The sequence below is a fragment of the Lepidochelys kempii genome, chromosome 27, assembly GCF_965140265.1.
Source record: "Lepidochelys kempii isolate rLepKem1 chromosome 27, rLepKem1.hap2, whole genome shotgun sequence".
NCBI classification, from domain to species: domain Eukaryota; kingdom Metazoa; phylum Chordata; order Testudines; family Cheloniidae; genus Lepidochelys; species Lepidochelys kempii.
The window spans coordinates 4,320,863-4,392,169 of NC_133282.1; the positions used below are offsets into that span (position 1 = coordinate 4,320,863).

The 71,307-nt window shown below is 47.8% G+C and overlaps 1 protein-coding gene across 2 annotated transcripts; it reads left to right on the plus strand.

The window, feature by feature from the left end:
* The first annotated feature begins 25,143 nt into the window (after positions 1-25,143).
* PSMD11 (proteasome 26S subunit, non-ATPase 11) lies at positions 25,144-54,578 on the plus strand. Of its 2 annotated transcripts, XM_073326210.1 has the most exons (14): positions 25,144-25,297; positions 28,748-28,849; positions 35,485-35,609; positions 40,789-40,860; positions 41,219-41,276; positions 41,738-41,932; positions 43,011-43,155; positions 43,525-43,585; positions 45,440-45,502; positions 48,148-48,273; positions 48,889-48,924; positions 51,062-51,113; positions 52,888-53,030; positions 53,164-54,578. In XM_073326210.1, exons 1-13 carry the CDS (start codon positions 25,207-25,209, stop codon positions 53,028-53,030), a joined length of 1,269 nt encoding a protein of 422 aa, XP_073182311.1. In that variant the 5' UTR covers positions 25,144-25,206; the 3' UTR covers positions 53,164-54,578. The 2 variants fall into 2 exon arrangements, with proteins under 2 accessions (XP_073182311.1, XP_073182313.1); XM_073326212.1 differs by lacking the exon at positions 52,888-53,030.
* Positions 54,579-71,307: the final 16,729 nt, after the last annotated feature.

Below are 71,307 nucleotides of genomic sequence, written 5' to 3' on the forward strand. Positions count from 1 at the left end.
ACACCACAAAGCAGATGTGCAAAGCCCTACCCAGGGGAAAACTCTCCCCGCAAAGCATCCACCCCAAGGCTGTGATCCAGCTGGGCTATTACTAATGTTGAGTTTATCCTTAATCAATAAGCCCAGGGTGGGAGGCTCTCAAAGGGTTTGCTGGGTCTATCTCAGGCTGGATGAACCTTGCAGAGAGGAAGGGCAGGAGCAGAAAGGCCCCGCACGGGGAATGATGGCTGTGTTTCAGACAGCACCTCCCTGCCCGAGCCAGAAAAGCTGTTTCCAATTACCCAGGCTGCATGAGGAGCAACAGGAAATTCAGGATGGCGTGTGCTTGGCTGATGGGGACACTGGCCTTGGTATTCACTTCCGGGTGCTAACCAGACTCCCCTCCCAGCAAAACTGGCCACCAGGCATGGGAGCAGGAGGGCAGAGCCAGGCCCAGCAGAGGGTAGTAATGCAGGACTGGGCATAGGGGTGCTTAAAGGGATGCCCTTTATTGTCCTTTGTTATTGTTTCAGTTAGTGAATTTGTGCTCTGTTGTTGCAACCTCTGCATGCAGCAGTTGGTGCCACGGGGAATGGGGCTTGGCTGTGGGGAACTCCCAGCTGGGGGCACTATGGGGAGTGGGGCAGGAGAGCTGGCTGTGGGGGGAGCTCCCAGCTACTCCAGTCCCAGCCTCTCTTGGCAGGGGGCATTGTAGGGATCCCATTCACCCTTAATTCCACTCTCTCGTGCATATGCACTCTGATACTGATTTAATTACATGATTGCGTACTATTGATCCAGGGGACCTTGCCTCATTCCATGCTCCGAGGGATGTATGTGCAGGTACTTGTCATTTTACAGCACTTCTATATTCCCACAAGGAGAGAGTTCTTGACAAGCCCACAGCCGTGGTGTGGAATATCATCCTGCAAGCCTGATGTAGAACAGCAGTTTGTGAAATGTTTACCCTAGAGTTAAATATTTGTTTGAAATAGTAAAGGCTGGAACAGCTGGCAAGGAACAGCTCACATGGGGAATCCGAGTGTGTTTGTGATCAACTTCCCCCCAAGCCAACCAAAGCCAGGGAAGTTGGACCTTGCAGATTTGGAAGGTGCACACAAAAGATACAAACAGATTTCACTTGGCAACAAAGAATGTCGAGCAAAGAAGGAAGCTGGCGTTCAAAGCAAATCAAAGGGAAACGGCTCATTAGGGTTGAGAAAAAGTTTTCAGTCCAGCCCCTTCCTTGGAGATTTCAGAGGTTAGGCAGGAGGGATGAGGTGAAGCAGGACTGGGGTGGGAGTGGGAGGAAGAACTGGAGTGCTGGCTTCAGCTTGTAGTCACAGATCCATTTGGAAAGAGACACAAAGAGCAACATCAAAAAATAACCCACGAGACAAGAGAATGGAAAATGCCTGGAATGCATTAAGGAACTCGGATCACAGTGGGGAAGGCAGGCCAAGCCGTTTGGATTGGAGATAGAAGAGGTGAACTGCAAGGGCTGGAGGAAGCATGCCAGGAGCTAGTGGCAGCTGGTGGCAATTACGGAAATAGGGACACACCTGGATTGCCCCTCCTACAGGCAAGAGGGAGGAAATCTCAGAGAGGGCCTCCCTCGTGGTCAACTGAGGAAGTGGAACAAGCCTCACCAACCCCACGGAGCCCAGGGATTCAGACTGCGGCTGGGGCTGCCTGCAATGCCGACTGGAAATAAGACTCATGTTTTCATCAGGGAGGGCAATTAACTACTGGACCAATTTCCCAAGGGTTATGGTGGATTCTCCATCTCTGGCCATTTTTAGGATTGGGTGAAGATCTGCTGTAGTTCCAGCAGAGCTTAATCCAGGGAAATCCTCTGACCTGTGCTGTACAGGAAGCCAGTCGATCACAGCGATTCCTTCTGGCCTTAGGATCTATGAGTCTAGGGAGGCACTGTGTCTTTGCAGCAGTTCAGCCTGCTCCTTGGCACCCTGGCTCCAGAGCCATGCTCCCTGGGACTCCCCTGCCTGCCCTTGCATCAAAGATCTCCTTTAAAGAGATCTCCACCATGGGGGGCAGGAGGGAGAGGCTGGTCTCTGCAGAGCCAGCAGGGGGCGATGCTTCCCACTTGCCCATCTCCTCTCAGAAAAACCCTCCACAGGGCCTGGGAGAAGTGGGGGATTGTGATGGGGAAGCAGCTGAGCCAAACAGGGAGATTGGGGTGTATGGGGATAGATAGATAGAGGGTATGTGTGGAGATAGATAGATAGATAGATAGATAGATAGATAGATAGATAGATAGATAGATAGATAGATAGATAGATAGATAGATAGATGATGGGAGGGGGTGTATGGGGATAGATAGATAGATAGATAGATAGATAGATAGATAGATAGATAGATAGATAGATAGATAGATAGGAGGAGGTGTATGGGGAGAGACAGAGAGAGAGAGAGAGAGAGAGAGATGGGAGGGGGTGTATGGGGATAGATAGATAGATAGATAGATAGATAGATAGATAGATAGATAGATAGATAGATAGATAGATAGATAGATGGGAGGGGGTGTATGGAGATAGATAGATGGGAGGGGGTGTATGGGGATAGATAGATAGATAGATGATGGGAGGGGGTGTATGGGGATAGAGAGAGAGAGAGAGAGAGAGAGATGGGAGGGGGTGTATGGGGATAGATAGATAGATAGATAGATAGATAGATAGATAGATAGATAGATAGATAGATAGATAGATAGATAGATGGGAGGGGGTGTATGGAGATAGAGAGATAGATGGGAGGGAGTGTATGGGGATAGATATTACATTTCAACTCATAATTTGAAATCCAATGGGTTTCAAAGCCCCATGTTTTCAGAACCTTTTTGAACATCTACTGAGGATGCCAAAAGGAGCCTTGGAAATTAAACCCAAATAAGGAAAAACATCTGCCTGCCCTTCCTTTGGGTCCCCCTAGGACTTTGCCTGCAGCACCCTCTGCTGCCCGTTTGGAGTCACAGCAACAGGTTGTAGCTCTAGCAGAAAGGTAAACAAACCCTAAGGCCAAAAGAAATGTTTCCACAATAATAAAATAAGAATAATCATAGTGGATGGATGAGGCGTTTCTAGAACAAATAACAGAAGTATTGAAAACAAAAGACCTGATGGTAACGGGGGACTGTAACGACCCAGCCATCTGTTAGAAAAGTGAATATGGCAAAACACAAAATCTCAAACAAGTTATTGGAATGTGTTTGGGACAACTTCTTGTTTCCGATGGTGGAGGCAGTAACCGGTGGGCAGCCATTTTAGATTTGGTTCTGACTTCTTCTTCTTTGTAAGGCTGATGTAGAGAAACAACTACAATTTTACATTCTGACTAAGAGGGAGGAATTAGTTGCGATTCTGAAGGTGGAAGGGAACTTGGGTGAAAGCGATAAGCCACCTATCTTCGATGGTTTAGACACAGTAAATCCTGCATCTTGACAGGCGGTTAGACTAGATGACCCTTGCGGTCCCTTCTTACCCTGTGATCTATGATTCAGAGGAAAGGAAAGAGTGGGAGCAGAATAAGGACAATGGATTTCGAACAAGCAAAAACAGCGAGGAGTCCCGTGGCACCTTAAAGACTAACAGATTTATTTGGGCATAAGCTTTCAGGGGTAAAATCCCCACTTCTTCAGATGTTTTTTACCCATGAAAGCTTATGCCCAAATAAATCTGTTAGTCTTTAAGGTGCCACCGGACTCCTCCTCGTTTTTGTGGATAAGACTAACACAGCTACCCCCTGATACGTTGACAAATTCAGAGACTTTAACAAATTCAGAGAAGTGGTAGGTAAGGTCCCATGGGAAGAAAATCTAAGGGAAAAAGGAGTTCAAAAAAGCTGGCAGTTTCTCAGAGACAGTATTAAAAGGCACAGCAGCAAACTGAAAGTCAAATGAAAACAGGAAGTCAAATCCTAGTGAGGTAAATAGAAAGGAGCATAAAGACTGCCAAATTAAATTTAAAAATGTAATAAGAAAAGCCAAAAAGGAGTTTGAAGAACAGCTAGCCAAAAACTCAAAAGGTAATAACAAAATGTTTTTTAAGTACATCAGAAGCAGGAAGCTTGCTAAACAACCAGTGGGGCCCCTGGACTATCGAGATACAAAAGGAGCACTTAAAAACGATAAAGTCATCACAGAGAAACTAAATGAATTCTTTGCTTCAGTCTTCACGGCTGAGGCTGTTAGGGAGATTCCCAAACCTGAGCTGTTTTTTGCAGGTGACAAATCTGAGGGATTGTCACAGATTGAAGTGTCACTAGAGGAGGTTTTGGCATTAGTTGATAAACTTAACAGTAACAAGTCACTGGGACCAGATGGCATTCACCCAAGAGTTCTGAAAGAACTCAGATGTGAACTATGGTTTGTAACCTGTCCTTTAAATCAGCTACTGTACCAAATGACTGGAAAATAGCTAATGTAACACCAATATTTAAGAAGGGCTCTAGAGGGGATCCTGGCAATTACAGACCGGTAAATCTAGCATCAGTACCGGGCAAATTAGTTGAAACAATAGTAAAGAATAAAATTGTCAGACACATAGAAGAACATAAATTGTTGGGCAAAAGTCAAAAGTCAACATGGTTTCTGTAAAGGGAGATCAAGTCTTACTAATCTATTAGAGTTCTTTGAGGGGGTCAACAAACATGTGGACCAGGGGGGTCCAGTGGACATAGTGTGCTTAGATTTCCAGAAAGCCTTTGACAAGGTCCCTCACCAAAGGCTCTTACGTAAATTAAGTTGTCATGGGATAAGAGGGAAGATCCTTTCATGGATTGAGAACTGGTTAAAAGACAGGGAACAAAGGGTAGGAATAAATGGTAAATTTTCAGAATGGAGAGGGGTAACTAGTGGTGTTCCCCAAAGGTCAGTCCTAGGACCAATCCTATTCAACTTATTCATAAATGATCTGGAGAAAGGGGTAAACAGCGAGGTGGCAAAGTCTGCAGATGATACTAAACTGCTCAAGATAGTTAAGACTAAAGCAGACTGTGAAGAACGTCAAAAAAGATCTCCCAAAACTAAGTGATTGGGCAACAAAATGACAAATGAAATTTAATGTGGATAAATGTAAAGTGATGCACATTGGAAAAAATAACCCCAACTATACATACAATATGATGGGCGCTAATTTAGCTAAAGCTAATCAGGAGAAAGATCTTGGAGTCATCGTGGATAGTTCTCTGAAGACGTCCACGCAGTGTGCAGCGGCAGTCAGAAAAGCAAACAGGATGTTAGGAATCATTACAAAAGGGATAGAGAATAAGACAGAGAATATCTTATTGCCCTTGTATAAATCCATGGTACACCCACATCTTGAATACTGCATACAGATGTGGTCCCCTCATCTCAAAACAGATAGCCTGGCATTAGAAAAGTTTCAGAAAAGGGCAACTAAAATGATTAGGGGTTTGGAAAGGGTCCCATATGAGGAGAGATTAAAGAGTCTCGGACTTTTCAGCTTGGAAAAGAGGAGACTAAGGGGGGATATGATAGAGGTCTATAAAATCATGCGTGGTGTGGAGAAAGTGAATAAGGAAAAGTTATTTACTTGTTCCCGTAATATAAGAACTAGGGGCCACCAAATAAAATTGATGGGCAGCAGGTTTAAAACAAATAAAAGGACGTTCTTCTTCACTCAGTGCACAGTCAACCTGTGGAACTCCTTGCCTGAGGAGGTTGTGAAGGCTAGGACTATAACAGGGTTTAAAAGAGAACTGGATGAATTCATGGAGGTTAAGTCCATTCATGGCTATTAGCCAGGATGGGTAAGGAATGGTGCCTCTAGCCTCTGTTTGTCAGAGGGTGGAGATGGATGGCAGGAGGGAGATCACTCAATCATTACCTGTCAGGTTCACTCCCTCTGGGGCACCTGGCATTGGCCACTGTCGGCAGACAGGATACTGGGCTGGATGGACCTTTGGTCTGACTCAGTGTGGCCGGTCTTATGTTCTTATGTTAAACTACCCCAATATGAAGCAAAGAGAGGAAGAATAGCAAGAGACCAATTTGGCTCCCTCAGGACTTTGCTAATGAAATGAAAATCAAAAAGAAATCCTACAGAAAGCGGAAACACAGATAAGTTGCTAAGGGGGAGTAAAAAAGAGCACCGCAAGTATGTAGGGACAAAATCAGACAGGCTAAGGCTATGTCTACATTGGCACTGAATGACAAAATATTTGTCTTTCAGAGGTGTTTAAAAAAAAAAACCCGGAAAGACTAAAGTTTTGCCACAAGTGCCGGTGTGAAGAGCGTGCTGTCGGCAGGAGCGCTCTCCTGCCGACAAGACAAACGCCACTCGCGGGGGGTGGAAGTTTTTGTCGGCAGGAGAGCCGGCAAACAGCGGCTACACTGCGTGACTTTTAGCAGCACGGCCATAGCGACACAGACACGTTGCTAAAAGCTGTGTAGTGTAGACACAGCCTGAGGCTCAAAATGAGTTACACCTGGCAAGGGACGTAAAGGGTAGTAAGAAGAGGATCTATAAATACACTAGGGGAAGAATAAGAGAAAGGCATGTGTAGATCCACTGCTTAGCAGGGCAGGAGAGCTAATCACGGAGGACACCAAGAAGGTTGAGATGTTCAGTGCCTAGTTTGCTTCAGTCTTCTCTAAAAAGGTTAATTGTGACCAGATGCTTAACACAATTAATAATTTTATTGAGGTAATGTTGAAATAAGGAACGGTACAGAGTTCAAGCATAGGAGTTTCTGGTCGTCAGGGGATAAGGTACAGATTATCGAGGGGTGCAAAAGTCGATTTAGGAGCTGGTGGAGCAAGGATCACATAATAATCTGCCATCTCCCCGACTGCTCCCCCGAATTAACCGCTCAGAGTACAGACATCGAGATACGGGGTAAGTTATCCACACAACAGCTATGTTCAGTATGCTGGGTACAGTGAGTGAATACGGGGGTGGGGATGGGTCTACCGTCATTTGGTGGGGTTTAATGTTCAGCGGGTTTACGGTTCCAGTTCATACGGTCCGATGGGGAAGGCCTCTCAGTCTCTTTCCCACAGTGGGTGCACAGTGTCGTACCGTGGGTGCACAGTGTCACTCCTCCTGGTACTGTCGGTGGCCGGTGATGTGCTCGATATAGATGTCCCTGGACCATCGGATGGTGTCCGAGACCATGAGGTGCCGCAAATCAATCAGGGCAAAAGACCACAAGCCAGACTAGGGGAAAAAAAGATTAAAGAACAGTTAATTAACTCTGATGTATTCACGTCAGCAGGGCCTGATGAAATTCACCTGAGGGCACTTCAGGAACTAGCTGAATTGGAGCCATTAGCAAGTATCTTTGAGCCGGGGAGCTGCCTCTTTTCGTCAAGGATGCTCATATAAATTTGTTAGTCTCTAACAAGGTGCCACAAGTCCTCCTTATCTTTAAAAGGAGGAACAAAAAGGATCTGGAGGGTTATAGACTAGTCAGCCTGACTTTGATACCTGGAAAGATCCTGGAACAAATCATCAATCAGTTTGTCAGCACTTAAAAGACAATAGGGTTATAAGGAATAGCCAGCATGGATTTGTCAGGAACAAATCATGCCAAACCAACCTGCCTTCTTTGACAGGGTTACTAGCTTAGTGGAGAGGGGAAGCAGTAGATGTGATACATCTGGATTTTATTAAGGTTTTGACACAATCCCACATGACATTCTCATAAGCAAACAAGGGAAAGGTGGTCTAGATGAAATTACTGTCAGGGCTTTGTCACAGTTCAGAGAACCACACCTGTGTTTCCCCGCCGTGGCTCAGCAAGGGCACCCGCTATCAAGCTTCTGTCTCCCACACCATCGCCTTTCTTGGGGGTGGAGACCTACATCTCTCTTCCTCCTGAGCGGGGTACCCCCAGGCTGAACAAGTCCCTGCTTCCACTGTCTAGTTACCAGCAAAAGACCATCTGCCTTAGAGGGCCTGCTTGCTTTCTCTCCCAATAGTAAGAACAGAATAATTGCCAGCTGCTACACGTTACTGCACAGCACTCTGATTCTGAAGGTAAACGCATTACGGAGAAAACATATTAAGAACAATAAAAGAATGACCCACATGCTAATAAGTTCACCAGAGATCCCTGCAAATATCTCCAACATTCACTCTGGCAGGTGAATCCTTCCATACCCCTGCTCCCCCCAGAGCGTTCTCTTGTGTGGTGATGAGTTCATAACAGCCTCAGCTCAGAACTAGCATCCAGTTTTATGGGGCCTCAGCAGGCCAAGTGCTTCCAACCCTTCCCTAAGGATTGGGGCCCTCCGTGGACCAGGGGTCCTGTCCATTTGCTGGATCAGGAAGAAGGCCCTGAGGCCAGCTTCAACTCAGGCTATTTATCCAAAAGTCCTTTCTTTGTTTGTGAGTCCCTGGGGAATCCAGGCTCGGTCTTTGACCTGTCTGCCTATAACAGGGGAACAGCAGACAAACAGTCCCCACTCAGGCGAAGCCTCAAAGGCTGAATCTCTAGGTGGGGTGCACAACCCTGTCCCCCAGAACATCCAAGGAATTCCACTTTGCACATATGGTCCCCAAAGGGCAGCCCTGTCTGCTGTATTGTTCAGCATAGTCTTTCAAAGCTCCCACTGTAAGGATACAAACAGTCTATGATTCTACCAGGTAAACACTGGCTTGTAAACAAATACAACCCCCTGCTGGTTGTTACCAATACTTGTTGTCTAAGATGAGCAGATAGCTCAGTGGTTTGAGCAGTGGCCTGCTAAACCTAGGGTTGAGAGTTCAATCCTTGAGGGGGTTATTTATTTATTTTAATTATTTTTTTATTTTTTATTTTACTTTATTTTGGGGGGGAAGAGATAGCTCAGTGGTTTGAGCAGTGGCCTGCTAAACCCAGGGTTGTGAGCTCAATCCTTGAGGGGGTCATTTAGGGATCTGGGGCAAAAATTGGGGATTGGTCCTGCTTTGAGCAGGGAGTTGGACTAGATGACCTCCTGAGGTCCCTTCCAACCCTGATATTTTATGAGTCTATGATAGAAACACAACCAGCTAAAAATGGGTCTAGTTAATAACAGGTAAACTGTGTTTGTAAGTTTCCCACCTTAGCACTAATCTGAGATATTCTCAGCAGCAGGCATGAAGAAATGTGTTTGTTGATACTGTTTACTAATTCAGTCCCAGTGATCATCCCGGAACGCAGTACAATGGAACCATTACAGCCAGGGCTGTTCCCAAGCACAGTGTATAAATCACCCTGGTTATCCCATGGAAGTGGCGAACCGGTGCAGAGTTCATGCCCTCCCATATGCTCTTGTCACCCAATACTAACTGATTGGATGGGCACCAGGAGCAGTGCAGTCCCTGCAGGATGGGGCCAGGAATGGCAGTGCTGTGAGAAATGCAGCTCTCATGCTGGGGTGATGTGGAATCTCCCCACTTCCCCCCGAGGCTTCCGCCCCCACCCCCTCAGGTACCATTACATCATGACTGATCACCTGGAAAACATAGACTGGGTGGCCAAACGTACTGACCCTCTGAGCCGCATGCAGCAACTCAGAAGTTTGAGAGCGGGGCATGCCTGCCAAGGCTGAAGCCCCGAGCCTCCTCTCCCTGGCAGAGGGGCGGCACATGGGGCACAAGGAGCCGGCAAGCTGCGAGCTGCAGCCATGCGGAGGGACAGTGGTCAAAGCAGCTGCCCCCTCCTTGCAGCTCCCAGCTGTTTGCTGCTGCCTCTCCATGAGGAGCTAGGACCCTGGGAGCTGCAGCGAGGAGCTGCTGAGGGTAAGGGGCGGGGGGGGGGGCGAGACTCAAACAGTTGGGGGGCCGAACCTTTAAATTGTATCCCCCCACTCTCAGCAGGCACCAGTCATCTCTGGCAGAAGCTCCTAGCTCCACCACCCCACCACCGGGAAGCCCTGAGCTTGTGGCTCCCAGTCTGGTAGGTGGAGAATGGCGGGGGAGGACATGGGGAGCTCTGCAAGCTGCACTTTAAATGTAAAAGAGCTGCCTGCGGCTCACAAGCCACAGTTTGGTCACCCCGACATAGACCACATAGACTTACCACCCTGCCTTTCCCCACGCCCAGAGTGCTGACCCACGGCATTGTGCAGCCGTGCCTCAGTTTCCCCACTCCCGGCAGGAATTTTGACCACAGACACAGCCAGCACTGACTTAATATCCCCAAACAGGGTAGAACTCACCCTTTGGCCACTGGGTCTGGTCTTGGCGTGTTTACATCTGAGCTCTCTGGAGTTAACCTCCTTCCATCATTTGCCAAGAACACTTCAAACAGAACCCTCCAAGACCCTACCGCCAGCATCCCAGACCACCTTTGGTGTCTATTCTGGCTCAGGTTACAGGCAGACTGATGGGGCTCTGGCAGAAACTTTTATTCACATCTGTTTGCCTCCCAGAACCTGTTTGGGGTCCACCACATGGTCTGGTTGTTCTGGTGTCCTGCCACCCGAGGAAGGACCTGCCATTGAGTCACAACTCCGGTTTCCAGTGGGGTCTGGCTGTATTCGACACTCTAGGATACAGCATGACATATGCACAGAGGGCTGGGGTGTGAATTCAGCAGCATGCACATTATAGCTCCCCCCATATATGTACTCATAGGATTAGCCTGCTATGCCTGTGGGGCAGCTTCCCAGCCCCCCTCTGGATGGACTACCACAAAATTAATCTGCTGTGGGGCAAAGCCAGCCAGCCCTGGCCATGGGGAAACTCTGCGAGATGAAGCTGCTGGGGACTCCAAGGCCAGGAACAGCATGGAGGAAGCAAGCCCTGGTCTCAGGAGACTGTGTGGAGGGCAGAGAACTATCCCTGAACCTTCACTGAGTAAAGTGGCCCGTATTGGAGAGTAGAGCCTCGATGATGGCCCCCGGCCCTGAAGGCTGCAGGGTGAATCTCAAAGCCATGCCAGGGCTCTCAGAGGCAGAATAAGGGGTTTCCCCTTTGCTGGCTGACACAGCAGAGCTGAGGGTGGCTTAGCCACTGAGGGGATGTCCCCAGACCGTTTCCTTGTGATACTTCTAGATGCGGTAACGTCGTATGTTCAGGGGATGGTTCCTGGGGCACTGGGGCCAGGCATGTCCCAAAAGGGAGGTGTGTGCAGCCCTGCCCCACGGCTCAGCAGCAGTGGGTGAATGCTGGAGCCCTGACTGGCATGGGGCGAGCACCTAGGAGAGACTGGTCTCCAGCCCCGTCCCTACCAATTATGGTGCCCTACGTACCCCGAGCACCTGCTCCCCCTACCCCACGTGGAGGGTCTGGGCTGTGCTCCAGGCCTGCAGGGCCGTGGAGGCAGGAGCTGTGGGTTAGGGTTGGGCCCCAGCCCGCTCCGCTCCCCCTGCCCCAGCCGTGTCGCTCTGGGGAAGGGGCGTGGGGGGAAGGATGTCCCCCCCACACTCACCGGCGGCGGGAAGCGGAGCGACACAGCGGGGATCCAGCGGAGCGGAGCGGGCTGGGGCTGGGTTGCTCTTCCTCCCGCCACCACCACCGAGTGTGGGGGCAGGCCTGACCCCTGCTGCCAGCGCCAGGCCCCCCGGCTAATCCCCGGGCCGTGTCCGTCGCCGGGGGAGCGGGCTTGGGAGAAGGGGTGGAAAATGGGGGCGGGGTGGGGGCAGGAAGAGGCAGGGCAGGGGCGGAGGGAGTTGTCCCGAGCCCCGCACCCCCCTAGGAACGTCCCTGCCGGGAGGCCAGCTGGGGAATGGGGCCGGCCGCCGGCACTGCTGCACACGAAGCACACAGCTGTGCAGGGCACTGTGACGGGGTAGAGTGGCCCCGCACTGGTATCGCGGGGGTTAACCCTTCCTGCCCCGGAAGCCCGGCTGGGCATGTGCCAACTGGAGAATCAGCATAAAAGCCTGCAAAGGTGCTCAGTCTGGGCTGGCCGCCGGAGGAGAAGGAGGCGCACTGCCGGCTCCGGAGGAGGGACAGCCAAAGCTCCTGGATCCAGGGGCCAGCCAAGCTGGGACGCACCCGACATCCAAGACGGAGGACCCCCCCCCCACTCCGGAGTGGAGAAGGCGACATTGAGGGTAGGAAGTGACCCAGGGGCATCTTAGAGACAGGCAGCGTCAAAGCTCAGGGCTGGCGCACAGGCCCCGGGGGCTGCCTGGACGTGTGGCCCCTGGCAGTGAGCCTCTGCCCTGCATTGCATGTGAGGATCAGCCAGAGCCCCCAGGGAAGGAGGGCGCTGGGGCTGGGTGTTGCTGATCGGGGTTGCTGCTGCTAACGCTGATTGGGCCTGATAACCGGGGAGCAGGGACCTCCTCCTGCCACCCCGCTCCCCGCCAAGGGTGGAGGAGGGGTCGCCACCCCCAGGTAGAGGTGGCAGTTTGGAACTGAACTCGCTGCCAGCCAGGGGGCAGCCACCTCCCCACGCTGGTTACGAAGGAAGCTGGAGATCTCCTCCAGCAGAGGCTGAAAGACACCTGTGGAGGCATCACCACGCAATGCACAGACCATCGAGGGATGCGCTACCCTCTTGTGAGCCGCGGCCACGGCCACCTGCGTGCCAGCCAGCCGTATTAGGGCTTCTCAGTTAGCAGGGGAAACAAATTGTCCCAGCTCTCCTACTCTGTACCTCAATCCCAGGGCAGAATTAAAGCAGTAAGTTATTGAAGATGGTTTAGGGACATTCTTAATGCTGGTGAGTTTCAGAGTCACGATTTCTAGGCCTTATTTTTGTCCCTAGAATGTGCTCTTCATGTAACTGACATGTACAAGTTTCTTCTGGTGGGTAGCAAGGGAAATGTTCTTATCCTACACCCTTGCAGAGCTATTTGCTTGGCTTTTATAGAGGCAGGATCCCACACTGGTTCAGAGTAGCTAACTGCTACATCATTAAAGGAAAGCATCCACAAAAAGGAAGCTTACAAGAAGTGGAATCTTGGACAGATGACTAGGGAAGAGTATAAAGATATTGGTCACGCATGCAGGGGTGTAATCAGGAAGGCCAAAGCACAATTGGAATTGCAATTAGCAAGGGATGTGAAGGGTAACAAGAAGGGTTTCTACAGGTATGTTAGCAACAAGGTGGTGGTCAGGGAAAGTGTGGGACCCTTACTGAATGGGGGAGGCAACCTAGTGACAGATGTGGAAAAAGCTGAAGTACTCAAGTTTTACTACTCAAGTACTCAAATACTTTTAGTACTCAAGTACTGAAGTTTTACTATATAGTAAAACTTGAGTTCTGCTTGGCTATACCTTAACCAATCATTTTACTGACATTTAACTAACCAATTCTAACATTGTAACATGTAACATTGTAACATGATTATTTAACCAATATATCCCACCACCTTAGTTTACACCCAGCAAAATTAATTATACAGCAGACAGAAACAATCACAGAACCAGACAGAGATTATACAGACCAACAATAGCAAAGTGGGAACTATAATGACAAAACAATACAGAAGTGAGGATTTCACATCCCAGCTATTGATAAGTGAGTTCTTGCCAGACAGGATGCTATCAAACTAAGTTTTCTTTTACATCTTCTAGGCACTTCCCTTTCTCTGGAGGCGATAGGCGTTTTCAGGACAGGATTGTATCCTAACAGCCCAATAGCACCTTCTTTCAGTGCAACTAGTTTGGGATGTGAGGAGGTGACCGGTCACTTCCCAGCTTATGGCTGCCTCTTCTGTTTAGCCAAAGGCTTTAGCCTAAGCACAGGGCCTCAGATTGTCACAGTAAGAGAAGGATCTTACACTGCAGACAGTGATTTTGATTCTTTCTTTTATACCTCTATAACTAGCCAAATGAAAAGAATACACGTAAATTCTTAGAGTATAGGCCTTTACAGACAGGCCTGACTATCTATATCCTAACAACACTAAGCTGTGGGGAGAGGTAGATATGCTGAAGGACAGGGATAGGGTCCAGAGTGACCTAGACAAATTGGAGGATTTGGACAAAATAAATCTGAGGTTCAACAAGGACAAGTGCAGAGACCTGTACCTAGGACAGAAGAACCCCATGCACCGCTACCGGCTGGGGACTGACTGGCTAAGCGGCAGTTCTGCAGAAAAGGACCTGGGGATTACAGTGGATGAGAAGCTGGATATGAGTCAGCAGTGTGCCCTTGTTGCCAAGAAGGCTAATGGCATATTGGGCTCTATTAGTAGGAGCATTGACAGCAGATCGAGGGAAGTGATTATTTCCCTCTATTCAGCACTGGTGAGGCCACATCTGGAGTACTGTGTCCAGTTTTGGTCCCTCCACTACGGAAGGGATATGGATAAATTGGAGAGAGTCCAGCGGAGGGCAGTGAAAATGATCAGGGGGCTAGGGCACATGACTTATGAGGAGAGGCTGAGGGAACTGGGTTTGTTTAGTCTACAGAAGAGAAGAGTGAGGGGGGATTTGATAGCAGCCTTCAACTATCTGAAGGGGGATTCCAAAGAGGATGGAGTTCGGCTGTTCTCAGTGGTGGCAGATGACAGAACAAGGAGCAATGGTCTAGGTTGGATATTAGGAAACACCATTTCACTAGGAGGGTGGTGAAGCACTGGAATGCGTTACCTAGGGAGGTGGTGGAATCTCCTTCCTTAGAAGTCTTTAAGGTCAGGCTTGACAAAGCCCTGGCTGGGATGATTTAGTTGGGGTTGGTCCTGCTTTGAGCAGGGGGTTGGACTAGATGACCTCCTGAGGTCTCTTCCAACGCTAATCTTCTATGATTCCATGATTAATAACCTGCATGTTCATAAAGTGCAGCTTTTCCATTTTCTTGTTGTATTGGAGCTCATATTGACCTTAGATTTGGTCACCCATTAGTTTAAGAAAAAGTAGTGGTTTTTATGGACCCTCCGGATTGTTTGGTGCCCCTTGGCTTTCTTTGGAAAAGCAAGAGGGGAGAAGAAAACATCCTTGTATTCTTTTTTTAGAAGAATAATGAACATGAGCTGCATTAAAAGCAAAGCCGACTAATTTCTTAATATCTCCAGCTAGCCCATGTTCTCAGCATAGGGCCAGCCCCCCTCTAGGGCTGACTCCTGGGACCATCAGTGCAGGTACATGTGGCAGGAATTTGGCCTAGACTGCTTTATACCTACAGGAATCCTCCTCAGTGAATGGCTACGGCTATCCCTTCCCGAACAGTACGTTAGAGGCCTTGTTTTTAGTCTTCCTCCCGCCAGTGAAGAATAAGCACCCAGTGAAAAAGGAGGGCTTGAGTCCCCGGTTCAGCCAGGCCTGGCTAACTCTCTAGTGCAAGGGAGAGTTCAGTCTCTTTGGCCAATGCGGGGCCAGGTTTTCAAGGGCTCAGGATCCAATGTGCATCCAAGGTGCTGAGCAATTCTGATATCCTGGCCAGTAGTATCCAATCCTGTGGCAATGAAGCCAATGCAAGCTTTACTATTGACTGCAGTAGGCACAGGATTAAGCTCTTAATGAGGCCAGTCAGACCCCAGTCCTGCTTGGGCACAGAGCTCCACCATGCCAAACCACTTGCAGAGTCGGAGTCCAAGTTAGTACCAACTGGGGTATTGGCTCCTTTTGTGATTGGGCATTTTTCCACTGGGAATTGAGCTGAGACTCCCCAAATTCAGTTCACTAATGCCAGCAGATGCTAACACACTTTGGACAATGTTGGTCTTTTCTGCACTAACTCCAACAGATCCTGCAGTGAAAGTGCCAAAAGGAAAAGTGAGTGTGGGATGAAATAAAATCCTTCTCAAAACTGTATCCCTTGTATAAATACATAAAATGAAAGCACACAGGTGCTTTATTCAGAAATGAAATACAATCCTGTGTCAGCCATATGCCTTATGGATTCTCTGAAATACCAGACTGGTTTCCTCTGACCTCATCAGACTTACAGCCTCAAATGACCTTTTCCAGCTCATATTTTCATGGAGAAAAATAACTATAAACCAGTCACACTCGCTTATTGAAACTGGACTTTGGAAATGGAGCTACTCAGTGGGATTTTTTCGAACATCCCAAGAGAAACATTTTGAGTTTCTTCAGGCCTTCAGCAGATCAACATGTGTTTTATACAAGCACCAGTGTGCTAAGGATGGAAGTCCAATGCTTTGTGCATCAAGCCATGTAGGAGACTTGGAATCATGTACAGCTTTGTGTTATTATTAGCAAGATTCCTAGTTGGATAATAACCTGGACTCACAGGGTGAGCCCCAAGGGAGAACAGTCATTTCTTTAAAAGAAGTCTCCTCTGAGTGAAATATTCAATTGGAGTTGTATTTATATCTACTAGGAGAGTCATCTAGGCTAGTGACTCTCAGCCTTTCCAACTGGGGCCTAAAAACTAGCTGTGATGTCTTGCCATGACCCCAAATCCCACAATCCTTGGTGTCTGAAAAGGATTGTGGGATTGAAGTCATGGCAAGAAACTCTGGCGGGTTTGGGGCTGCTGGGAAGGGAGGTTCTAGGTAGGAATGTACTGGGTGGTGATGCTGGGAGGGGCTGGTGAAGTGTGCAGAGTGGAACGGTTGTTGGGTGTGTCTCATACTTCCCCCGACCACTCAGCTCCGGGGCATGAGCTGCTTCAGGGCGCTCTATGTGAGGGACATGGAGATGAACCAAGGCACAGAGAGAAGTGGTTCCAAGATACTTTACTGAATACCCTATGACCTGGGAAGGCATTCTCATGACCCTTGCTGCAGTCTTGAAAGAAAACCCAGCTCTATTATTTTTATGGATTTTGTTACAAATTAATAAAAAGCAAATTTAAAATTAAACACATTTCTAACTACTAAAACTTTGACTAATAAATGAACCACAACTATGTTTTAAAATCCATCGGAAGCAGGAAGCCTGCCAAATAATCCAGGGTGTCACTGGATGATCGAAGTGCTAAAGGGGAATCCTAAGAAGATAAGGCCATTACGGGGAAGCTACATGAATTCTTTGCATCGGTCTTCACTGCAGAGGATATGTGTCAATCTCACCCTTTTAGTCTCAAGAGAACAAACCTGCACACACGATACTACAATCCCCAGAGTCCAATTTCTTTACAGTGGTGTTAATACAAATATCTATTTCGTTTACAAACATGCACAGAATTCATGTCCCCCACAGATTCCACCCCCTTGCCCCGCAAAATAATTATTCTGTTGAGGAGGTGCTGCAATTACACCCTTTCCCCACCAGGGGCTACTGTAGCACCAGAAGACAAGGCAGCTGACTCACTGTTGGAGTAGCCAGCCATGCCCCCCCCCACTTGCTCCCAAGTTCCTTAATACACCTTCCTGCTGCCTACTCTGAACCCCTTCCCAAGGGGGGAATGCTGGACCGTCGCCACCCTTGTCGTCCGCACCACCCAACTATAATGCCTGCCTCAGCCCTGACCTCACAAGGTCTGCAGCCAGGTGAAGAAGATGCTCAGGGATCCCACCGTGCTGTAGCACATCCCACAGATACTCATGCTGCACTCAGTCAATGGTCTTGTTTTGATCCAAGGAATATGCGTATCCTGGCCAGACCCCTGCTGCCCTGCCTCAGACGTCTCCCAAAGATAGCACAGCAAGTCTGCTAGCAGCCAGCCCTTGCTGGCCCTGGCTGGAGCCAGACGGATCAGCATGGGAGCCACCCCCACCAAGCCGCTTTGCCAAGGCCCTACAGTCTGTATTCAGTCGGGGCAGGGGTCTCCAGTTTTCTCACAACAACCTGTCCTGCCCTTTACTCAGTAGGGTCAGCAAACCCTCATTAAATAATCTCGCCAACTCCCTCCTTTCCAATGCCTAAGCAAAGACCAGTGGGAAAGTCTGATACAATTCACTCGTCAGCCAGTCTCTACCTGGGAACACCCCTTTCTTTAAAGCGTGAATTGCTTCCAAAGCGTCCGGACATGGAATAGGGGTGCACAGACTTTCTGCCTGGTCTATCGTGACTTCAGGGCCTACCCCGGAACCCAGAAATGCTCTCCTGTCCCTCTGCACTGAAGTCTGCTGTTGTTGCTCTTCTCATAGAATCATAGAATAACAGAGTTGCAAGGGACCTCTGGAGGCCATCTAGTCCAACCCCCTGCCCAGAGCAGGACCAATCCCAACTAAATCATCCCAGCCAGGGCTTTGTCAAGCCTGACCTTAAAAACCTCAAAGGAAGGAGATTCCACCACCTCCCTAGGTAACCCATTCCAGTGTTTCACCACCCTCCTAGTGAAAAAGTTTTTCCTAATATCCAACCTAAATCTCCCCCACTGCAACTTGAGACCATTACTCCTTTTCCTGTCATCTGCTATCACTGAGAATAGTCTAGAGCCATCCTCTTTGGATCCACCTTTCAGGTAGTTAAAAGCAGCTATCAAATCCCCCCTCATTCTTCTCTTCCGTAGTCTAAACAATCCCAGTTCCCTCAGCCTCTCCTCATAAGTCATGTGTTCCAGACCCCTAATCATTTTTGTTGCCCTTCACTGGACTCTCTCCAATTTATCCACATCCTTCTTGTAGTGTGGGGCCCAAAACTGGACACAGTACTCCAGATGAGGCCTCACCAATGTCGAATAGAGGGGAACGATCACATCCCTCGATCTGCTGGCAATGCCCCTACTTATACATCCCAAAATTCCATTGGCCTTCTTGGCAACAAGGGCACGCTGTTGACTCATATCCAGCTTCTCGTCCACTGTCACCCCTAGGTCCTTCTCTGCAGAACTGTTGCCTAGCCATTCGGTCCCTAGTCTGTAGCGGTTCATTGGATTCTTCCGTCCTAAATGCAGGACTCTGCACTTGTCCTTGTTGAACCTCATCAGATTTCTTTTGGCCCAATCCTCCAATTTGTCTAGGTCCCTCTGTATCCTATCCCTACCCTCCAGCGTATCTACCACTCCTTCCAGTTTAGTGTCATCCGCAAACTTGCTGAGGGTGCAATCCACACCATCCTCCAGATCATTAATGAAGATATTGAACAAAACCGGCCCCAGGACCGACCCTTGGGGCACTCCGCTAGATACCGGCTGCCAGCTAGACATGGAGCCATTGATCACTACCCGTTGAGCCCGACAATCTAGCCAACTTTCTACCCACCTTGTAGTGCATCCATCCAGCCCATACTTCTTTAACTTGCTGTCAAGAATACTGTGGGAGACCGTGCCAAAAGCTTTGCTAAAGTCGAGGAATAACACGTCCACTGCTTTCCCTTCATCCACAGAACCAGTTATCTCATCATAGAAGGCAATTAGATTAGTCAGGCATGACTTTCCCTTGGTGAATCCATGCTGACTGTTCCTGATCACTTTCCTCTCCTCTAAGTGCTTCAGAATTGATTCCTTGAGGACATGCTCCATGATTTTTCTGGTGACTGAGGTGAGGCTGACCGGCCTGTAGTTCCCAGGATCATCCTTCTTCCCTTTTTTAAAGATGGGCATTACATTAGCCTTTTTCCAGTCTTCCGGGACTTCCCCCGATCGCCATGAGTTTTCAAAGATAATGACCAGTGTCTCTGCGATCACATCCGCCAATTCCTTTAGCACTCTCGGATGCAACGCATCCGGCCCCATGGACTTGTGCATGTCCAGTTTTTCTAAATAGTCCTGAACCCCTTCTTTCTCCACAGAGGGCTGGCTACCTCCTCCCCATGCTGTGCTGCCCAGTGCAGCAGTCTGGGAGCTGACCTTGTTCGTGAAGACAGAGGCAAAAAAAGCATTGAGTACATTAGCTTTTTCCACATCCTCTGTCACTAGGTTGCCTCCCTCATTTAGTAAGGGGCCCACACTTTCCTTGGCTTTCTTCTTGTTGCCAACATACCTGAAGAAACCCTTCTTGTTACTCTTAACATCCCTCGCTAGCTGCAACTCCAGGTGTGATTTAGCCTTCCTGATTTCATTCCTACATGCCCAAGCAATATTTATATACTCATCCCTGGTCATTTGTCCAATCTTCCACTTCTTGTTAGCTTCTTTTTTGTGTTTAAGATCAGCAAGGATTTCACTGTTAAGCCAAGTTGGTCGCCTGCCATATTTACTATTCTTTCTACACATCGGGATGGTTCGTCCCTGTAACCTCAATAAGGCTTCTTTAAAATACAGCCAGCTCTCCTGGACTCCTTTCCCCCTCATGTTATTCTCCCAGGGGATCTTGCCCATCAGTTCCCTGAGGGAGTCAAAGTCTGCTTTTCTGAAGTCCAGGGTCCGTATTCTGCTGCTTTCCTTTCTTCCTTGTGTCAGGATCCTGAACTCGACCATCTCATGGTCACTGCCTCCCAGGTTCCCATCCACTTTTGCTTCCCCCACTAATTCTACCCGGTTTGTGAGCAGCAGGTCAAGAAGAGCTCCGCCTCTAGTTCTCCGCAAGCAACTGGGCATAATAAACTTGGATCACATCCAGCATCTCCTCAAGGCTTCTGGTGTACCTCCCTTCTGCATTTCTCAAACCATCGTGTCCCTGGCCTCCTCCCTCTCATTGGGATAGGCAGAAATCTGGTGCCAGTTGGTCTTTACTTTCACTCCAGCAGCGACTGCTTTCCCTTGACTATTAGTCTCCTCCCTCTTCCTGAGATGATTGCTCTTCCTCCTGACAGCTGCATCAGGAGGCTTCTGCTCCTTCCCTGCCATCTCCCACCCCACCCCACCCCACCCTGTGTCCCTGGTCAAGGCTGTGGCTCTGAAGGGTTCCCTCTCCTAGAGCATGGCTGCTCGGAGACTCTGCAGCCACTCTTGATGACACAAGCTCAACACGTCTTTTTAACTCCCTCATTTCCTGCTGTCCCCATTTCCTTCTCCTCGGCCTTGCTGCCTCTTCTGTGCCAAAGCGTTCAGGTGCTGTCTCTTCGTTTTCGGAGTCCGCCTCTTCTTGGCCTGATACTTGAACGCCGGCTTCACTTCCTCTCTGCCTTCCAGCTTGCCACGGAGGGATAAACCCCCGTTACTGACTCTGAATCCTCAAACTGAGCAAGGAAGTGAAAAAACCCAGGCCTCTTTCCCCCGCCCACCTGACTGCCAGCACTCATTACTTCCAAGATCCTCGGATTCTACTTCCAAGACCCCCACCCCCTTCACACCGAATGGCCATATGCAAATGCAAAGCGACCTGCCCCAATAAGTGACCCAATACCTCAAGCAGGATGGCCTGGAACATACACACTTCACTCTCTTCTGCATGTACAGCTTGTGAATTCTACTCCTCCTTGCCCCTCTAAAAATATATGTCCACCATTCTTCCCATGCCCCTGCTTCCGAGTCATGCCCTCCAAATCCTCTTCCAAAAACCAGCTTTCAAGTCAGCTTTTCACACTAATGTAAATAGCATTTGAACATCTGCTCCCCTGGTCCATTAATGCCCCTTCCCACCCCCTCCCTGCTCACACGCTCCTGTACCTGACCACAAGAGTTAAAGTCACCTCCAGAAATAACAATCCAAGAGGTAAAAAGAAACAGAACAATTGTTCTCCCAGGCTTTACCTCCCAAAGCTGCGGCTGAGGGATCTTAAAGGTGTGAAGTAACAGCACCATACCTGGCCACAGGGGGCTCAGCAGGGTGACCTCCATGCCAGCCCTAAGCCCCTCATCGACTGGCCCCACCCCAAAGCCTGCACCCCCAGCCGGAGCCCTCACCCCCATGCATCCCAACCCTCGGCCCCAGCCCTGAGCCCTCTCCCACACTCTGAACACCTCGGCCCCAGGCCCACCACATGACTTTTGTTATGTGCACCAATATGAAGGTAATGTGTCACACTTCACCTCCATATTGGTGCACATAACAAAATTTATTCCGTGCACATGTGGAAAAAATTAGAGGGAACACTGGTGGTGGGATCACCTTCTTAACAGCCCAATATTACATTGTTTTAATTTAATATTATGTTGTTGTAATTTAGGTGGAACATGAGATGTAACTTTCTGCTTCTTGGATCATGGCTGCTGCTCTCCTAATATGGCTGCAGAAAAAGACCTCAGACATTACAGACCCTGCTATTTACCTCTCTCCACTGTGAAAACTGACCATTTATTCATACCGTTTGTTTCCTATCTTTTAACCAGTTACTGATCCTTGATAGGCCTTTCCCTCTTATCTCATGACTACCTACTTTGCTTAAGAGTCTTTGGTGAGAGACCTCATCAAAAGCTTTCAAACATCCAAAAGCTTTCAAACAGTATACATGATATCCACATGCTCGTTGACACCCTCAAAGAATTCTACTACATTTCCCTTTACAAAAGGTGTGTTGACTCTTCCACAACTTTGTATTTACCTATGTGTCTCACAATTCTGTTCTTTACTGTAGATTCAATCAGTTTGCCTGGTACTGAAGTTAAGGCTTACAACCTGTAATTGCCAGGATCACCCCTTTTTTAAAAATCGGCATCACATTCGCTCTCTGTCAGTCACCTGGAACAAAGGCTGATTTAAGCACGAAATTAGAAATTCTTCAATTTCATATTTTAGTTCTTTCAGAACTCTCGGGTGAATCCCATCTGGTCCTTGTGACTTACTCGTTTATCAATGTATTCCAAACTCTCCTCTATTGACACCTCACTCTGGGACAGTTCCTCAGATTTGTCACCTAAAAAAAATGGCTCAGCTGTAGTGGGTTCTCCTCCTTTTACTCTGCAGTGAAGATCAATGCAAATAATTCATTTTTGCTTCTCCACAATGACCTTGACTTCTTGAGTGCTCTTCTAGTCCCTTGATCATCCAGGGGCCCCGCTGACTGTTTGGCAGGCTTCCTGCTTCTGATGTACTTATTTTTATTTTATTTTTTGTTTGCTGTTAGTTTTTGTTGCCTTAGCTAGCTGCTCTTCAAATTCTTTCTTGGCCTTCCTTATTATACTTTTACACTTGCCAGACTTTATGCTCTTATTTTCCTCACTAGAATTTGACTTCCAATTTTTAAAGGATGCCTTTTTTCCTCTAAATGCCTCTTTTACTCCACTGTTTAGCTACAGTGGCACTTTTTTTTGGTCCTCTTACTGATTTTTTTTTTATTTGGGGTATACATTTATAATAGTCTCCAGGCATTTTGCAGACATTTCACCCTTGTGACTGTTCCTTTTAATTTCCATTTAACTAATTTCCTCATTTTGAAAGTTAAATGCTACTGTAGTGGATTTCTTTGCCACTTTTCCCCTTTCAAGAATGTTACATTTAATTACATGATGGTTGCTGTCACCAAGCAGATCGGCTATGCCCAACTCCTAGTTTGGATCCAGTGCTCCATTTAGGACTACATTAAGAATTGCCTCTCCCCTTGTGGGTTCCAGGACAGCACTCAATTAGGGTGTCTAGAAATTTTCTCTCTTCATCCCTTTCTGAAGCAATGCAACCCACACAATATGAGGATAGTTAAAATCCCATTATTATTGCATTTTCTGCCCTTGCAGCCTCTCTGATCTCCCTGAGCATTTCACAATCACCGTCACTACCCTGGTCAGGTGGCTGGTGGCAAGGCGGGACCCAGTGGGGCTCAGGGCTGCTACCCGGACAGCCCTGCATGGCGGAGTCCGGGGCTGCCCACCTGGACAGTCCCACAGAGGTTCCAGGGTCAGCGTCGGGTTTGCCAGCTGGCCCTAGGGTCAGGGTCCAGGCTGCCACCCAGCTGCCTTGCCAGCTGGCCCAGCGTGGCCGGGTCCAGTATTGGGGCTGCTGCCCAGTTCCATACAGTGGGGTCCAGGGTCCCTGATGCTGGGACCCAACCCAGGGCCCCACTTTGTGGAGGGGTCTCTGGGCAGGAGGCGCTGGGCATAGGGGTCTGTGGGGGCATGCTTTGGTTCTCAACCTGTGGCCCAGGTAACCCATTGTGGGCTGATTAGTTGAGAACCACTGACATAGAGTCTTGTCTCATTTAATCACGACTCTTCCTTCAAAGCCACCAAACCCCTTCCCTTATCCCTTATAGACTCATAGACTTTAAGGCCAGAAGAGACCATCTAGTCTGATCTCCTGCACAACACAGGCCACAGATTCTCACCCATTCCCTCCTTTAACAGGCCTGTAATCTCTGACTGAGTTACTGAAGTCCTCAAAGCCTGGTTTAAAGACTTCAAGTTACAGAGAATCCACCATTTATTCTGGTTTTAACCTGCAAGTGATCCATTCCCTATGCTGTAGCGGAAGGTGAAACCCCCCCGCCAGGGTCTCCGCCAATCTGACCTGGGGGAAAATTCCTTCCCGACCCCAAATATGGTGATCAGTAGGACCCCGAGCACGTGGGCAAGACCCAGCAGCAAGACACCTGGGAAAGAATTCCCCATAGTAACTCAGAGGGAATCCACGGGAACTGAAACAATCGCTCAGTCGACCTCCAAAGAGATGGGATTCGTGTGAAGATTTTATCATGAAAAGGACTGGCCACATGGGGAGAAGGAAGGTCAGGATAAGCAAAGACTGGAAGATGTGTGTGATTGGCGCAATCTATACGAGGGCTGAAGGACGGATTGAACGTGATCAAACTGAACTCAGAACCCTCCACAACTAGTGCCCCATCTCCAGCTGTTGGAGAGATGGGCTACTAACAGCCATACATGGGCCACATGCCATTGCAGGCAGTCTCATCATACCACCCCTCATAAATGTATCACGCTCAGTCTTCCCAAGTCCCTCCCATAGCCCCATACCAGTGCCCCACAAAGCCCCTCTCACTGACCCCATACCAGCGCCCCACATGGCCCCAGCCCCATACCAGCGCCCCACATGGCCCGTCTCACCCAGCCCCACAAAGCCCCTCTCACTGACCCCATACCAGCGCCCCACATGGCCCCAGCCCCATACCAGCGCCCCACATGGCCCGTCTCACCCAGCCCCACAAAGCCCCTCCCCTGACCCCATACCAGCCCCCCACATGGCCCCAGCCCCATACCAGCTCCCCACATGGCCCGTCTCACCCAGCCCCACAAAGCCCCTCCCCTGACCCCATACCACCGCCCCACATGGCCCCAGCCCCATACCAGCGCCCCACATGGCCCGTCTCACCCAGCCCCACAAAGCCCCTCCCCTGACCCCATACCACCGCCCCACATGGCCCCTGCCCCATACCAGCGCCGCACAAAGCCCCTCCCCTGACCCCATACCACCGCCACACACGGCCCCAGCCCCACACCAGCGCCCCACGTGGCCCCTCTCTCCCATCAGACCCCTCCAGGCCGGCCCGCGCGCCCCTTCCGGCGCGGCCTACAGGTCCCGGCATGCCCCACGCGCCCTTTCCGCCCGGCGCGGCCTACAGGTCCCGGCATGCCCCGCGCGCCCCTTCCGCCCGGCGCGGCCTACAGGTCCCGGCATGCCCCGCTGCAGGAAGGGGCGGCGCGCCCGGCCGCCTCTTTCCGGCCTCGGCGTGAGGAGCGAGCGAGCGAGCGGCTAAGATGGCGGCGGCGGCGGTGTTGGAGTTCCAGCGAGCCCAGTCCCTGCTCTCCACCGACCGCGAGGCCTCCATCGGGATCCTGCACTCCATCGGTGAGCGGCCCGGGGCTGGCGGCGGGGCCGGCCCGCGGCCCGCGCTCCTCGGCCCGGCGGCGGCGCGGGGGACCGGCCGTGCCGGCTGCTGACTCACCGTGGGAGCCGGGGGGGCGCAAGGCCGCAGCCCGCGGCGGGAGCGAGGCCCCCGGCCCCCGGCCGCTGCTGACTCACGCTGGGGCAGGGCCGGGGCGCCGGCCCCGCTTCGCCCTCCCGGGCAGCGCGTGGGGCTCGGGCCTGGGGTCCCGGCTCGGCGGGGGCTTAAAGAGGCCCCGGTCTTTGCCGTCGGCGGGGGGGCGACCCCCCCCGGGCGCGCTCCCCATGGCGGGCAGGGGCAGCCCCCCTCCGCTGCCGGCCGGGGCTGGCCTTTCTCCTCCCCCGGGCAAGCCAGCGAGGCTCTGGGAAGGGGGGGTGACACCCCCCCGCAGCCCGCCGTGGTGTGGAGCCCGCGCAGTGTCTCTCCCGGTCCGGGGGAGACTTGGGGGGTGACCCTGCTGTCAGCCCGCTCTCCCCGGGGCACGGCGCCGACCCTCTCCGCTCCCTTCAGCTGGGGGTCTCTGAACAGCGCCTCCCTGCTGTGGGGCCCGCGGGTCTGGTCTCTGCCGCTCTCCCCGTCGCGGGGCCGGGGGTTGAGCGTGACGCGGGGTCTGTTTCTGTCTCGCTTCCACCCGCTGCTTGCTCGGGTAAGCGGCTCTGAAGTGCCACGGGCTTCTGAGGCCACGGTGGGTGGCGTGTAGTTGTTGTTGTGCGACAGTCCTGTTAGGGCGGCATGGCCGGATCTCGGGCTACCGGCCAGGCGGGAGGATGACCGCCTCAGCTGAGGAGTAACCTAGAGATCAGAGGGGTGTGCTTGTGAATGATTCCCAACAGCGCACTTGAACCCAGGGTGGGAAACTGCCCTTGCCTTGGAGCGCTGGCCAGACTCGCAGTCCCTTCTGTGAAGGGGGGAGAGAGAATACAATTTGTGGATTAAGCACTAATGGGTTACAGAGCATTTTTTCATAGTTGTGCAAATTTAATTTGAGTTTGGGTGGGGAGCAGATGCTGTTTTGCTGTATCTCTCCATGCTTGAAAGTTTTCTTTAATAAAAAGAGGGTAAGCTGTTGCTTACCCCTTGGATGTTACTATTCAGCTCATGCTATGGTGGCATACCATAGAACTGGGAAAGCCATACAATTGTCAGATTGGAAAAATCCATGAACACTGCTTCATACTGAGTGTCATGAACAGTGCATCCCAATAGCAACCAGTGAGAGTCCACTTAGGATACGGTCTGTTTGGGGTTTCAGTAGTTTCCATGACTGTAGCATGTGAGTGGTATAGTAAGTTAGGTCAGCAGAGGGAGGTCTGCACTAGTTGTCTAGTGTTTGCCACCCTTAAGGTCTCAGGAGTTCTGCTGAAAGTATGTTTTTCTTGTATAGTATCAAACATAATGCTACTTGAATTGCCTTTTAGGATACATGAATGTTTTGCAGTGCAAAAATAACCTCAGGTGAAAGTGTTGGTAATGCTGAGTGCTAAACAAAGCATACGTAAAAACAGTTGAACTGGAATCCTAGATTCTGGCTGAAGAAGTCCTACAGAAATCTTCAGTGTAACTTTTTTTGTTTCAGAAATCCACTTTGTTTTTATTTGTGCTACCTTCCTGCACTACAAATGTCATGGGGGACTGTCTCAAGGATTTAGCAGTGTCAGGGACATGCGAAAACTACAAAATGGAGCAGTGGCCTAGTTATGTCAGGGGACAACCATGTTTAATTCAGGTCCTCAGAATGTATTTGTAATGTAGATCATGGGATGGGGAGAGAAGAAGCCCTAGAAATGAACAGCCAAATAAATCAGTAATTCTGGATTCTTTGTAATAGGTGACTTATTTCTGAGGATAGGCTTTGAACAAATACTGGTGCTGTGTGTTTGGCAGTTAAATGTCTCCTTGGCTACTGTATAATCTCAAAATAGACCTCTCAGGTGGCTATTCTGCAGGTGGTGAACTACATATTAAAAAAAGAGACACTATGGAAGGAAACACATGAAAACATAATATGTCTTGCTGTTGCATTGGTGGCCTGGGGCAAACAATGAGGTCCACGCTGTAAACTAAATAATATACACATTTGTGTGGTCTGATTTTTAGGGTTAGGGTTCCTGAGAAGCTTGCTTATTCTGTGAAGTTAACTAGAGATGTGACACACTAGCTCAGGGGTCGGCAACCTTTCAGAAGTGGTGTGCTGAGTCTTCATTTATTCACTCTAAGGTTTCGCATGTCAGTAATACATTTTAATGCTTTTAGAAGGTCTCCTTCTATAAGTCTTTAATATATAACTGAACTATTGTTGTATGTAAAGTAAATAATGGGACGCGTGCCATAGGTTGCCTACCCCTGCACTAGTTAAGGTACTGCTTGGCATCTTCCAGATCTGTTAAGCATACTTATTACTTCTTGTCAAGTCAGTCCTAGTCAAAAGTAATAGTTTGTGGTACCATTGGTAATCAGCTGAGAGATGTGACAAGCTATAGTAGGCTATTTTTTTTAAGGCAGTGGGTATTTCTTTTACTATAATTAGACCTTCTGTGGTGGGGAAAACAAAATGACTTTGCTTATGATACTGAGCATATTAAGTTACTGGGGCATAAGGTCTTGTTCTGTGGAGTGAGAAGTAGGAACTTCTGAATTCTAATCCTAGCTGTAGTGCTGCACAAGTAAGCAAGGAATCCCAACTCAAGTCTCAGTCAAGTAAATTTCTTCATATTTCTGTTCTTCTGTTTCCTCATCTGAAAGATGGGGATACTTGTCTCACAGTTGTTGATTTAATATTTGTAAAGCACTAAGTAGTAGCAAAAGGTATGAAAACCTTTGAGGAGAGACAGCTCCAACTTTTGCAGCTGAGAGCCTGTAATGCCTGCAGTATCTGACATGGAAGTGCAAACAGATTAATTTCACAGCTTCATGCAGCCTTAGCGTTATTTTTTTTGTGGAGCTTTGGCCAAGCGATTGCAACATTACACACAACAGCAGTAAAAACAAGGATCCTAACACCAAGCAATAAGGGAGTATTTTTTTACCCAGCTTGCAGGTTCTACGCTTGATGTCAACATTTAGAAGATGTCATTTATTAGAGCACTCCTTATGGTGCAACAATAGATGCTTGTTTTAGAACAGTGCTTGTTGAACAGCTGGAAAGGTCTTAGTGATGCTTTATGAATCTGAAATCTGACCTGTTTTCAGGACACGAGAAACTTTGTCCGCTAGATGCAACTGTTTGTAAAGTCTAGATAATTAACTGTTTTTAAGCTTTCTAAACCTAACATTTCTATGTAATAAATTTTCCAGCCATATTGACTCCATTGTTACCTGACACACTAGTTAGTTTCTGGAAAGAAGTGAAAAACTTAACTAATTATGTAGATTCTGTGTTTTGATTGAAATGGTATTGTTCCACTTTCTTCTAGTGAAGCGTGATGTCCAGGAAAATGATGAGGAGGCAGTACAAGTTAAAGAGCAGAGCATCCTGGAACTGGGGGCGCTTCTTGCTAAGACCGGACAGGCGGAAGGTAAGCCCAAATTCTGACTAATTGGAATTCTTGTAACATGCATGTACACGCAAGTTCATGGGTCTGTAGGGAGATGTAAATATAAGAGTAGAGCTGGGGTGGAGGGAGCTACTTCCTATTCCGTGAGTCTTTGAAATTTGGAAACTTTTTTTTCCTGTTCTGAAGTTAATCTGAAATTTTTGCAAACCAATAAATCTTTAAAAAAAACCTAGGCCCCCCGCCCCCCCCCCACACACACATACTCCCCTAGCTCCCCCTTTACACTGGGGACTTCAGCCTTTTTAAAAAGAAACCTGCACTTAGCAGAAATTAACCAGTTCAACATTAAAAGTTGATTTTTTTTATTCAAAACTTTTCATTGAGGAAAACGTTGAAAAGGGATACCTCAAGAATTTAAATTATTTTTCAAAAGCTTTTGAATTGGGTGATTGTTTTGAAAAAATTAACATTTACTGATGGAAAAATGTGTTGGGAAATTCCCAACCAGCTCTACATAAGAGAAGATGTGACAGTCTTTCTTTTGGAGATGTATGAAAGGAGAGGAATGGGTGAAATGTCTCTATTGGTAATTGTTTGGTTCAGTTATATTCCTATCTTCGGTTTCCCTGGAAAGTTCTAAGATAGCATGCTTGTTACAGTGAAAGTTCAGCAGTTTTTTGCTGGAGAATAATGATCTTGCATTTATTGAGCACTTTTCATCCAAAAGGACTTCACAAATTGATACACCAACTTCAGACAAAGTTCACTCCGTCCGCTGCAGATGTAGCCAGGCAGCAGTTTAGCCGTATGCAACCATAATTCAGGACATAATGTGGAACATGTACTTTTTAAAAACAAACTGAAGTTGTTTGGAAAGTGTAAGAGACCAGAATGTAATGAACCAATGGAGTTTAATTCTGCTGTCCTGGTCAACACCGCAGTCTCTCTTAAAAAGTGCTGAGGGGTCTTAAATAATAATTGATCAGTTTTAGGTCTGTTCTGAAAGTCAGATGCTTTATTCCTCACTTAACATAAATAAATACATATTTTAGCTTTTTGGTTTATATGTGGGTACTAAATTAGGTATGTCTGAGTATTCTAGACATTCTGATTTGCAATTGAACATAGCTTGTGGCAGAGTGGATTGTTTCCAGTGTTGCCCTAAATGCAAAGAAACTGTTCCTTTCTGAACTGGTAACTTAAGATGACACCAATACAAAATTAGTTCCCTCCTTTAAAAATAAATCAGTTAGTTGTAGAGAAAATGGAATAAACTGTTCTAGGTGTTGTTGATTCATAAAAGTTGAAGACCGGAGACTTTACAAACAACGTAATGCACTTTGGGTGACCTCCTAGGATCGCTGGTTAACAAGAGTATCACCAAACCAAAACACTTCTCAATTGAGACTAGTACAAATTCTATAAATTGGTGCTTGATTGAAAGTCAAAATTTTATGTACCAGATGCCCACTAGTGAGAACTGCAAGGATGCTCTGAAAGATTGGGAAGGAAGAGAGGATTTACTAGCACTCAGAGAAGCTCATTTAATACATACACCGGATCAGGACAGGCTGAAGGTTTTGGGCTTCCCAGAGCTCTGCTGGGAGGCTGAGGTAGGAAGAAAGAGGTGATGCCTCTTTCTACTCCTCAACCTGGTGGAAGTGACGCGGCCACTTTTTCTGTCATCCACGGTGTGAAGATAGCAAAATCGGAAGGGTGCATGTAAATTACTCTTAGGCTAGATCAGGGGTCTCAAACTCAAATGACCATGAGGGCCACATGAGGACTAGTGCATTGGACCAAGGGCTACATCACTGACACTCTCCCCTTGCTGTCCTTGGCCCTGCCCCCACGCCACCCCTTTCATGAGGCCCCGCCTCTTCCCACCCCTTCCCTGCCCCCATTCCAAACCCTTCCCCAAAGGGGCAGGGAGTTGGGATGTGGGGTGCAGGAGGTGTGTGGAGTGCAGCAGGGCGCTCAGGGCAGGGAGTGCAGGAGGTGTGTGGGGTGCGGCAGGGGCTCAGGGCAGGGAGTTGGGATGCGGGGTTCAGGAGGGGTTTGGGGTGCGGGCTCTGGCCCAGTGCCGCTTACCTAGATTGGCTCTGAGGTGGCAGTGGCAGGCGCCAGGGCAGGCTCACTGCCTGCCTGCCCTGGCCCCGCACCACTCTGCTCCGCTCCAGGAAGCAGCTGGAACCATGTCCCGGGGGGCGGGGGGGTACAGGGCTCCAAGTACTGCTCTTGCTGCTCCTCCAGGTACCTCCCCCGAAGCTCCCATTGGCTGCGGTTCCCCGTTCCCGGCCAATGGGAGCTGTGGAGGGCGGTGCCTGGAAGCAAGAGCAACACATGGAGCCCTCTTCCCCCACCCGGGGCTGCAGGGGCATGTTTCCCGCCGCTTCAGGGAGCGGCGCCGGGCTTGCAGCGCCACAGGTAGGCAGAGGGGCGGTGGGGACGCGTGGCTGGGGGGTGCGGGGAGCTTGGTGGGCCTCACGAAAGAACCCTGCGGGCCGTGTGTATGAGACCCCTGGGCTAGATCCTAAATTGTCATATCTTGTGCCTTCTTCCAGGTCCTTTGTAAGTGAGTTACGCTCACTTTCACATCAGGCTGGGGTAAAATACTCCCTGCAGTCTAAGGGTCTACGCTTATATCTCTGAATTTGACCTCCACATTTCTGTTCTGCTGCCTAAAAATTGATGAGTTGCTTGAAAATTTCACTGTTTCATTGTGTTATAAACAGCAGGAATGAAACTGATTAAACTTATAAATTTTGCTCTGCTACTGGTATTTTCCAGAGGACATTTTCCTCTTGTCACTGGTATTGCTCTTTATTCCTCCCAAAAGCCTTGGTGAAAAGAGGATTTTAAAAGCAGGCAGGGAATTAGTTATAACTACTGCAAAACAAATTGAGTCAAAGATTTATAGCATTTCAGCCATACTGATTGTCTCCCCTAAATCCCTTAAGGATCAAAGCTTCCTAGTTTCCCGACTGAGAACCCAACACTGTGCTGTAAAGTTTGTGGAGAGTCGCACTCAAAATGTCTCCAGTACTACAGTTGGGAGTGTTATGCGAAGTTTGTAGTATAGATTCTAGCAAGCGGGATGTCTCCTGCAAATTCTGGACAATAATTAAAAATTCTAGGGGTGGAGTGAAGTGATCTTAATTTCCTAGAGAAGAAAGGTTCTGTAAGTCAGACACAACAACAGTTTAGGAAAGGAAGATAAAGCCTGATTTGGTAGGGTTTGAAGGTTAAAACTGTCCCTCATGCCACTAAACTGCTGTTAACATGAAATAAATTGGTAGTCTGTTCCTAATGGACAAATGTTCTTGTTACAAAAAGCATTGCTGCAATTGATCCATTATCATCTGTCTTGGCAGAGGCTAAGAAATAAACTGGCATAGGGACTAATTTACCCCTTCATCAATCCAATCTTATACTGTTGCTCATCACCGTAGGATTGGCATTGTTCCCTCAGGTCAGGGATTTGGTGAATGGCATTGTAGTGTGTGATTGCCTTTTTCCTGTGATGGAGCAGCAGACTTAATATTTCATGGCAGCTGTTCCAGTTGTCTAGGGCTGTCAGTCAGTCCCTCCTTACCAACACTACACTTACTTAAAAAATACTAAAAATAGTTATCAGTAATTCCAATGGGAAAGAAATTTCTGTTGGAACTCGCAGCTTGTGGGCATGAATTTATAATCCCTCAGCCACAAATTAGTGAAATGTATGGATTTATTGTCTTGCTCCCAGTGACTCAACATTCTAGGCCTCCTTTTGAGTCAGATCTCTAGTGAAATAAAACTTGATGAATTACCTGGCAGGGTTGGGCAAGGCTATTTAAATCAGGTGCAATATTTATGTTCTCTGAATGTTTAACCTGAAAATCCTGTTTTTTTAGGAATTTTGGCCTATTAGCATTCTGCATCTTTGTGCAGAAGACCTATGTTTGAGTTGGTCCTGACCAGCCAGGGGATGCTGCAGAGGCATTGTGCCCAGGAGATGAGGTAGTGCCTTGTGTTACTTGAGAAACTGATGGATTTTGAAAGGGGGGTGGGGGGTGGGGCCTGAAGAAGACAAGAAATTACTAGCTAATTTAGTAATATGACCCAAAGCTAAGTATGCAGGATCATGTCTGGAGGGAAACAAGCCTTGCCTGATATGTTCAGTGGGAAAACAGGCTGCGTCAGGGAGCAAGGAAGAACATAGTGTCTTCATGTCATCATTGCATCTGCTGTGTCACTTCAGCCTATATGCTCCCTTCCTCCTAAGTCCAATGGGCCAATCCAGAGGCAGCCCTTTTAACTGCAGGAGGGAAGGTTGTTAGAGGTTTTATTCTATATTTGGCAAACTTCTTATTTGTTAAAAGAAAGAGTGGTGCTTGTGGCACCTTAGAGGCCAACAAATTTATTTGAGCGTAAGGTTTCGTGAGCTGTCTCTAAGGTGCCACGAGTACTCCTTTTCTTTTTGCGGATGCAGACTAACACGGCTGCTACTCTGAAACCTGTTCTTATTTGTTGTGGCACTGGGAGAAAAGGCCATTGTCAGTTTGTTGCTGTCATGATGGGTTGCATTCGTTATGAGACAAGCCACTGAAGAGATGTCTTTGCCTTCTCCCTATAATGACAAGTACTTTTACCTCTCTTAGGTAGCTTATAAAGTTTAGGAGCTTTCAGTGGAATGAGTGTTTTAAGAATGAATGCCACCAAAATCATGGTCCGTTAAAGCTGTAATCTCTCGTTACTTCCACTGCTGGCCTGTGAAGTAGTAGTAATGTTGTTTGCTTTTATGGAAAGGTCAGGACACTAATGAAAGTTCCTGGTCACTGTAGATTCAAACGTAGGAGAAATACAGTCAATAATAACTCCTAAATTGGAAGGATCTTGAGCAAAGTGATCTCAGGCAGGGTGCGATTGAGATTAACTGCTGCTTTGTCATGCTCCTCATATAAATCCTAGCAGTGCGTTGTGAACATACTCATGACTTGTGGTTCTCAAGTATTATTACAAGTTACAAAATAGCCTCCATTGAACTCGAAGGGACACTTAAGATTAATAGGTTTCATTTGTGCTAAAATGATTGCTTCCCGTACATGGAAATGGTAACACACCACCTTTACCAAGTGGGATAGAATACTTTTAAATTAAGCATGGGGTAGGATTCAAAATGTTAATCTGGTTTGTGATGTAATTATTGATTAAAGGTTTAAAAATAAACAAATGTGCACTCCTCCAAAAGTATGAGGAAACAATCTGCACATTCTTATAGAGCTGGTAGAATTTTTGTGCAATAACACAAAATATGGTAATACATACAATATTAAAGAATATTGTTTCTTGACTATCTTTACTGGACTCCCAAAAAAACTGAAATGTATGAGAAGCAACAAGAACTTAATGCATTTTGTATAGTAATTTCAATAAAGAGATTAAAAAAACCAAACCTTCATCCAATTCTTGGATTTCAGTTTTCTCCTTTTTTGGTTTAAAGTAAGAATTGTGAAGTGATTATCAGGTAACTTAAGCAAATTATGCAAACGTAGCATACTATTGATAGTCCATAGCTGTGTCATTTTGTGCAGTCATCCTGTCGGATTGGGTAAGCAGTGTTGGGTGTCGTTAATACCTGATGGGAGATTGTGCAGGAAATAAGGACACACTTCCTTAAGTGTTGAGCCAATGCTTTAGCTTTCTGCTAGGGGGTGCTGTGCTGCTGGAAACGTCATCTTTCTGATGGAATGTAATCGGACACCAGGACAACTTGTCACTATAGATCCTGTGATTACCTCAAGAGCAGTGCTGTTAACTCTGAGTCCTGGCAAAATTCTAATGGCTCTGCCTTCCTAAATCCTCCAGGTAGTTCAGTTGGGTACATCTTCTCTTCCGTTCCTAAACTGGTGTGGTGGTGTGGGCAGCATTGAATGCTCTCGCTGCCACATTCTATCACAGTGTAGGATTAAGAGCTCTGTATTGTATAGCCCATATCTGTTGGGGATTCACTACACTAAGCTGAGATGCACTACATAAGTGTAAATTAAGGTACAAACTAATAAGCAGAGCAGAAAATTAGTTTACTGGAAAATAAGTTAAGATCTAAAATAATGTACATGATGGAAAATGTATGGAAAATTTCATGTTCATAACTATTCTTCCTGTTGAGAATGTATATTATGTTGTGAATCTGACCTATTTCTTGTGAAGGTGGGTGAGGGAGGGTACATTAAAATATTAAACCAGAGCAGACAAAGAATACACATGCATTACAAACTCCATTGCCCCTCTTATCCAAAAATCTCAAAGCACTTTTCAAACATTAAGAGCCTTAAAACACACTTGAGGTAAGTATTATTATATGCTTTTATAAATAGGCAAATGGAGTGGTTTGCCAGAGGTCCCATAATTGGTCAGCATCAGAGCCACTAATAAAACCCAGAAGTCTTGGCTTCCAGGCTCTAATCTATCTACTATATACTCTTCCTTGGGAGTCATCATTTACCACTGACTTACAGGATATGCTGTTTTTCAAGTATTTGGTATAATAAATATTGCTGTGTGTAGACCTAGTGAGTACCCAGATTGCAATATAACATTAGATTACTGTGTGTCTTGTAGTTTGAATACCCAAATGTTGTTCTTTCATGGCTCATTTGTCCTGAATACAGAACTTGGAGGACTTCTGAAGTATGTTCGACCCTTCTTGAATTCCATCAGCAAAGCAAAGGCAGCCCGTTTAGTCCGATCTCTCCTTGATCTGTTCCTCGATATGGAGGCAGCTACAGGACAGGAGGTGAGACCCCTTGAATTCAGACATGAGCTCATTCCTCAAAGGCTTACAGCACTACTATCTGATTTGTTCTGCTGTACAGTGAAGAATAATTTGTAATGTGTCACAAGACATGCTCACTATAATGCATCTGATTATATTCTGATAATAAAATATTGGCTCCTCTCAATCTAATTCATGCATAACTGTGTAAACTGAAAGAAATTACTTGATTTTCTAGAAACCTCAGTATGCTAGGACTGAAGTACTTCTTAGCTTGGACTATCTAAACTTCTGAGAATCATGTTGCCTGCTATTAAATGTACAGTTTTAATAATTTTATATAGTGTGATCAGGGTACAGAATGCTAGATGAGGTGCAATATACCTGCTCCAAAGAGCTCAGTCTGTAGGTGCAATATGTCACAACACATGACCAGAGTGGTGAGTGTGTTAAGTCTGGAATGGTTCATAGAATAATTGGGTTTTATAAAATTAAGAAGGTGGATGGAAATTGGTGTATTTTACTTACCATTTTTCAGCTTATGATCTCAAAGCACCCCATATTGCAACACCTCTTTCAGGCAAGTATTACTCCATACTACAGATTGCTCAATTGAGGCACTGTGATTTGCCCACAGTGGCAGAGCAAGGAATGGAGCCCAGGAGTCCTGCCTTTGTTTCCTTCTCTAATCAAGCATAGTCAATTCTCTATTTAATGTAGCTTTCATCTTTTCCCTGAGGAGACTACCTCAGCCAAATAGATCTCACCAGTAGGAAAGGTTTCATAACATTCAGTCTAAATTAAGCCTTTGGTTAAGTTTCATCCCGTTTGCCTTAGCTCTGCAGGCTGGGTTTCTTGGGCAAAGTAGCTAATTCAGGCTGTTTTAGGGGGTGTGCGCAACCAGCTTATGAGTATCCTCAAACTAGGTGACTGTAGATTTTGGTATAGCTGACACTTTCTGCTGGTGTGGGATAGGAAGTGAGGATGAGGGGGACTCGGGGAAAAATCTGAGCAACTTTTATGGAAAGACTAGTATATGTTCAAATAGTTGGAAAAATAAGTCCAGAAAGATGGACACACTGAAAGGCAGACATCACCCTGCTTATTAAGCTAGCACAGTACTGTACCAGCATCAGAGTAATGGCTGGGATACATCACCAAATTCAGTCAAAAGATTCAGCTCCAGACATACTTGGAAGCCAGTGCTTAATTTGTAATGAAAGAGGTGCCAGACCATAGGCAGTTAGGTGCCGGGGCTCAAACGATCTTTTTTTTTACTTTCATAACTGATGCAGCAAGCCCAGAGGTGCCGGGGCTATGAACTGCTGAGCAAGCCACAAAAACTTAGTGAATTATTACTTCAGAGATCTTCAGTGCAACACCAGTAGATACATATGGCACCTTTTAAACACTCAGAGCCAGCACATCACTTCCACAGTATAACCTGTTTTCAGCTGGTGAGCAACAAGGAGAGAAGTTACTTCCGTACCAATTCTTCTGCTATTACAATGAAGTGAACTGCTGCCTCATACTGACTTTACGTGAACTTTTCTACCCTTGATCTGAAGTGACCACCAACTGTTCCTGCCCTTGTAGAAGATTCCATTTGTGCAGTGTTGCTGTACTCTGTTAGGCAGCTTCTCTTTTACTTCAGAGGTAGCTGCAGAGATCCTTGTGCATAGTTTAAGTTCTGCATCCTTCGGGATAAGATGTGCTCCAATCAGAGATGCTAACTTTATAATCTGTTCTGATTGGGATGGGACTCTAATGCTGGTGAGGGTGCCTTGGTGTAAACAATTGGTTCTCATGTTATTCCATCTTGAGATTGTAGGTACAATTTTCAAAAGTGCCTAAATGACTTAGGCTGCAAGTGACCATGTCACTTGAAAATGCGACTTGGGCTTCTACATCACTTACGCACTTTTGAAAATGTTACCCAGTGTTTATATGAAGGCCTCACTTTATTATGCATAAACAGTTTGGTTAATGTTTGGGACCTAAAATGTACTTCATTTTCATTTTTAGTTCACTGTCTGAATGATCTAAAAGTTTGGGATTTTTTTTGCATATGCTTAATGGCAATTGGCGGTGTTAAATCTTACGTAACTCTTTTAAAGCACCTTAATCATTATACACAGGATCACTTCACTCCCTTAGGTATAGTCAGTCACTTCTAGAGTGAAACATGCAACTGTTTAACAATGCACCACTACACTTAAGACAGGAAACTTGGGAACCTACAGATGAATTCAAGAGTCATGTCTCTCTACGGCCAAATAGTTCTCTATATCCAGACATTTTCATTTAAAATTAAAATAGCTCTGTATAGGGAAGAATACCACCAGGACTCCAACAATAAAAGTATTTTATTGGTGATTCTTTGCAAGCCAGAAGAACCATACTGTCTGACCCCAGGATGGTAGAGTCTGTGTGATTGGCAGTTAGAAAGTATTTATAAGCCAAATATACTTGATAGGGAAGCACAGAGAAATGAAACCCTATGATGCCAGTTGCACAGTCATCTTAGAGATCAGGACAAGGAGTCAAGAAACCTAGATTCTGTTCCCAGCACCTCTACATAACTTGTGTGACTGACAAAATGTCACTTTTCTGCCTGCCTCTGCTTCCTTTATCTCTGACATAGGGATGTTTGTTTATGAAGTCCTCTTGGATGGAAGGAGCTGGAGCAGTGCAGATAACTGTGAAGCATTTTATTAGTGTGCTGTAGAGGTCGTTTCAGCGCTACAGGAATCCTGCTGCCTCTTTGATGGAATACAGTAGCTGCATTGCTGCTCCAGAGCTAATTGGCAGCGATTCGTGGTGGGAAAGGGATTCTTGAGTTGACGTTCTGGCTCTGATACTTTATCCTCCTCTGGTCTCGGGTAACTCCTGTAACTAAGGGATTGAAAAACTTCAGACCTCTACAAGCCAGAGGCCCATATCATTTGGGGCACTACCAGAAATGGCCGTGGCAGTGTCTCCATGAGAAACCCAGTGATCCAGATCCCAGCTGATAGGAAAGGCAGGGATTGCTGATCTCGGATACGGCTCAGGGGTGCCATCCTTTGTCTCAGCCACTGGCTCTATCTCTGTGTGATTAAACTGGGCTGTTGGAAAAGAGAGCTTGCTTTCTCATGTGCCAGAGCCTCTTGCCTGCTGAGGTGGCTTCTGCCCTCCTTTAGTCTCCATTTGTAATTGATCCTTGCCCCTGAATATCTCCCAGGCCTGTCTCTGCTACTGATCATAGCTTTCTCCAGCAGCAGATATGACACTGTTCTTGTCAGTTTCACAACTGCTCCTGAGTAGCCGAGCTGAGACTGCCTAGAGTCGCCTTGATTTCATGCCACGGCTTTTTGAGAGAGCTAGGAGCAACAGTAATAGCATTGAAGCCAGGAAGATATGTTAACACCTGGGGTTTTCTTCATAACCATAAGATCTAGATGCTTAATTTTCTGCTCTGTCTGTGACCACACAGACCATGGGGAGTTCCTCCTCACGTATCTGACTGACAGGATGACACTTCAGCAGTTGACTGGCTGTTATTTTGTGTTCTCAAATTTTGTTTGAATCAATATAATTAAAGTCTAAAATCAAAGGAAAACCACCTCAACTGTGCCTTTCGCAGCAGTGGGCTTACCTGTAGGAACAAGTGCATGTTGCTCTCACGAGGAGAAACCGCCACTAGTGCAGTGGAGTGAGGAGGTCCTGTTTCATTTCTGGTGTAGTCCTATCGGGGCTACAAGAGACTTACGCTAGAGAGAAACTCTTGCTTATCCTCTGGGTTTTTAAAATACATGTAATATACAGTAACAGACAGGTTTCAGAGTAACAGCTGTGTTAGTCTGTATTTGCAAAAAGAAAAGGAGTACTTGTGGCACCTTAGAGACTAACCAATTTATTTGAGCATAAGCTTTCGTGAGCTACAGCTCACTTCATCGGATGCAATGCACTTCATCCGATGAAGTGAGCTGTAGCTCACGAAAGCTTATGCTCAAATAAATTGGTTAGTCTCTAAGGTGCCACAAGTAACAGACAGTGATTAGCAATCACGACATGAGATTAAATTAGTGATATTAAATAGTTTATATTCTAAACATAGCCCTTTTATCTCCATTCTTGTAACATTCCCATGAGGTTATAACATCAGGCTTAAATGCATACCTTCTGCTTGGTTCCTGCTACAGTCCTCATTTTACAGAAGTCTCACAAGTTTGATACAACTTAATGCACGTCCCACCTCAAGGGTATCTAATGTGAGGCTGTTTTAGCTGTATATGATCCCAAGATTGACTGAAACACAGAGGATAAGTATGTCATAATTGACTGTACTGTGAAATCTCTGCTTCTGAGGCTACTGACTTCAACCTGCGCCTCAGTCAGGTTAGTATTTGTCTGTAATTGTTAAGGAAAAGTTAGCACATATGACTCCATTTTGGTTGGGGCCCACCATTGTCTAAAAGCAAGCACATCATGCACCAGGAGGAGTGTTCCTTAGATACTGCATTCCTGTGAAATCCTCCTTGTCTCCTGCCCGCCTTGACTCCCGGTATCTGTTCTTAGGGAGTTTAGGGACTGACGATCTCCTGGCCTTTGATGTGAGGCCTCCCATCCTGATAATAAAAGTTGCTGATGCATGGCTTTAGGACCATGCTGTGTAATTAACATACTAGTTTAGCACGAGGAATGCACCAAGCAGGGATAGGTGGTAAATAAGAAAAGGGCTTGTTTATTGGTTAAGGTTTCCGATGCACGAGGGCAACATACTTTGCTAAAGAGTATATAACCTTTGTATAATCTGTATTTGGGGTCCCCTCCTGGCTAGCACGGGCGCACCACGCTCGAGCGTAATAAGCTTGGTGTTTTTTGGGAACTCGGCAGTTGTGGACTTTGTTTATGTGCCTCAGCCTAGATTCGAACTGTGTGTGACCTACCAGGTGTAATTCGTAGCATTTGTGTGCGTGTCCTACCAGGTGTCATTCATAACATAATGGTTAACTTGGTGTTTAGCACAGGCCTTTGGATCTATGTGGTAAGATTCGCCTTATAGGCCTAAACAGCGCAGTTGAAATCAGCACCACCTTCTCCCCATTTTATTTTGCTTGTCACTGCTGTGTATCAAACAGTGATTTCGTTGTTTTGGTTGGATCATCTTCCTGTAACAAAGAGAATGGAAGATGATTTTCTTTTTGTTCCCCCTAAGGTCGACCTGTGCTTAGAGTGTATTGAATGGGCCAAATCAGAGAAGAGGACTTTCCTACGCCAGGCTCTAGAGGTATGGGGGGGAGGGGGGGCTTGTATTTTCCACTTGACTGTATTCAGTGTTTTGTAAATGCAGAGAGCTTTTTTTTATGTTCCCCAGATCTGCACAAGTGACAGGGCAACATGATGATGCTAAGATTTGTTGCACTTTTTGCGGCAACTTGGCCAGAAATTTTTCTTGGTGGGAGAGTATTTTCCCAGTTGTGTTTAGATCCAGCAGAGCTTCCTGACAGCATTTGGAATTGGACAATACAAAGCAGAACACTAACATAGCCAATAAGTGCAAATTAATGAGAATACAAAGTTTCATTTTGCAAAATCAGTTACTTTTCTCTGACTTCCCTCTCAGCAATTCCTTTTCTCTTCTCCAGGCAAGGCTGGTGTCTTTGTACTTTGATACAAAGAGGTACCAAGAGGCATTGCAGCTTGGTAAGTTTCCACTTGGTGGCAATAGTTCACTGCTTCTAAATTAAAAATGAGGCTAATATGGGGAACAATGAGTTGCATTATGTACGAGGACACTTTGATCAGCCTAGTAGGGACCCAAAGACTTTACATTCTCAGTGTTGTATCAAGTCTGCCATCTTAATAACTGGTCTCCTGTCTGTAATGCAGAACTGTCCCTAGTTTTTTCATATCTCACTTTGATCCAAGACTACTGTACTCTGGATCCAGACTGAACTATTATGCTTCCCGTCCATTTTTTTTTTCTTAGAACCACAGAATGTGGGCATGAGCACCCTGAACTCTTCCAGGCACTGAATGCATGTCTGAAAAGCAGCATTATTTTGGGGAAGGAGGTGCTGTCCACAGTGATCTTGATTTGCTCCCACTGACCAAAGAGCGGTTTGGAGCAAGTTACAAATGCTATTGTTCATGTCTCTTGTCAGGATCTCAGCTCCTGCGGGAGTTGAAAAAGATGGATGACAAGGCTCTGTTGGTTGAAGTGCAGCTATTAGAAAGCAAGACCTACCATGCCCTGAGCAATCTGCCAAAAGCAAGAGCAGCTTTAACCTCTGCACGAACTACAGCCAATGCAATCTACTGCCCACCCAAACTGCAGGCAGCACTGGACATGCAGTCAGGTAAAGCCCTTCAAGAGAAAGGGAGGGTTGACCATCAGTGGACTGTGATATGGCTCCTGTCTGTAGTGACATTGTGGTACTTCATGTTACCACAATTGTCATGCTGTCAATGTGACCCAGTTTACAAACATTTGAGAGGTGCTCACAACTGATCTAGATAACTATTCCTCAGCCCTCTGATCTCCTCAGTTTGTTCATGGAGACTCATGCTTGCTTGCTTTCTTAACCCACTTTCATTGCTGTGATGTTTTTGAGAGCGGCAACACTGTATACACATCAAACCCCAAAATGAATGGTTTAAAAATCATTAGATTTTAAAAATAAATTATGGGTTTTTTCTTTGCCTTCTGGCTCTCAAGCCTTCTGGGTGCACTTGGGTCATATTTTCAAGCTTTCCTCTGCAGCCATAAGGGTCAGAAACTCTTTAAATGAAAGGTTAGAATCTCATGTACTCACTTGATTTCAGGAGGTAGAACTTTAAGTAAAACACAGAATATCATGAGAGTCATAATAAAATCTCACAAGTTGGCAACAGTGAAAGCACTAGCTCCGCCGCTATTCAGGGAAAAGCAAACAGCCATTTGTTGCAGCTGTAAATTTTCCCTATTTCAATCTGGTGGTAAATTTATGCAGTAGTTCAGTTGCTCACAATCCCTGTCTGACCAGGCAAAACTGATTAAGTGATCATTTTTACTAATGAGCTTGGGAAGATGCCTTTAACTTGCAGTTCCAGTGGTCCCATAACTTTTCTTATGTATGTCGTTTGGAGAAGCTAGTACTGTAGACATTATCTGAACAGACAGAGGAGGTGCAACGTATGTTTCAGCACTTTATTGCTTTTATCTTGCTAGAGCCACAACTTTTGTGCGTGTTTTTCTGAGCTTGCTATCTATCTCTTTTGCTCTACTTGGAAGAGAGAATGAGGGTTTAGAGGACTTCAGGAATAAGTGAGTTTAAAGGGAAAGTATCCCTTGCAGTAAAGTGCAACATACAGCATTAAGCAGCCATACTTTCCATCTGCCTCCAGCTGAATGCAGAACTGAGTTTGACTTCTGCCTGTTTTTCACTCTCTCAACAGGCATTATCCATGCAGCAGAAGAAAAGGACTGGAAAACAGCCTACTCCTACTTTTATGAGGCATTTGAGGGATACGATTCAATTGACAGCCCAAAAGCCATCACTGCATTGAAATACATGTTGCTGTGCAAAATCATGCTCAACACGTAGGTGGCACGTAGGTTGTGGGACGAACACTTACATTGAAACAGGAATGGAATTGCCTATTCCAGTCTCACAGCTGACCACACTCGGCCAATGCTGTTTTTCTTTTTTTAAACTAATTCCGTGCTTCTATTTCTTTAATATTAGAGCCTTGGTAATCTCATGTCTCCTGGGAATGCCCAGGTTCTTATTAGAAATTAAGTCCAAGACGTTTTAGTTTTATAATGGAAAACTTGAGTGAGATGATTTTGTTCAGCACTTATGTGGAGGCATGTGAGAGTCAGGAAGGTTGTGGCTCAGCTGGAAAAGGTAACTGTTATATCTGTATTTAGAACCACAGTGACACTTGTTTCCTTCCCTTCTCTCTCCAGCCCAGAGGATGTGCAGGCATTAGTGAGTGGGAAGCTTGCTCTGCGGTATGCAGGAAGACAGGTATAGAAAACTCTCTCAGCCTTTCAGTCTTCCTTCATTGTCTCTCTCCCTACTTCAGCTGAGGCCTGATCCTGTAATGGAAGCTGAGCACACTCAGCACATTGATGTAGCATCTTGCAGGCTTGGGCCCAGCACGTACGGCTGAATTGTCATGCTTTTGCTTGTGTTAGCTCACTTTGAAAGTCCCTCTGCATACAGAGATAGCTGAGCAGTTCTTGAGAGATCCAGAAGAGTGTAAGGTGAAGCCAAGCAACTAATATCTTAGAACAAACAGGATTTTTTTATTGAAATGAAACCGCTTGCAATTTCCATGTAATTCTTTAAATATGGAGGCCCTTTCTTCAAAGCAAATGATCTCCAGGGCGCTTGCTTAGTCTTAAAATAACTAACCCATCCTTGGTACACAGGAGTGATCCTCCAGTAACAAACCAGCTCGTGCTTTTAATGAGGTGTAGGCTGAACCTGGGACTAAGCCAGGAAGTCCTAAAGACTGATCGAGGCTTAACCATTTACACCCTCTGTGGTCTTGATTAATCATATAACTGTTCTGGCTCAGTTTCTCCATCAAAGCACCAGGGATTATGAGGTCTAGCTAATAAGAGGATTGTGGTAAGCACTGATTATTGATAAGATAGAGTACCCATTTCAGGAAGGATGAGTGAACAGTGAATGAATGAATGGTGTCTTGTCTGTACCGTATTTCTAAATAAACCCTGGTCTTTCCTACCCAGCTATTGTATTGGGCCGGTCTATGTTTCATTGCACACGATACTGCTGGATACTTGTATTTGTTGTTCCCTCTCTCTCTCCCCTCCTCCCCCGACAATCATGGTATCTGAGCACTTCAAATATTACTTCCCGACCTCACAGGGGGATGTTATTCCCATTTAATAGATGAGAAAATGAAGTGCCCAACACCGTGCACTAAGTTAGCGGCATGTGAGAACACAACCCCATGTCCCCTGACTCCCAACCAGTGCCCTAACCACTAGACCACACTGCCTTTCTAATGCATCTATGCTGCTTGAGTAATGCTGATTAACTTGAAAAGTAGTGTATCCAGCTTTCCCACAGTATAAAGTATCCATTTGTTTGGGAGAGTCTGCTGAAATGTTCTCAGTTAAGTGGGATTGGGAGGGAGCAAAGCACATTGTTAATCATGATGGGGTGATTGGAAAGTCTGAATTCTTGCAATATGCCAGGCCTAGCAAATCTTTACCAGAGCCATTTTAGCTCTTTATTAGTACTGATCCTCAACTCTAACATGCCAGGTAATGTTTCAGTCCTTGTTTCTGTTTACAGTTCTCCTTCTCTACAATTATTAGGAAGATTAGATACAAAATTCTCTTTCATGCAGGAAATGCTTCCTGTAATACAGCCCATGTCACTAGTACATCTAGTGACACCCCTCTTCCCCGCACCAACCTGAGACAGCGTAACTGAGGTGTGAAATGTGATTTTAATTGGCTAAAAATACCTAAATTTGCAGCTTCTGAAGGCAGTTCTGAAATGTGTACGTTGCAGAACTGCAACTGAAGTTACTCCCTACATTTAGCCTTGATAGGAACTGCATCCTTTTGCTGCAGCTCTCAAACATTACAGAACTCCAATTCTTTGTCAGCATGAAGCTGTTCTGATACTAGATGACCTGCAACTGTTGGGTTTTCTCCTTCCTTTGTGGTCAGCTGATGTTCTTGTTCTGTGTATATGGAATTAAACAGACATGAGACTTTGTTGCAAAGGAAACATTCCTTCTTTTTGTAGTTAAGAACTTTCTCTATGCTCCATTCAACTGGCATAGTATTTGGTGGTGTCCAGAAAAATGTTAACACTAGCTCCATTTTCTCTTTACAGACAGAAGCTCTAAAGTGTGTGGCACAGGCCAGTAAGAATCGATCACTGGCAGACTTTGAAAAGGTAAGTGAGCAGGAAGACTCCAGATGGGAAGAGGTTGCATTTTAAGTGTCCGGAGGACTGTGTGAAAAGGTGGAAGTTTTAGTGCTCATGATGGAGACAAACTATAGCAGAAAGAGTGTTCTTGTGGTATTTGCTTGAGTTCAAAAACTAATACCATTTTGACCATATCTGCTTTCCGTGAACAATTAAGTGGTCTAGTTCTTCTAGCACAGATTTGTGGGGAAAAAATGAAGCTGGAATATATGAATCTTTCACCTTTTACTGAAAGATCGTTTTAAATTGCTTAGTTGATTGATTGTAGCATTTGTGCTGTTCTGGCTCAATACCACATGATTTGCATAACAACATGAAGTTTGAAGCCTGAATACTCTTAACAAAGCATTTGCTATTAATATGAAAAGGGAGAAAATTTGGGAACACTTGAGAATTTTGCCACTACATGCATCCGACGAAGTAGGTATTCACCCACGAAAGCTTATGCTCCAATACGTCCGTTAGCCTATAAGGTGCCACAGGACACTCTGCCACTTTTTGAGAATTTTGCGTTATTCAGAATTTACCAACAGAAGTGAAACTTGACAGATTATCACATTAGAGCAGAACAGAGCAAATTCCTATGCTGAGGGACAGAGCAGTGGCCCTGGTGCTCTGTAAACTTGTCCCCTTCTCCAGCCAAGAGAGGTACATTTTAACTGTGATCTTCAGTACCCTGCTGCTATTCATGTAGTTGGCCTTTTTTGAGCAGGGAGCTACTAAATTATGGAAGATTAGGCTGAAGCCTATAGACTCAAGTCACTAGTACTCTAAAAATGCCACTTTTTACTCTTCAGGGATTCTGTGCAAAAAATTAAAAATTCTGTGCACAATGTTTTAAAACGCTACAAAATTTTGCCTATTTTGTGTGTCAAAATAACACAATATAATCACACAACTTTTAATTATTTTGGTAATTTATTTCAAAATACCTGTCAGCAAGTATGTGAATAACAAAAAAATGATTCAGGAAATGTGGGTTTTTGTGGTTTTTTGACAAATTCCTTAGTAGACATATTAGCACATCTATATGGCTCCACAGCAAGTGATAGGGACAGAATCTTGCATGCCCAACCCTGCCCTCCTAATCCAGGTGTGGGGCTGGCAGGCTCAGCCCAGCAGGATCCAGGTGTGGAGGTGCTCAGTGTGTGGGTATCCAGGTGTGGGGTGAGAAGGTTCTGTGTGGCACAGTCTGGGTGTGGGTGGCTCTGTGGGGAGTCTGGATGTGGTGGTGGGTGGGGGAGCAGATTTGGATGCACAGGGCCTTATCGGAGGGTTCATTGTGGGGACTGGGACTCTGTGGGTGGGGGTGGGCAGGCAGTTCAAGTGAAGGTGGCTTGTGCTCAGCAGAGGGCTTTGGGTTGCGGGGCTGGGGAATGGGGCTCAGCATGGGTCTGGGCGCAGGGGACTGAGGAAGGATGTCCATGGGGTGGGATGGTCTGGGTGTAGCTAGTTGGGGCTCGGTGGGGTAGGTGTCCAGGTGTTGGGGGGGGTTTGATGGGGTGGAGCTTGGCGGGGTGAGGGGTTTGAATGCAAGGGGCTCAGCAGGGAGTGGTCTGGTTGCGAGAATGGGGGTTGGCAGGGAAGTTGGGGTCCAGATGCAGGGGCTGTGGCTCAGCGGGGGAGGTCTGGGTGTGGGGGTTTGGGCAGATCCCCCCACAGTGACTCTCCCCCTGCGGCTGGGGAGCGATGGGGGCAGGCAGCAGGGCTGCGGTACGGGTTTCCTGAAACTGGGGGAGGTTCCCAGGCGTGGGTTCCTTGTCCCCACCTGCCCAGCCGGCCGGGACTTGCAGCTGGAGCCCGGTGCACAGTAGGAGCCACCAGTCAAGGTATCCCCAGCTCCGGATGCACCATGAGAGGGACAGAGTCTTGTTCGCACACCTGCCCTGCCCCCCTGAGGTGGTGATTTACATCTCCCCTGGCTGCTCCTGATGTCCTAACCAGATATTTTCTCTTTTTCCACCTCTTTCCCCCCCAACCCCCACTGCCTGGGTGGGATGCATGAATCAGTTTTTCTGCATGGAGAAAGTAAAATCTGCAGGGGGCATTAATTCTGCTGTTGCACAGTGGGGCAGAATTCCCCCAGGAATAAATTCTGTGGCTAGTATCCCCTTCCTTTCTTCACTCTCCTCACTCCTGCATAAAATATTCCTCCTTATAAGCCTGAAGAAATCCACTGCCTGCTCAGATTTTCATTCGTTTGAAATGATTTCCCATTTGGATACTTCCATTGCTTTTTAAACATTTTTATCTGGACTGAAGCCTTTTAAAAGATTCTTCAGGAAGAAAACACAAGTTGAGGGGAGAAACCCTGTTATGCCAAACCTCTCAAAGAAGCGAACAAATGCATTTGCTTACCTAGGCCTCTGGGTCACATCGTTATAAAGAATGTGAAGAAAGATACTAATCAGCAAAATCATTAGGGTGAGGTGCTGGACACTGACCTTCTGGCTACGTAATACGTAGTAGCAGATTAACATCTGATACCATGCTGGGGGCAAGGGAGGCTATAGTCTGCCCTGACAGGAGACCTGCTGGGCCAAGTCCAACTACCTGTCTTCACCACTACCATCTCCAAGCTTAATTATTTTTTCCCGGCATATCTTCTGTAGGCTCTGACAGATTATAAGGTGGAGCTCAGGGACGACCCCATCATCAACACTCATTTGGCTAAACTCTATGATAACTTATTGGAACAAAATCTGATCCGAGTCATTGAACCCTTTTCCAGAGTACAGGTAAGTGTTTCTTTACTTCTGGCAGCTTCCTCCTCCACCCCCCCACCCCATCCTTGGCGTGTGAGCTTCTTAGACCTAAGCAGGAGGCTGGTAGGTGAAGTAATCTGCCGTGGTAGGGAGTGTTTTGACTCCCTCAAATAAGTTCTGCTGACCACTTGGTGGACTGGCACTTGAGTCCATAAGTCATCATCTTCAGCTCAAAACGACTGGCTGTCAAAGGGCTGATGGGGGAACCTCCAGAACTGTCAAAAGCATGCTCTTTCATTTTTTTCATTATGCTCTAGATAGGCATGTTTGTACCACGTTGATTGACAGTGCTTGGCTCTAAGGGGTCTTCCAAGGCAGGGGTGAGGCTGGACTAATACCAATCTTAAATCTGGACTGAAGCAGTGAAATGATGACTCAGCTGTTCAGTTTGTGGCCTGTCCACCTTTAATTAGAATTTTATTGTGGTCCAAATTCTAAATGAGATGAAGCAAAGGAAGCCATCTGAAGTAGATGGCTGGAATATTGAGTTGTCATGTAGAAAGAACCCATACCTTCTTGTTCTGTAGTAAAGGCAAAACTAAAGCTTGACTTCCCGTATCTGTATTGGTTTTTCCTCTCCCTTTATAGATGGAACACATATCCAGCCTCATCAAGCTCTCAAAGGTAAGAACATTGCTAGAAATCTGTGGGTTGGTTTAGTAAAGAGGGCAAAGAAACCAAGGAGTCAGATGACCACCCGAAATAACTCCGTGCATTGAATCTCCAGGTGTGGGCAGCTCCACAAGCAGAGCAGATGCCACTGTTGGCAAATCCCTCCTGTGACGGTTGCACTCACCTCTCTCAATTTTCTCCTGGTGCCCCTTGTAGGCTGCCGACCTCACTCGAACTCAGCCCGCCGGCCACGTCGCACACAGTCGGTAGGCATGAGTGAACCCCTTCTGGGGTAACAGAGGTCCAGCAAGGACTGTCATTGTGCCCTTGGTAGTGTCTTCAGCCTCCCGTCTCTGGGCTCGGTTCTCGGGCTCTTCTAGGCTAACTTTAAGTTCTTCTGTGCTCTGTTATAGAGCACTGCCCCAGGACTTTCTTCCTGGAGACTTTGTCTTCACTGATTCTCACTGCCCCAGCTGTCCAGCCAGGTCATTTCTCAAGTTCAGTCCCCTTGGGGGAGCATAACAAAGAGCTCACCAGACAGTCTGCCTTTGTCAGAGCCCTGAGCCCTTTCAATTCCAGCCCTTTGCTTGGGCTTCTGAATGAGCCGTATCTCCTTCTCAGGGCTTAGGCCACTTCCCCAGTGGCCGGTGGGGGAACCTGGGCCCACCCACTACTCCGGGTCCCAACCCAGGGACCCTATAGGTATCAGCCATCTACTGCTTCCTTCACTTGGTTGCTGCTATGTTCCCTGGTTCCCTTCCCACCTGGCCTCTTCACCTCTGTCCGTTACCTTAGGGCTAGAATCCTCAGGTCCTCCTGCTCCCAGGTTCAACTAATGCAGCCCTTCAAGCTCCCATTGGCCAGAGTGGAACATCCTTCCTTGCACCTTTGGCCCCAGCCAGGAACTGACTTGCTCAGGCCCTGCAGCTGCATTTATCTGAGACTTCTGGGCTCTAGTTGGCTGCAAGGGGCCTCAAAGGGCCTGGTTCACCCTGTCACACACCCCCTTGAGGGCAAGGGTTCGTGTAAGATGCTTGCAGTGTACGTTTTGCTTAGGGAGAGATGGGCTTCCCTACAAAACCCTCCTCCTGTCCCCAGGTCCTGCCCCTGCTACTTCCACCACTTGCTAACTCTTCTACATTTGAAGAGTCTGAAGGAGCCTCCCTATAAAGTGCTGTAGAGTTTTCCATGCTCAGTAACCACCTCACTGAATCCGTCTTAGTCCTTTTTAATCCAGGTGGGCAGCAAATGGCAGTCCAGGATATAACAGTCATGAAACAGCTGGGACAAAGCCTTCTAGAAAGGTCCTTGACTTGACTTGAAAAGCTCTTAAAAGGTAGTGGGCCAAACTAGTTGCTCCCTTGGCTGGAGTTTCACCAGGGATGAACTTGGCACAATGCCTGTACAGACCCCCACTCTGTCAACTTCCCGCAGTGCATAAAGGAGACTCAGCTGGTGTAAGTCTTAATAAAAATACTCCTCTTGCTCTCAGGAGCACCCAGAAATGTCCTTGCCCCAAACTGTCAGAGAGGCTCTAAACCCAGAGCTGCCATGTTGGGTGATGGAGAGTATCTTACTCGTGGCCATATGGTTGCTTCCACTATACAACCTCATTTCCAAATGGTGCGCTCTCTGACTCAGCCCTTGGGCGCTAGCATACACTGGGAGCACAAACATTCCTTAATTGTGAGTTTTACCAACATAGCAGAGAGTGGAGAACAAAGGCCTGACGCCCAGTGGGCCACTTGGTAGCTGTAGCAGGTCATCAAAGACTGAGGCATGGTGAAGCTTAGTTAACTAGATGCTTGCTGAGTCAAGCAGGAATGCTCCAAATCCCCTGCTGATTCCAGTATGTATGAAATGAAGGTTGTACTGTATTTCATGACGTGAAAAGACAACAGGTCACTTGAGAACTCTGATCGTTAAAAGCTGGTTCCTGGTCATGGCTGCTCTGACATCCTGCTTTGCCTAAAACTGACTGTAATTGCAAGCTAGTCTGTATGTGAGATCTGGCTTGCAAAGATATTCAATTACAAGTGCTGAAATGTTGCTTGGAAGCAGCTATCTTTATATCCTGTCGGGTCTGTGGGTTGAGGGTGGTAAAATCCACTGCTCTGCGGTTTGCTTCAAGAGATTATTTCAATTTCAGGCTGATGTGGAAAGGAAACTGTCACAGATGATCCTGGACAAGAAATTTCATGGTGAGTCTCTGCACCCTGTTGGATCTTTCCCCACCTTTCACTCCATTTTCAGATGAACAAGTTAAAGAAGCTTGTGCACGTTCTCCTCTTAACTGCTGTCTCTCCAAGTCTTAAGCACGTGCCCTGGAGTGTTGTCACTCTAACTCCAGATGATGCTGACAGGCCTAGAAAGCAAATAGAGGTACATGGGAAAATACTGAAAGGATTATGGGCTGTACCCTGGAGGACCTGAGCATTTGCTATTTTGGGAGCTATGGCTGTTCAGCCTCTCTCTGACCTCACCTTCCTCTGACTTACCTTGTGACACCAACTGACCAATGGGAGCTTCCACTGGTGCCCTGCATGCTCAGTAACGGCTTCCACTTGAAACCAGAACTTCTTTGCCAGCTCCTAGCAGAGCTGAGGGTCATGCTTCCATCCACCTCATGCTGGAGGACTAGTGTCTAGTACAGGGGTGGGCAAACTTTTTGGCCTGAGGGCCACATCTGGGTGGGGAAATGTAGGGCTGGGGCAGGAGGTTGGGGTGCAGAAGGGACTGCAGGGTGTGGGGAGGGGGTGTGGTGTGCAGGAAGGGGCTCAGGGCAAGGGGCTGGGGTGCAGGAAGGGGCTCAGGGCAAGGGGCTGGGGTGCAGGAAGGGGCTCAGGGCAAGGGGCTGGGGTGCAGGAAGGGGCTCAGGGCAAGGGGCTGGGGTGCAGGGCAGGGAGTTGAGGGCTCAGGCTAGGGTGTCAGGGTGCAGGAGAGGTTTGGGGTGCGGGCTCCAGAAGTCCCTGTGGCTCCTTCGGGAGGGGGAGCAGAGGGTTCCATGCGCTGCTGTCGCCTGCAGGCACCACCCCCGGCAGCTTCCATTGGCCAGGAATGGGGAATTGCGGCCAGTGGGAGCTTTGGGGGGAGGGCAGCACGTGGAGCCCTCTGGTAAGCAGCTGTGCTCTCCTTTCCTGAGTGCCCAGCACAGAAATCCAGTCCTCCTAGCTTAGCTGGGCAGAATGAACATGAGAGAGGTCAGTGGGACAATCATGTTGATTAGAGAATGATGAAAGCATTGCAGAGATCCAATACAAAAGGGGTAGAAAATACCTTTTATTGGTAATGGGATCAAGAAAATGAAAGGTAAATCTCCCAGCTGCTGGACTTGCCATCAGAGAATCCCACCCACTATACAGATGATTGGAGATGGGTTGGAGATCCCCCTGAGTAAGATTCCCCCCACCCCCCTTTTTGAAGGGTGCTCTCGCACAAAGCGGGTTTCCAAAGTGCTGCCTTCTGGCGCCCCTGTTCCACATCCCCTGCAGTGTTGGTTGCAAAGACCATGTTAGCCAGGTGCTGGGGTTGTACTGGTAAGCCCGGGTCAGAGGAAGTCCTGACACCTTTCCTCCATACGTGCTGTGATAGACTTACTGTTCTCTCAAGCATGTGCCTAGCTAAAACGCAGGAAACCATTTTTATAAATAAAATGTTTCCACCAAAGCACTTGTTTTGTGTTGTAGAAACACGCTCCAAACCCTAAAACCACCCTTCTCTAATATGTGGCTCTAGGGGTGAGAGAGATGCTAGGGGAGCAGTGGTCACAGACCCCCCTGGAGGGGCAAGGGCCAGATGTTTAATGTAGGGAGATGGCTGGATAAATGTCAATGGAAATGAATTCCACACGACCAGCACAGCAAAGGCACAAGGTCCGACCTGGAACTCGATGGCTGGATCTGACAGAAGAAGGCCCTCGGAAGTCTGTCTAGCTCACATATGCACTGCTGGGTAACCAGAGCTTTGTGTTTGTAGGGATCCTCGACCAAGGGGAGGGAGTCCTGATTATCTTTGATGAGCCACCAGTAGACAAAACATATGAAGCTGCCCTTGAGACTATTCAGAATATGAGTAAAGTAGTGGATTCGCTCTACAACAAAGCCAAGAAGCTAACATAGGTGAGTGGGTTTGAGGAGCTGAAGCACACGACTGCTTGGGTCCATGTCTTTTGGCTCCCAAGCCTAGGTACAGCATGTGCCTATGCTTCTCGCTTCCTTCCCCTTGATTGACAGCGGCTCTTTTCTCTTGCAGAGTTGACTTTGGTAGCTGTCATTTGGAGAGTGTGTGTGACAGGAGAGTGAAACCTTTGGGAAAATGCTCGGAGACTTTTTTCTTTGTTCTACTTTTCGCTCGGAAAGTTTTTAAACGTCCTCATCCGGTGCATCTTGTATTCCATACGATGCGTGTTCCAGTTTCCATGTAACGTTTACTGGCCAAACTTTGTATCGGGGGGGAAATATTGTTTAAAAAAAGAGGGATCCTAAATAAAAGGAAAAAGGCTTACACTACCTAAACATGTGCTTTCCACTTCCTGAGGGATGGCAGAGAGAGTAAAGCAGGGGCAAGGTTTTATCCTCAATAGCTACCCAGCTGCCGAGGAAACAGTTCCATTTCTTCCCTCTACTCTGAAATTGGAGACTTACTGACAGTGTATAAGAAGCCACATTTTATTCCATTTGTACTGAACCAAAAAACCCTTATGTACAGACTGCTGGTTTATTTTTAAATCTTAACTAACCCCTTTAATACTCCCCCAAAGCAACTCCATATTGACTCCCAGAAGCCCACACATAGGGAACCCACATCAGAATTGCCACTGTGCTAGATCAGCTCAAAGGGTAGAAGTAACGGCGGCAACTGGCTAGATTGTGAGGCCAGTTTCTGGCAAAGGGAACAGCACAGGGCTCCCCAGGAGGCCTGTATTGCATGCTGGTGTTTTGAAATAGACTAGACTCTAAATGTTTTAAACCCCCCGCACCCCACATTGTTGGGAAAAACAAGTGAGCAGGTGTTAGCTCTAAGTGTTCACCTCCCTGTGAGAGCCAAACAACCAAGTGGGAAGGCAGCCTGCTAGCATAGGCACTGATTGGATTGTTGTTGTTCACCTCTGCTGTTTGGTATATTTCCTTAAACATCTGATGTAAGACAAATCGGCCCCTCTGGAATGAGCCTGTGTAGCACTCGCTAGTTACTGTTTCAAAGTGATATACATGGGAGGTGGAGCACTGTGTATTCCAGCATGTTTCATTTTATGGTGAGATTACTAGCAAGGTTTTAATGCAATTTGGGCAGTGTAAGCTTCTGTATCTCTGTCGTGCTGATCTTTATTTTCCTTCCCCTCTGTCTCCCTTTCTCTCTCCTTCTCCATGTTTTCTTACTAAATTTATATTTTATAAAAGGATTCTGTTTTATCAAGAGATTTTGCCTTCACACTAAATCTTAGACTGGCAGATTTTTTTTTCTTTCTTTTTTTTTTTTCCCTGCTTTCTTATCCACATATTTTAACTTTTTCTGGTATTTTTTTTAAACTCTCCATCTCATCCAGTCGGTCACTGTTTGGGTTTTTGGCACCATCAATATCAAATGTACAAACGGTTCATGCTAACCAACACCAGGTATATCTGATGTTCAGATGAGTTCCAATAAAGTAATTTTTTTTTTCAAAACCTGTCTCCTGTCTTCAGCTGTTGAGGCAGAGAACATGCATATTTGGTGGTGGTTCTTTTGGCCAAGGGGAGTACAGCTTACAAAGCAAGCTGCATATCCATCCAAAGTGCACTACATTGGGTGATGGGATATTATTTATTTCTGAACACTAAAGCTTTAGAGAGCATGTTTTAAGAAGCATCACACAGGTCTGCAAAGCAAAATAACTTCGTTTACCTGGAATTGTTTGACCATGACCTTTTAACCTTCCTGGAAAATGTTCCAACACCTTGCAGCTTTAAAGAAATGGAGCCAAACTTTGGAAAGCATAGTCATGCAGTTCACAGGCCTTTTTAAAGCTCAGAAAAGATCTTTATTATGATCTCATGTGATCTGCATAACACAGCATGGATTTACGGGTCAAATACTTGCATCAGGCCCATCACATCTGGTTGCGCTAGAGCATCTCTTTTAGGAGGTGACATCCAGTCTTGATTTAAAGACTTCTGCTGATTGATTGGATCCACCATATCCATAGGTAAGTTGTTTAATTACCCTAATTGTTAAAAATTTGCTGCTTTTGTTTTGGCTGAATTTCAGCTTCCCATCGTTGGCTCCTGTTAGGCCTTTCTCTGCTTGATTAAAGAGTATTCTACTGCCGTAACTTCTCATGTATGTATTTCTAGAGTGTGATCAAATATCTCATCTTTTTTTGCATACGCTAAATAGCTTGAGGTTCCCAAGTCTGTCACTGAGGCAAGCTTTCTGGACTTCATATCGCTCTTGTGGCGCTTTTCTGAACCCTTTCCAGTATTCACACTTTAAAACAGATGTTGGTGCATCCAGAACTAGATACAGCTCATCAGTGCCCCATAGTTAATGCTACCTCCCTATTCCTACTTAGCATTCCCTTGCTTATACATCCAGGGATCACACTCGCTCGCTTCGCCAGTGCATCAGACTAAGAGCTTCCTTCAGGTAGTTTTAGGCTTGACAACCCTCCCGGGTTTTCCTGTAGTCTCCAGGAATTAAAGATGAATCTTTAATTAAAGATTGAGATGTGATGAAACCTCCAGGAACATGTCCCATCAAAACTGGCAGCCCTAGTTGGTTCCCCACCATGAGATTTTTAGAGTCCCTGCTTTCCAGAATATAGTTCTCCATGTGGAAGGTCATCCCACCAGCCTGAACTCTTACCACACACACACACACACACACACACACACACACCCTACCTGCTCTACAACATTAGTGTAACTGCTCCTCATCTGCAAGGTTTCAGTGGTTTTTTTTTTTTTGAGTGAAACCTTGAATCTGTATTTCCAGGATCTCCAAAGGAGTTTGTAGATTGTAACGTTCTCTTAAAGCACTTCCCAAAAAGCCCAGTGACCTGCCATCTACTGCACTGCCAGTTGCATGAAGCTTTTCCCCTGGGAGTATTGTAGTTTTGATTTGCTGCAGGACACTCTTAAGCAGATAACCCACAAACTGGGGTGTCTTTGGAAAACTAAACCTACCAATAGAAATTCATTCATGCGAGAGGATCATAGAATATAGGGTTGGAAGGGACCTCAGGAGGTCATCTTGTCCAACCCCCTGCTCAAAGCAGGACTAACCCCAACTAAATCATCCTAGCCCGGACTTTGTCAAGCCTGACCTTAAAAACCTCTAAGGAAGGAGATTCCACCACCTCCCTAGGTAACCCATTCCAGTGCTTCACCACCCTCCCAGTCAAAAAGTTTTTCCTAATATCCAACCTAAACCTCCCCCACTGCAACTTGAGACCATTACTCCTTGTTCTATCAGCACCTCTGCTCAGTGTGCAGCAGCAATCAAAAACAACATTCAGATGTGTAAAGAATGGAATAGGAAATACTGAGGTGTTATAAAATCCATGGTCTGCCCTCACCTGGGTTACAGTATTCAATTCTAGTCATCCCATCGACTCATAGGACTGGAAGAGACCTCGAGAGGTCATCTAGTCCCATCCTCTGCGTGCATGGTAGGACTAAGTATTAGCTAGACCAGTGGTTCTCAAACTTTTTATACTGGTAACCCATTTCATAGTGCAACCCCCCCTATAAATTAAAAACACTTTTTTTAATGTATTTAACACAATTATAACTGCTGGAGGCGAAGCGGGGTTTGGGGTGGAGGTTAACAGCTCACGATTCCCCATGTAATAACCTTCTGACCCCCCAACCCCCAGTTTGAGAACCCCTGAGCTAGACCATCCCTGACAGGTGTTTGTCTAACCTGCTCTTAAAAACCTCCAATGATGGAGATTCCACAACCTCCCTAGGCAATTTATTACAGTGCTTAACTTCCTCCCCGTCAGGGTGGTTTTTTCTAATGTCGAACCTAAACCTCCCTTGAAGCAATTTAAGCCCATTGCTTCTTGTCCTACCCTCAGAGGTTAAGAACAATTTTTCTCCCTCCTCCTTGTAACAACCTTATATGTACTTGAAAACTGTTACCATGTCCCCTCTCAGTCTTCTCTTCTCCAGACTAAACAAACCCAATTTTTTCAATCTTCCCTCATAGCTCATGTTTTCTAGACCTTGAATCAGTTTTGTTGCTCTTGTCTGGACTTTCTCCAGTTTGTCCACATCTTTCCTGAAATGTGGTGCCCAGAACTGGACACAACACTCCAGTTGAGACCTAATTAGCGCAGAGTAGAGCGGAAGAGTTACTTCTCGTGTCTTGCTTACAACGCTCCTGCTAATACATCCCAGAATGATGTTCGCTTTTTTTTTTGCACAGTGTTACACTGTTGACTCTCATTTAGCTTGTGGTCCTCTGTGACCCCCAGGTCCGTTTCCGCAGTACTTTTTGCTAGGCAGTCATTTCCCATTTTGTATGTGTGCAACTGATTGTTCCTTCCTAAGTACAATACTTCGCATTTGTTCGTATTGAATTTCAATCTATTGACTTCAGACCATTTCTCCAGTTTGTCCAGATCCTTTGAATTTTAATCCTATCCTCCAAAGCACTCGCAACCCCTCCCAGTTTGGTATCCTCTGCAAACTTTATAAGTGTATTCTCGATGCCATTATCTAAAGGATAAAAAATAAAAGGGATCCAAAGTTGACAAGTGATTAGAGGAACAGAAACACATCTGTGTGAAGAAGCTGAAAAAGTCAAGAGTCTCTTTAAGTGACAGAAATTCTGGTAGAGCCAGTGGGATGGCGTCGTTAAAGCTCCGTACTGTGTTGCATACACAAGGGGGGGAGTTGCTCTGCTGTGAGTGTGTAAAAACCTCACTGCGTTGTGCACCAATACTTGGGGCAAAATCTGGCGAACTCTTGAATTTTCTGAAGAGTTTCAAGAAGCCTGTTGGCTTCTCAGTTCCAATAAATAAAAATTAACCTCACAGCTTAGTTTTCATTTTTTCCCAAGCTTCTTTGGCTAAACTACACACTATAGAAAGTAAAGGGACTGGCCAGCGCAAGTGCAGTGCTTGCCTGGATTACATAATTTTGCTACACCGAAGAATACTTTTTTCATTTATCTAATTTTCTGTGCTCTCATCAAGCCATTGAATGGCTTAAGAATTCTTGAATCAGCTGAAAGGCAGGTGTTTTTGAAAAAACATTTTTCATGTGTGGGGAAAAACTCTCTCCTTCCAAAAAATCCTGTTGAGAACTTGTTCAGAAAGAAGTTCATGTTTAGAGAACAATTTTTGACACCAGCTTTGTTAATCATCTTCCAAGCCAGCTGCGTTCTATGGGATCTTGGTCTGGGTGTAAATCGTTACTTAGTATTTTAGTCCATTTAAAAACGCAACAACCACAGTTCCCCAGCAAATGAACATACAAACACGGAGCTATGTCAGGTCCTGTTGCTCTCTCTCATACCTAACACAACTCCTAAAAAGCGAGGAAATGAAAAGTTAATACTGCCAACAGTATGTTCCCTTTACTCCCCATCCCTAGATGTGCACTTCAACCTTAGTGTCGATGCCATACACCACAACCTGGGTTCTCTCCTTCCAGCGCCATTCCTGTGCCTGGGATGTTGGAGGCGAGAGGTGGAATTTAGGGAAGGGGCCTTTTACTGATGCACAGTGCAGTGTTTGTGTTTTAATAGAGAATAAAGAAGGCACTCCTATTCTTCGAGTGCTTGTTTCATGTCCATTCCAAGCAGGTGCATGCACGTGCACAATGGCCAGAAGATTTTTCCCTTAGCCACATGCGTCGGGTCAGCCTAGGCGCCCCCGGAGTCGTGCCTTCATAGTGCTCTATATAGAGCCCTGCCGACCCGCCACCCCCTCAGTTCCTTCTTACCACCAGTGACGGTTGGCTGGAACTTCCCGTAGCCCTTGCTTAGCAAGCGCGTTCTGTAGTCATTAGTGTCATCTTAATATTAGAGTTCTTAGGGTATGTCTACACTACGAAATTAGGTCGAATTTATAGAAGTCGGTTTTTTAGAAATCGCTTTTATATATTCGAGTGTGTGTGTCCCCACAGAAAATGCTCTAAGTGCATTAAGTGCATTAACTCGGCGGAGCGCTTCCACAGTACCGAGGCAAGCGTCGACTTCCGGAGCGTTGCACTATGGGTAGCTATCCCACAGTTCCCGCAGTCTCCGCTGCCCATTGGAATTCTGGGTTGATATCCCAATGCCTGATGGGGCTAAAACATTGTCGTGGGTGGTTCTGGGTACATATCGTCAGGCCCCCGTTCCCTCCCTCCCCCCGTGAAAGCAAGGGCAGACAATCATTTCGCGCCTTTTTTCCTGAGTTACCTGTGCAGACGCCATACCACAGCAAGCATGGAGCCCGCTCAGGTAACCGTCACCCTATGTCTCCTGGGTGCTGGCAGACGCGGTACGGCATTGCTACACAGGAGCAGCAACCCCTTGCCTTGTGGCAGCAGACGGTACAGTACGACTGGTAGCCGTCATCGTCATGTCTGAGGTGCTCCTGGTCGCCTCTGTGAGGTCGATCAGGAGCGCCTGGGCAGACATGGGCGCAGGGACTAAATTTGGAGTGACTTGATCAGGTCATTCTCTTTAGTCCTGCAGTCAGTCCTATTGAACCGTCTTAGGGTGAGCGGGCAGGCGATACGGACTGCTAGCAGTCGTACTGTACCATCTTCTGCCAGGCAGGCAAGAGATGAGGATTGCTAGCAGTCGTATTGTACCATCTTATGCCAGGCAGGCAAGAGATGAAGATGGCTAGCAGTCGTACTGTACCATCTTCTGCCAAGCAGCCATGAGATGTGGATGGCATGCAGTCCTTCTGCACCGTCTGCTGCCAGCCAAAGATGTAAAAGATAGATGGAGTGGGTCAGAACAAGAAATAGACCAGATTTGTTTTGTACTCATTTTCCTCCTCCCCTGTCTAGATCACACTGCAGTCACTCACAGAGAAGGTGCAGCGAGGTAAATCTAGCCATGTATCAATCAGAGGCCAGGCTAACCTCCTTGTTCCAATAACAACGATAACTTAGGTGCACCATTTCTTATTGGAACCCTCCGTGCAGTCCTGCCTGAAATACTCCTTGATGTACAGGCACACCCTTTGTTGATTTTAGCTCCCTGAAGCCAACCCTGTAAGCCGTGTCATCAGTCGCCCCTCCCTCCGTCAGAGCAACGGCAGACAATCGTTCCGCGCCTTTTTTCTGTGCGGACGCCATACCAAGGCAAGCATGGAGGCCGCTGAGCTCATTTTGGCAATTAGGAGCACATCAACCACCACACGCATTATCCAGCAGTATATGCAGCACCAGAACATGGCAACGCGATACCGGGCGAGGAGGCGACGTCAGCGCGGTCCCGTGAGTGATCAGGACATGGACACAGATTTCTCTGAAAGCATGGGCCCTGACAATGCATGCATCATGGTGCTAATGGGGCAGGTTCATGCTGTGGAACGCCGATTCTGGGCTCGGGAAACAAGCACAGACTGGTGGGACCGCATAGTGTTGCAGGTCTGGGACGATTCCCAGTGGCTGCGAAACTTTCGCATGCGTAAGGGCACTTTCATGGAACTTTGTGACTTGCTTTCTCCTGCCCTGAAGCGCATGAATACCAGGATGAGAGCAGCCCTCACAGTTGAGAAGCGAGTGGCAATAGCCCTGTGGAAGCTTGCAACGCCAGACAGCTACCGGTCAGTTGGGAATCAATTTGGAGTGGGCAAATCTACTGTGGGGGCTGCTGTGATGCAAGTAGCCCACGCAATCAAAGATCTGCTGATATCAAGGGTAGTGACCCTGGGAAATGTGCAGGTCATAGTGGATGGCTTTGCTGCAATGGGATTCCCTAACTGTGGTGGGGCTATAGACGGAACCCATATCCCTATCTTGGCACCGGAGCACCAAGCCGCCGAGTACATAAACCGCAAGGGGTACTTTTCGATAGTGCTGCAAGCTCTGGTGGATCACAAGGGACGTTTCACCAACATCAACGTGGGATGGCCGGGAAAGGTGCATGACGCTCGCATCTTCAGGAACTCTGGTCTGTTTCAAAAGCTGCAGGAAGGGACTTTATTCCCAGACCAGAAAATAACTGTTGGGGATGTTGAAATGCCTATATGTATCCTTGGGGACCCAGCCTACCCCTTAATGCCATGGCTCATGAAGCCGTACACAGGCAGCCTGGACAGTAGTCAGGAGCTGTTCAACTACAGGCTGAGGAAGTGCAGAATGGTGGTAGAATGTGCATTTGGACGTTTAAAGGCGCGCTGGCGCAGTTTACTGACTCGCTTAGACCTCAGCGAAACCAATATTCCCACTGTTATTACTGCTTGCTGTGTGCTCCACAATATCTGTGAGAGTAAGGGGGAGACGTTTATGGCGGGGTGGGAGGCTGAGGCAAATCGCCTAGCTGCTGGTTACGCGCAGCCAGACACCAGGGCGGTTAGAAGAGCACAGGAGGGTGCGGTACGCATCAGAGAAGCTTTGAAAACCAGTTTCATGACTGGCCAGGCTACGGTGTGAAAGTTCTGTTTGTTTCTCCTTGATGAAACCCCCCGCCCCTTGGTTCACTCTACTTCCCTGTAAGCTAACCACCCTCCCCTCCTCCCTTTAATCACCACTTGCAGAGGCAATAAAGTCATTGCTGCTTCACAGTCATGCATTCGTTATTCATTCATCACACAAATAGGGAGATGACTACCAAGGTATCCCAGGTGGAGGAGGGAAGGAAAATGCCACACAGCACTTTAAGCACAGCACTTTAAAAGTTTACAACTTTAAAATTTATTGAATGGCAGCCTTCTTTTTTTTGGGCAATCCTCTGTGGTGGAGTGGCTGGTTGGCCGGAGGCCCCCCCACCGCGTTCTTGGGCATCTGGGTGTGGAGGCTATGGAACTTGGGGAGGAGGGCGGTTGGTTACAGAGGGGCAGCAGTGGCAGTCTGTGCTCCAGCTGCCTTTGCTGCAGCTCAACCATACACTGGAGCATTCTGGTTTGGTCCTGCAGCAGCCTCAGCATTGAATCCTGCCTCCTCTCATCATGCTGCCGCCACATTTGAGCTTCAGCCCTGTCTTCAGCCCGCCACTTACTCTCTTCAGCCCTCCACCTCTCCTCCCGGTCATTTTGTGCTTTCCTGCACTCTGACATTATTTGCCTCCACGCATTCGTCTGTGCTCTGTCAGTGTGGGAGGACAGCATGAGCTCGGAGAACATTTCATCGCGAGTGCGTTTTTTTTCTTTCTAAGCTTCACTAGCCTCTGGGAAGGAGAAGATCCTGTGATCATTGAAACACATGCAGCTGGTGGAGAAAAAAAAAAGGGACAGCGGTATTTAAAAAGACACATTTTATAAAACAGTCACTACACTCTTTCAGGGTAAACCTTGCTGTTAACATTACATACATAGCACATGTGCTTTCGTTACAAGGTCGCATTTTGCCTCCTCCCACCGCGTGACTACCCCCTCAACCTTCCCCCCTCCCTGTGGCTAACAGCGGGGAACATTTCTGTTCAGCCACAGGCAAACAGCCCAGCAGGAACGGGCACCTCTGAGTGTCCCTGAAGAAAAGCACTCTATTTCAACCAGGTGACCATGAATTATATCTCACTCTCCTGAGGATAACACAGAGAGATAAAGAACGGATTTTGGTTGAATGCCAGCAAACATACACTGCAATGCTTTGTTCTACAGTGATTCCCGAGTACGTGTTACTGGCCTGGAGTGGTAAAGTGTCCTACCATGAAGGACGAAATAAGGCTGCCCTCCCCAGAAACCTTTTGCAAAGGCTTTAGGACTACATCTAGGAGAACCGCAAATGCCAGGGCAAAGTAATCCTTTCACATGCTTGCTTTTAAACCATGTATAGCATTTTAAAAGGTACACTCACCAGAGGTCCCTTCTCCGCCTGCTGGGTCCAGGAGGCAGCCTTGGGTGGGTTCGGGGGGTACTGGCTCCAGGTCTAGGGTGAGAAACAGTTCCTGGCTGTCGGGAAAACTGGTTTCTCCGCTTGCTTGCTGTGAGCTATCTACAACCTCCTCATCCTCATCATCTTCTTCGTCCCCAAAACCTGCTTCCGTATTGCCTCCATCTCCATTGAAGGAGTCAAACAACACGGCTGGGGTAGTGGTGGCTGAACCCCCTAAAATGGCATGCAGCTCATCATAGAAGCGGCATGTTTGGGGCTCTGACCCAGAGCGGCTGTTCGCCTCTCTGGTTTTCTGGTAGGCTTGCCTCAGCTCCTTCAGTTTCACGCGGCACTGCTTCGGGTCCCTGTTATGGCCTCTGTCCTTCATGCCCTGGGAGATTTTCACAAAGGTTTTGGCATTTCGAAAACTGGAACGGAGTTCTGACAGCACGGATTCCTCTCCCCAAACAGCGATCAGATCCCGTACCTCCCGTTCGGTCCATGCTGGAGCTCTTTTGCGATTCTGGGACTCCATCATGGTCACCTGTGCTGATGAGCTCTGCATGGTCACCTGCAGCTTGCCACGCTGGCCAAACAGGAAATGAGATTCAAAAGTTTGCAGTTCTTTTCCTGTCTACCTAGCCAGTGCATCTGAGTTGAGAGTGCTGTCCAGAGCGGTCAGAATGGAGCACTCTGGGATAGCTCCCGGAGGCCAATACCATCGAATTGTGTCCACAGTACCCCAAATTCGAGCCGGGAACGTCGATTTAAGCGCTAATCCACTTGTCAGGGGTGGAGTAAGGAAATCGATTTTAAGAGCCCTTTAAGTCGAAATAAAGGGCTTCACTGTGTGGACGGGTGCAGGTTTAAATCGATTTAACGTTGCTAAATTCGACCTAAAGTCCTAGTGTAGACCAGGGCTTAGAGTTGTTCTCCCCCACATCCAGCCTCCCCAGAGCCATGGTATGCCGCAGTCCCCGGGGTTTAAAAACTGTGGCCTGTGCAAAGCACATGCCAAAGAGCGATCCACACTCGTGTTTACGGTGCCTAGGGGAGGGTCATCAAAAGGATTGTTGTAAGATCTGCTGCGAGTTCTGCCCTAGAACTCTTAACGAAAGGGAACAGCGGCTTAAGGTGATCCTCATGGAGGCAGCAGAACCAACAGGACGGTTCTCGGAGGAGGGATAGGAGTGGCAGGAGGAGGCAACACCCATCCTCAGGCCAGGGCTCTGGCCAGCCCAAGCCGTCCTCTGGCCCTAAACCAGCCTTTTGAAGGTGTGGTCAAGGACGGTGCACCAGATCACAGACTGGATCTAACCAGCCTTACCTTTTCCTCCCACTGTCCCCTTTCTACCACGCATGGTCCCGTATCACTTCAGACCACTAGGTGCTCCGCACAGTAGAGAGGGGATACTCCATCCAATTCTGTGCCCTTCCCCGTCCCTCTTCAGGGACTCTTCTCACAAGCATCTACTCATCCAGGAGGTGCAGTTGCTCCTATTGCTAGGGGCAGTGGAGGAGTTTCCTCTGGAGCACAGGGGCGAGGGATTCTATTCCTGGTATTTCCTAATACCGAAAGCCAAAGGCGGCCTCAGGTCTATCCTGGACCTGCGAGACCTCAACAAGTTTGTAAAGAAACTCAAGTTCTGCATGGACTCCTTGTTCTCCATCGTCCCCTCACTAGATCCAGCAGACTGGTATGCTGCCTTCGACTTGAAGGGTGCGTACTTTCACACTGCAATGACTTAGTCCCACAGAAAGTACCTCAGGTGTGTGGTCAACGGTACCCACTACCAACTTTCTGTCCTCCTGTTCACCCTGTCAGCAGCACCTCGAGTATTTACCAAGTGCACAGCAGTCGTGGCTATGCTCGTGCGGAGATAGCAGGTACAGGTGTTCCCGTGCCTCAGTGACTAGCTGATCAAAGGCCGCTCCAGGACCCAAGTGGAATCTCAGGTCATATTTATCAGAACCACCTTCAAGAGCCTGGGTCTACTCTAAACGAAGCAAAATCTCCTGTCCAGAGGATAGAGTTCATAGGGGCAGTACTGGACTTGACCCAAGCCAGGGCATACCTGCCACAGGCACGGTTTCAGGCCCTCAACAACATAATCAGGGGTCTCATGCAGTTCCCCACCACTACAGCGAGAAACTGCCTGAAACTTCTCAGGCACATGGCTGCCTGTACCTACACACCAGACTTAGGCTTCGACCACTCCAGTTGTGGCTTGCATCAGTGTATCACCCAGCCTGGGACAGCTTGGACAGGATCGGGACCCTGCCTCGCCCGGTCCTCGACTCCCTCCGGTGGTGGATCAACGCTCAGCAGGTCCCCTTTGCTGCCCCACAGCCATCTCTGTCATTGGTGATGGACACATCAGACTTGGGCTGGGGAGCTCAGCTGGGAGACCGCAGAACTCAAGGCCTCTGGTCGCAAGCAGATCTACGCTTCAACATCAATGTCAGAGTGCGGAGAGTGGTGCGCCTAGCATGTCACGCATTGCCCGGTTAGATAAGGACAGAATGTCTATCAGTCATGACGGACAATATGACAGCAATGTTCTAAATCAACAAACAGGGGTGCACGCTCTTCTCCCCTGTGCCAAGAAGCTCTCATGGCGTGGGACTTCTGTGTAGAACATTCAATTCACCGGCAGGCTCATACCTCCCCGGGGTTCAGAACGAGTTGGCGGACCACCTCAGCAGATCCTTCCACAGTCACAAGTGATCCCTTCTCATGGAAGTTGCATTTTCAATCTTCCAGAAGTGGGGGGGTTTCCCCTGATAGACCTCTTTGCCACGCGACGCAACAGGAAGTGCCTGCCATTCTGTTTCTTCCAGAATCATAGCCCGGGCTCCAGCACGAATGCGCGCCGCCTCCATTGGGGAAGTTCTCTCCTATACGCCTTTCCACCGATACCGCTTGTTCACAAGGTGCTGTTCAAGTTCCGCAGAGACTGAACTCGGGTCATACTGATAGCACCGGCCTGGCCCCATCAGCGCTGGTACACATCCCTCCTAGACATGTCCGTGGGAGCCCCCATTACCTTGCCGCTTTCCCCAGACCTTCTCACAGAAGATCACGGACGTCTCCAACATCCAAACCTCTAGTCGCTCCATCTTACAGTGCACCATGGACGCTCCATGGTTAAATCCGTTGGAGCTTTCCTGTTCAGACCCAGTTAGACAGGTTCTCCTGGGCAGTGGGAGAGCCACGTACCTTGCCAAGCAGAAGAGATTTTCAATCTGCTCGGCGCAGTGCCGTTCGCCACCGATGCTGGCTTCAGTGCTGCACGTTCTGGACTACCTCCTCCATCTACAGTGGGGGGGGGTCTCTTGTTGTCTTCTATACGGGTGCGCTTAGCTGCTATCTTGGCCTTCCACCCGGGCATGCAGGGCCGCTTGGTATTTACTAACCCCATGTCAGCTGATTCCTAAAGGGCCTCGTCAGGCTATACCCTCACGTCTGTCAGCTGGTCCCTGCCTGGGATCTCAACTTGGTCCTTTCTAGGCTCATGGGGGGGGGGGGGCCTTTTTGAGCCTCTAGCAACCTGCTCCCTGCTCTCTCTCTCTTACAAGGTCACGTTCCTGGTAGCAATAACCTCGGTCAGGAGGGCGTCGGAGCTTAGGGCCTTGACATCAGACCCTCCCTACACTGTGTTCTATAAGGACAAGGTTCAGCTCAGATCTCACCCTGCTTTCCTCCCAAAGGTTGTCTTGCAGTTTCACATCAACCAGGACATCTTCCTCCCGGCTTTCTATCCTAAACCTCATTCCAGCGGCAGGGAGCAGAGACTCCACTCTCTGTATGTCTGCAGGGTGCTGGTCTTTTACATCGAGAGAATGAAACCGTTCAGAAAGTCGGTCCAGTTGTTCATAGCAGTGGCAGACAGGATGAAAGGTCAGCTGGTTTCATCCCAATGCATCTCATCATGGATAGTGTCTATGAGTGCTATGGCCTGGCTGGTGTTCCCACACCTCCTATCACTCCACACTCTGCCAGGGCACAGGCTTCATCTACAGCATTCCTGGCTCTGGTTCTCACCCAGGAAATCTGCTGTGTGGTGATGTGGTCCTCCATAAACACTTTCGCTGCACGTGATATGATTACCTAGCAGGCCAGAGACTATGCGGCCTTCGGAAGAGCCGTTCTCCAATCAGTGGACGGCTCCAATCCCACCTCCTGAACTTGGCTTGGTCATCCCCTGATTGGAACGGACATGAGCAAGCACTCGAAGAAAAAACAGTTGATTCTCGTAACTGTTCTTTGAGATGTGGTGTTCATGTCCATTCCAATACTTAACCTTCTACCCCTCTGTCAGAGTAGCCGGCAAGAAGGAACTGAGGGGGTGGTGGGTCGGCAGGGCTCTAAATTGAGCGCCATGAGGGTGCAACTCCCGAGGGATGCTGCTAAGGGAAAAATCTTCCAGCCACCATGCCCGTGTGCGCGCACATACCTGATTGGAATGGACGTGAAGAACAGCAGTTACAAGAAGTGAGTGCGAATACAGACTAACACGGCTGCTACTCTGAAAGAAGTGAGTAACCGTTTTTTTCTTCCTCATCACCTGAGAACAGGACGTTTGTCAGTTGAAAAGCAGCCTGGTTAAACCATGTCTGACGCAGGGAGCTCCTTGCTATACAATGGTAAGGCCGAGTTTAGCCTTTCCCTTGGTGTCTGCCCATGCTGGCTCTCCTTTTGGAAGTGAGTGGTGTATGCAATTCCTTCAAGTGGCCCCCCTACGCAGCCTACCTGTGCCCAGTTTGGTAGGCAGACCAGTGTCCGAGAGATGGAGCCTGGTATTGGAGGCTGGGGAGAACTGGGCGGCTCCAGGAGGGACTTGCTGCTACGTTGCAACTGAGAGGCTGAGGTGGGAGTCCCAGCCAGGATGAAGTGATTCTGTGCTGGGAGAGGCTCACTGCACTGCCAGGCAGCATTAGGCACCCCAGTGCATTGTCCAGACCACTCCTGGGGTGCATCCCCCCCAGGCACACAGTGCTGAGAGTAGGGGACAGCCCCCAGTGAGATGGATGGGGTAGGTCACACCCCTGCAACCCTCCTGGGCCGCAGTGGGGTGGCAAGTGCCCCTTCCTACACTAGGTCCCCAGGTGCTACCAGCGTCCCTCGTCCCCATGGCCTGCCAGCCTGTCCAGGAGCCAGGAGGGCAGAGTTGGGGGCAAGCTGTGTTCAGGAATTTCTCCGGTGCCACCTGAGCACAGACACCTGATGAGTCTTTGAGGGTGGCTGCAGAGGTGACATGATCTGCCTAACATTTGCTAAAGCCAAGCTACACTTCTCTCCTAGGCCTGACAAGGTCAGTGTGTTCCCCCCACACTATTCTTGTGACCCTTCTTCCACATGTGTATGAAGGAGACAGACTATGTCTCTGACAGGAAGGGGTTGGTGCATGGCTCAAAGGGGGCAGAGTTAAGGTGGAGCAGGAGATGTTAGATTAACTCTGTTTCCTGGTTTCAGAGGCTTTTCAGTTTAGCCACCCCCCATGCTCCTGGAAGGGTATAGGGCAGAAGAGGCAACCCTACAGGCATATACGAGGGTTCTAAACTCTCCTTCAGGGCCTCAGTCAATCAGTATCTTACAGGGTCAGGGAGGAACTTTCGCCTGTGGACCTGTTAGTCCATGAAAGTGTTTCTTGCACCCTCCTCTGAAGCAACTGCTGCTGACTATCATTGGAGACAAGGAAACAGGGCTAAATGGAGCCCTGGGACCCAGCTGGTATGGCAATTCCTAATTAAGATAGGAGGAAGGATTTAAACCTTCCCCCGCAGTATCTTCAACCTGACGCCAGCAGCATTTGCTAGTGCATAAAAACAAGCATGATGCTGCCCAAGCAGAACGAGACACAAAGAGTTCAAATGGTGCAAAGGAAATATTAAAAAAGTGTGGTCTGGCTGGTAACGTACCATCAGGCTGTTCCTGCAGAACACAGAGTAACCTGATGCTTTAGTCTAAATTGAAATGATTACATAAGCTGCAGTGCTGTAACTGGCCTCTCGATGTCGCTACAATTCAATGCACACTAGGCGTGGAACAAAATGTCTCCAGACTATGGCACAGGCCGGACAGAATCAGCTGGTTGGTGCTGTTGCTTGAACTTGGCATTCCCTGCTTCTGGGAGGGCCTGAGCCTGGCCATTGAGTGCAGTGAGGGGATAAGCACCACGCTGCTCTGCAAGGTGCTCCTTCCATTCACTGGCTGACAAAACAGCAAAGATGTTCTGGGCAGGGAGCCAGACCCTGACTCCCCTTGATTATCCTACCCCCCCCCTGCTGTGTAAAGGGTTTGAGCCTCCCCTTGAGTGTTTGAAACTTAGCCCCACTTGAAAAAGGGAGAGATCAAGTGCTTTAAGCCTAAAACAGACCTCGTGTAAAGCCTGCTAGGTCTCTGGCAAGTGTGTGTCCGAAGGTCTGAAAAGCAGGCAATAAAACTGACCCACTGCCGAGTCCAAGCTGCAAGAACCAGACACAGAGAGTCACAGCATGAGCCTTCCGGAAGTGCTGGTGTGATGCACGGGGGCGGTGCCTGCCCTGAGCGGTTTAAATCTCACCTTCTGAAACCCTGTTCGCGTCAGGCACGCCGGCTTCCAGGGCATTAGTGCCAAGAGCCCCTGAAGGCTGTTGCTGGGGGCCTGGTTCAGCCCTTTGCTGCATCCTGGGCCTGGCACGTGCTCTCGTAAGAAAGCTGCAGTAGTAGGTTGTCTTTCGGGGCCTAAAACATTACACAAGCAGCACAATGTCTGTTCAGTGCCCAGCGCCTAAGGGCTGGCTCCCTCGCGGATGCTTTATTGCATGTGCGCTGGTGGCTAGAAATGCCTGTCTGGACTAAGGAACACGCAGGCCCATCGACACACAGCTGCACTGGAAACCCTGCTCGTCTACCTCTCGTTCGACTGGCAGAAAAGTCCTTTGGCCGGTATCGCTTACTTCTCTTGGGCAACTTGCCCAAGCCCTAGCAGTTCCCTGAGTGAAATGAGCAATGCCAGCAAAAGGCCATTTCTGTCCGTCTAACTACATCTAGCCTAGGCCTTGTGCCCCTTATAGAACGGTCACCCAGAAATCCCGCCCCAACTTACGTTACTGCCGCAAGGGTCTAGTGTAGCCCTGGCCCCACCCTGGTAGCGCCGTAGGGCAGTGATGGGTAGCCCTGCTCATCTGCAATGAACCCAGAACCAGTAATGTCTGCAAGGAATCAAACCCTCCCCTCAGGGGGAGCTGGCTGGGGCTTGCTGGGCACCAGGAGGAAACGGTGGCTCCAGGCCGTTTGGCCTCAGCAGGAGCTGGAGGAAGCTGCTGTTCATGGGCCATGTGTTTTGCTTTAGCTGGGGTGGGGCTAAGGATTGGCTGTTGTTTCATCCTAAACTACCCCCCTCCACAAGTCTGGGCTCAAACCAAAGCACGGTGGTCCTGTGTTGACCTCTGCCTTTGTCCCAGGAGAGCCCCGACCACCAGATAGCGCAGGCAGGAAACCTTGTGTCTCAAGGGTTGTTTGCGCAACTCTTGTGTAACGCTCTGGGTCTGTGGTTGAACGACATTTGCAGGAACTTCCCTCGTCCCGTTAAATGCCTTGGGTTTGCTCTGGCCTTTACTCTTGGTCGTCTTCTTGTTTTCTGCTGGGCATGTGACCCAGCCTTGTCAGATGTGTAATACGTTATCTGTGGTCACGCGGCACAGGGCTACAGGAAACCGCCCAGGGAGCTCGACCAAGGCCGGCCGTGTATCCTTTCTAGGTCACGTCTCGTGTCCTGCTACTGGCGGCTGGGCTGGTCAGGGAAGAGGCTGTAACATACAGCAGCAGTTCAGGCAGCAGCGCTGCTTGCTTGCGGCCCTAGGAAAACGAGGGGCTGTCGGGCTCTGCTTGGGTAGTAGGGGCGGAGACATTTCAACACTAGAATTTCCTCCATTCAGCACAGGCCGTTGACATTGCACAGTTGGGAAAACTCCAGTGGCCTGTCTACACTATAGTGACCACTCAGGCCGAGCTTGAGTGCCTAATTCTCCTACTGTAAAGGCCCCGATTTGAAAATCGGGAAGACCCGCTGAGCAGCTCCTCTTGATGCCAGTGAGGCTGGGCTTGTTTCATAGACTCATAGATACTAAGGTCAGAAGGGACCATTATGATCGTCTAGTCCGATCTCCTGCACAATGCAGGCCGCAGAATCTCACCCACCCACTCCTGCGATAAACCTCTCACCTGTGTCTGAGCTATTGAAGTCCTCAAATTGTGGTTGGCTGATTCGTCAGCCGATGTGGCGTTAGGCCAGGGTGGCACTAGACACTTCTGCCAGTGTTGTTATGTCAGACTGGGGCGTTGGGTTTTTGTTTTGTTTAAATGACACGGCTATCCCGGCACCCGCCCTGGCTAGCTGTGGTTATGCTGCCATAAAAGTCCTTTTGCTGGGCTAGCTTATTG

Coding starts and splice junctions, on each gene's coding strand:
- PSMD11 (XM_073326210.1), top strand. CDS start 25,207: ATGGCGGCGGCGGCGGTGTTGGAGTTCCAGCGAGCCCAGTCCCTGCTC. Junction 40,861..41,218: donor TCCTACGCCAGGCTCTAGAG/GTATGGGGGGGA, acceptor TCTCTTCTCCAG/GCAAGGCTGGTGTCTTTGTA. Junction 45,503..48,147: donor CACTGGCAGACTTTGAAAAG/GTAAGTGAGCAG, acceptor TATCTTCTGTAG/GCTCTGACAGATTATAAGGT.